A 72,089-nucleotide genomic window follows, 5' to 3' on the forward strand; every position below is an offset into this window, starting at 1 on the left:
TGGTATGGAAGAAGTTCCACACAACATATTCCTGGCTCAATCTTTGAAAGAGTCAGAAAGGTAAAAATTCATAAGTTTCTTCATGGAATGACAAATCAACTTTGCATGGTCATACACTGATATGCCTGGATTGGATCCGGATTTGGTAATGCATCATTTGACAATTAAACCAAGGGCAAAACCAGTGAAACAGAAATTAAGAAAGATGCATCCACAAGTGGCATTACTAGTCAAAGCAGAACTTGAGAAATTATTGGATGTCAGATTCATACGCCCAATTGATTATCCTGAATGGATCTCCAACTTAGTACCTGTCAGTAAACCAGATCATAGCATCAAAATATGTACAAATTTCAAAGACATCAACAAAGCTTCTCCTAAGGATGATTTTCCATTACCAAATATTGACTTGATCGTCGATCTCACAGCAGGTCATGTGATGTTATCTTTGATGGATGGATTCTCTGGTTACAATCAAATAAAAATTGCATCCGAGGATCAGCACAAAACAGCATTCACTTGTCCTTGGGGAACTTTCTGTTGGAATGTCATGCCCTTTGGGCTAAAAAATGTAGGCGCTACATATCAAAGAGCCATGACTACTATCTTTCATGATCTCATGCATGTAACTATGGAAGATTATGTTGGCGAGCTCTTGGGTAAATCAATAGACAGAGATACACATTTGGACATATTTTCAATCATCTTTGATTGGTTGGAAAAGTATAAAGTAAGATTAAACCCCAAGAAATGTGTCTTTGGAGTAACCTCCGGGAAGCTCCTAGGATTCATTGTATCAAAAAGAGGAATTGAAGCCGATCCAGCAAAAGTCAAGGCCATCCTAGAGATGCAACCACCACGAAACATCAGTCAGCTTTGATCTTTGCAAGGGAGACTCCAGTCCATACAAAGATTCATAGCACAACTTGTAGATAAGTGTAATCCTTTTCAACACTTGCTACATAAAAACATCAAATTCAAATGTGATGATAACTATCAATAGGCTTTCCAGATACTTAAAGATTATCTTCTGAATTTGCCAGTTTTGATGCCACCAGTTCCAGATCAGCCTTTATTACTATACATATTAGCTACTTCAATAGCACTGGGGGCACTCTTAGTACAACAGGTTGCTGAGGGTAAAGAAAAGGCAATATACTACATCAGTTGCACATTGGTGGGATATGAGCTAAATTACACACCAATTGAGCGTGCATGTCTCACTGTGGTCTTTGCTTCACAGAAATTATGACATTACATGCTAACTCATAAGACAAAGTTGGTTGCAAGGATCGATCCATTGAAATACCTTCTCAATAAAGCAACGCTTACTGGGTGAATAGCCAAATGGGTAATGATCCTGAGTGAATTCGACATCGAGTATGTGGATAGAAAAGCAATAAAAGGACAAGCTATTGCAAATCAGTTAGCAAATGCCCCCATGATAGATGATGTTCCTCTAATTTTAGAATTTCTAGATGAATCCATTTTAACAGTGTCACATGCAAAGCCATGGCAACTTTACTTTGATGGCTCATACACACAGCATGGGGCAGGAGCTGGCATCCTCTTCATAACTCCTCAAGGGGATTCTATACCAAAATCATATCGATTATCATTTCCCTCCACTAATAATATAGCAGAATATGAGGCATTAACAACTAGATTACGGATTGCGGTTCAGTGGAAGATTCGAGAACTTTGTGTTTTGGGGGACTCTCAACTTGTAATTCATCAAGCAACTGATGATTAGCAAACAAAGGATGAGAAATTAATGCCTTACAAAAGAATGGTGGATGACCTGAAACAACATTTCACAATGATAGACTTTGAGCAGATACCAAGAGAGCATAATCAAGCCGCAGATGCCATGGCTACAATTGCTTCACTGATCGATCTACCTCTGAATGAGACCCACTATGAGTTCTTGGTGGATAACCTTTTGGTTCCTTCATATGAAATCACTCCTACTGAGATAATATGTGTCATCGGTCCTGAGTCCCAGTTATATGGTTCTATTTTCACATACCTTCGTGATAATACCTATCCTCCTGACCTATCCAATAACCAACGTCGCACTTTCATTCGCCAATCTTCCTGATATGTCATTTTAGCTGATGTCCTCTACCATCAAGGTCTAGATGGCACTCTTCTTAGATGTTTGGAAAGTGATGAAGCTCAGATTGCGTTACGTGAAGTACATGAAGGGATATGTGGTCCACATTCTAGCGATCCTACCTTAGCCAAGAAACTTATTAGGACTGGATATTACTAGCCTAATATGGAAAAAGATTAATATCAGTTTGTCAAGAAATGTAAGCAATGTCAACTTCATGTAGACCTTATCCATGCGCCAGCATAAGAACTTCAACCAATTGCGACTCCTTGGCCCTTTTGTCAGTGGGGATTCGATCTCATAGGCAAGATTCACCCTCCATCCTCCAACTATCATAAATTCATTATCACTGCCACAGAGTATTTCACAAAATGGATTGAAGTCATTCCTCTCATGCAAGTCACTGGAAAACAAAATACTACATTCAATCTCAATTATATCATTTGTCGATACGGTATTCATGTTTCCATTATCACTGATAACGGGCATCCCTTCAAAAATCAGAATGTTCGTGAACTCTGTGACTGCTTCCATATTTCCCATCATTTCTCCACACCATATTACCCCCAAGGTAACAGTCAAGCTGAGGCGTCTAATAAAATAATCCTTAAAATCTTAAAAAAGACAATCGACGACGCTGGCCGTAATTGGCATATCCAACTTAATCCCGCACTTTGGGCCTACCACACAAGTGTCCGCACACCTACAGGAGCTACACCCTATTCACTTGTTTATAGTGTTGAAGCTATCTTGCCTATTGAGGTCGAGCTACCCTCTTTATGAGTCTCTTTGCAAAACATTATCAGTGATGAAGACTATAGGGTCTCTCGCTTACAAGAACTTGAACTATTGGATGAACGAAGACAAACTGCTTTTAATCATCTCAAGGCTTATCAACAACGAATGAGTCACAGCTACAATCACAAAGTCAAGCATCACACATTTGAGGTAGGTGATTTGGTTCTCAGAGAAAACCCCAAAAATCAGCAAGACAGAGAGAAGAAGGGCAAGTTCAAACCAAACTGGCTTGGTCCTTACATCATTACAGTAGCATATGGATCTGGTGCATATCAGCTCTCAACCATAGAGGGTGAACATTTAGAAGATCCTATCAATAGCATGCACCTTCACAGGTTTTACACATAGCTCTTCAGAATATCCTAATTCAAAAATACAAAAAAATCATAAAACATAAAAATCGTTACTTGGTGAAAACCTGGCAAACAGGCGCCTTGTGACAACAAAAAAATAAAAAAAAATAAAGAAAGTGAAGAGAAATAAATCCATCCAACGGTGAAAACCACTTCGGTGGCGCCCTAGGCAAGTACCATGGTGAAAACCAGGTCACTGGTACCATGTGTAGAGACATTGCTCCTCCCTCCTTCAGGATTCCATTTCATCCTTTCACTTTGCACACACTCACATCCTATCCATTCATAATAAACTTACCCATTCCCATCATGGCTTGCTATTGATCTACTCAAGATTGGTTAGCTATCCATAATAACCTCCCTTTTCACCTTTCTCCATTCATAATAAATCAACTCCTATCTGTGGCTAAGGCAAATCCTACGTCTAGTGATGGGTGTGGAACTGAGAGCATCACATGTTTCAAGGAGTACGGTTTCTTCTAGTTTTCTTCAGTCTATACGTGCACAATCCACAATAAAGCAACATTTGCATCGCCAATCCGCAATAAAGTTTTGTCTTCTCCGCAATAAAGTATCAGTTTCATGGATTCAGTCAGTTTTAGATGAGATACAGTAGCAACAATGGGCTTCAACAAATCAAATCTTTCAATAGACTTAGACAACATATGGTTCAGTGTTATCTATCCTTTTTGTGAAAAGTAAACATTGTGACCACAATCAAATAGACTTATACAAGTGACAAGAGACACTAAACTTGAGGACTATAGTGGATGTTGGTGTCGAGTCTTGGTTTTCTTTTGATTTTATCTTTTGGTGACATGTCTTATAGCTTTTCCAGGATTTCTCTGACTAGAGATTCTATCTCCAGGATGTCTTTGACTAGAACGGCAAGGATGGGGTATCGTCACCTATTTTTATTTGTTGTCTGTTGATTGTCTCTTAGTAATGCTATGACTTGTCCAAGGATATGAGGACACTGAGAGTCTAGTATGAACTGGGGCATTCCTTGTTTGTGACTATCTTATCTCCATGCAAATAGGTACAATGACTTTCTGGGTCGAACATATGCCTCGATTGTCATAACCTACTTGCCATAATAAAGCTCAATGATGATAATGCACAAGAAGCTCTTTCACTTTCATATCTTCTATCTTCCATCCCTCTTTCTAGATTGACTTCCATCATCCTTCCTGAGTCCATGTAGCCTGCTATCACATGACTGAGTATAATGACACACCAAAAACATTTACATTTCATGTAGTTGCACCTGCATTATGACATGTTAGTATTTCATACATACATATAGATATCACAATTGCATCACATCCTACACACAACACATATTAGCACATTTTACATTTTCATCATGTAAATAATCATTTGCATTTCATACATTCACATTTGCATTGGCATAACATATTAAAAACATAAAAGAACAAAAATATTGCATTTTTTTCATATACATATTTGCATCCATATAATAATCATCATCATAAAACATAAACATAAGCCTCACATAGACACATACATCATCAATCATATAAAAGCATCACATAGGTACGCATGCATATAGCTGCCACAAAGATGAATCATCTCATATATATATAATCGTAAGTGTCATGATACAATGATGTCAAAATCATATGGCTACAATCACTCGTAGGTGTCTACATCATCGTACAAAATTGATACATAGGGAGCCCTCTGCGGCTATGATGAACTCCCTCCCTCGGAGCCACCTGGCCTCGATGGAGTCTTAACCCTAGAAGGACCCACCCCAAGATCATCTCTCCTGGCCCTTGTTTCCTCTGTAACCACCCCTTGTTTCACCCTATCCAAATAGAGGAACCCACTGATCACTCCTACCAGCACCACCGCTAGCTCCAATCCTATCTGTGTCATCGTGTCCCATGCCACGTTTCCAATCCTCATCTCTAGTCCTGGATACTAGAACACTTGTCTCAGGGCATCCCTGTCTCTATCTTGATCATAGGGTATCAACTCCCCATCGATCAGTATCCTCAAAATCCTATATACATCCTCTAAGGTGACTGTCATCTCACCCATCAGCAAATGGAAAGTACAAGTCTCTGAGTGCCATCTCTTAGCCAGCGTAGTCAGCAACCCCATGTTCACCTAAAACTCAGGCACATACAAAATAAATCACAGACCCATAACCTCAATTGTAGCTCTGTCCTCAAATGTCAGCTCCAGTCGTAACCTCTGAGTCGATGGGAATCTCTCTCGTGACTCCAGCATAGGCAAATAATCCTGCAGTCAAGAAAATCAACTATGTCAGTCAAAGTGACACTCACTATTCATCACAAAGTGTTGCTTCTATTCTAGTGACATTCATTGTTCATAACAAAGTGTTGCTTACATTTTCACTCCCTGTTCATCACAAAGTTCTGCTTACATTTGCACTCCCTGTTCATCACAAAGTGATGCTTACATTTGCACTCCTTGTTCATCACAAAGTGCTGCTCATATTTGTACTCCTTGTTCATCACAAAGTACTTTGTCTTGGTACTCACTGTTCATCACAAAGTGCCTTGATCTATTCTAGTCTTCCCTAGACGAACTGCTTGAGTGTATCCTCTCAGCAGCTTATCCAATCGACAGCGTATGTTCATCACAGAACTGCCGATTTAACCTAGAAGACATAAACGTGCTTACATATTGTACAAACGCGCCTACACATTTTTGACATTTTTGACATTATCCTAAAAGCACATTTATTGCCCTACCTAGCATGCATTTATGACAACATTTAATGCACCAAAGTACAAGGAGGTTTTGCGGTACTTACCAACTCTCCTGCATTTGCTAGCCTCTGAAATCGGCGAACGTGATTGAATCTGTGAACCGATGCCATCGCTGCTGACTATTGCTGCTCTATCTCGCTCTGCACTCTGATCTCTTGGATGTGTGGATGACAATGAGGATGTTTTCCCCTCGTGGTCTATCTTATAGACTACCCTAGCCCTAGCCCTCATTTCCCGAGTCGGTCTTCTTTATCTCGTGACTCTGTCACTTTATCCGGTCAATCCATTCTAGCCTTTCTTTCTTATCGAGAGATTTTCTATGATCTTTTTCAGACATTTTCATCCAATCTCTCAAGGGGGCATATCATTCCCATCTTGGGGCAACTTTGTATCAATTCATATTATCTTCTTTAAAACAACGCAACAAGCTGCATTGTCTCAAAGAGGGGCAAAATGTAGACACCTAAAATTGTCCATTCTAATTAAATAAATATCTTTATTTATTTAATTACTTTAGCCTAATTCTTCTATTAATTAAATAAATCTTTATTTATTTAATTAATTCTTTTATCCTCTTCTAGCCTTATTTCTCATTTAAATAAATAAATTTATTTATTTAAATTATCCTTTTCCTAAATTAAATAAATATCTTATTTATTTAATTCATCCCACTTCTTCTATTAATTAAATAAATCTTTATTTATTTAATTAATTCATTAACCTTTTCTACCTATGACACATGTCATTCATCTCTTAATTCATACACTACCTACCCCTTTCATTATTTTATTATTTTCTTTACCTACCTTCTAATCATAGCCGACCTCTTTTTACACCTCTCAATCTTATCCCTCCATTTCTTATGGTGTCTTCTATATAAGGAGATGCTTCCTTCATTATCAAACCCTGGCTAATCAATTTATGCACTTGACTACACTACGCTTTTCATATGAGATCCTACTTGCAACCACATTTCCGTTCTTTGTTGAGCTCTTGTGCACATAAAATCTGAGAGCAAATATATCAAGCAAGATCAATGGAGATAAGAAGAATAGAGATCCAAACCCTATTGGACATGTGATGGTATAATCTTTGTGATTTCATTTGATTTGCATTGTCTTAAGTAATCTTCATATGTTATGGTGGATCTTTGTTGTTGTTAGGCTAGGGTTTTGTGGTTGAATTCATTTAGTCTTCCAACATTGTTATTGTTGTTTCCATTTTCACCATATACAGGAACAACTAAATTTATTTTTAGAAAAATAGTTACTTAAAGTGACTACCCAACATTGGCACTTACAATAACTACCTCGCAACTTACTTAGGATAACTACCCTTGGAGATCGAATCACTTAAAATAACTATCTAAGTTAATCACTTGGGATAACTACCCTTTGAGATTGAATCACTTAAAATAATTGTCTAAGTTAATCACTTGGGATAACTACTCTTTTTGGAGACAAGTTAGGATTTACCTAACTTTTACAAACATTAGATCCAAATTCTAACTTTAGTTACATCAAGTGACACTTTTACAAAATAAGATCTTGAAGCCTGTGACTTTGGAGGAGATGAGATAATTCATCTTATTGAAGTGGTTTGCAATATTTATCCACTTCATTCTAACTCATAACCATATCACCAACATCTCTCTTTCAAGGACACACATTGCAACTACGTCAAATCCTTCATCGCCATCTTGCATGCTCATGAATTGTCTTGGAAAAATATTTGCTATCACAAAATAATCCATCAATACTTTACATCAAACATACTATGTTCCAAAATATTCATTATGGCTCATGTTGTGAAGACACCAGCAGAGGAATTCCTTATTAATTCATTGGGAAACCATAAGAAGAGTTGTTTTTTTAAGATCCTAGCAGGAGTGGTTGAAGTCTAGGAGAGGTGAGTGTGAGTAACTGAGGTGACAACCTCAAGTGGAGGGATTGATTGTCCAGAAACCATTGGCTATACCTAGGAAGAAAGTCAAGAAGGTTCAGACCTTGGAGGGCTCATTGTCATAACCCTTACCAAGTGCCATAGGAAGGACTTGAGTAGTAGTAGGGTTGAGTAGGACAAGTCACTCAAGAAGCCGAAACAAACAAGGCTCCAAGACTCTCTGTATCAGAGTGGTATCAGAGCAATTCTTTGAAAGATTTGGTGTATGTAAAATTGTAAAGAATCAGAAGCAAGTTCAATGCCTCCAAAGGTAATGACTCCAGAAGCCATCCGACAAATGGTGGTAGAGATGATAGAAGAATTGAAGGATGCAAAAGGAACCAGAGAGGTAAAGAAGGAGAAGGGAAAGGTTAAGACAGAATGGGGTGATGAAACTAATGAAGAAGTGGAAGATGGAGAGGAACCAGCAGCAGTAGCTATGCCTCAACACCAAAAGTTATTCCTAGATGTAGTCAAATCCATTTCTAAGGATAATCTGGATGGATTACCCACATATGGAGGAAACCTCAATGGAGAAGAGTTACTAGATTGGATAGAAGCTCTCAATAATCATTTTGATTACAAAGAGGTACCAGAAGAGAAAAGAGTTAATGTGGCCAAATCAAGAATGAGAGGATCAGCATTGGTTTGGTGGAATATGATGCAAGAAGAAAGGATACAAGAAGGCAAAAAGAAGATAACTTCGTGGGAGTGTATGAAGATCATACTTAAGGCACAATTCCTTCCAGGAGATTATGAAGTTCAAATTCATAAGAGACTGCAAACTCTAAAACAAAGGGAGTTAGATGTCAATGCATACACTGAAGAGTTCCATAAGCTCAGTTTGAGGGATAGGAAGCATGAGAATGAGGTGGAGAAGTTGGCCAGGTATATGAATGGCCTTAGATAGAATATACAAGATGAAATAAATATCCTCACACCAGACACTGTCCTTAAGTGTTTTCAGTTGACCCTAAGAGCAGAAGAGAAGATCAAAAGGAGGAGTGAGCAAAATCAAAAACATAGGGGAGGAAAGAATTTTAGAGGTAGAGGGAACTTTGGTAGAGGGCAGAAATCACCAAGAAGTGAAGAGCAGCAAGGCCAAGAAGGCAATGGAGATTCTAAGAGAGCACCATTTAGAGGATCCTATAGAAGAAGGACCAATTTTAGGGGAAGGTTTGGAAACTCAGGTAGAGGAAATACAGTTTTCACCTATAGGTGTTATCATTGCAATCAAGTTGGGCATACCATGAGTAAGTGCCCGGCAAAGGCCTCAAGCTCCACAAGTTCATACATGGGTGAAAGAAGAACTCAATTGTTGCAAGAGGAGGACACTCAGAGTGTAACTTATTCAATCAGCAAAGCAGGCCCAATGACAGAGGGAGAAAATTTGATGATGAGGAGAACAATGCTCAAGATACCCCAAGCTCAAGAGCCACCACAAAGGAAAAGCTTGTTTAGGACCACTTGTAGGTCACATGGAAAGATTTGTAGATTGTAGATTTAGGTTCCACTGAAATTATTGTCTCAATTTAAATGGTGGACAAACTCAAACTAAAAAGATTACCTCACCTCATACCCTACAAGGTGTCATGGCTCAACCAAGGCCAACATGTATTGGTTGATGAACAAGCATGGGTGGATTTTGAAATTGGTGAGTACAAGGATAGATTATTATGTGACATATTGCCTATAGATACTTGTCATTTGTTGTTGGGTCATCCATGGCAGTATGATGTGAAAGTTACTCATGATGGGGAGAAGAACAGCTATCTTATCAACAAGAATGGGAAAAAGTATCAAATGGATCCACTACCTGAACAAAAGGAAGAAAAACAAATAGGCTCAAGTGTGATGCTGGTGAGTGGAAAAGAGTTTCTTAAAGTGTTGAAACAAGAAGGACATCAAAGCCATGCTATAGTGTTGAAACTTAGTGAAGAAGCTAAGGCATATCCATTGAGTGAAGTGTTGCAAGAGGTGCAAGGACTACTCAAACAATATGCAGAAGTGATAGGGGATGACTTACCCAATTCCTTTCCTCCAATGAGAGTTGTGAATCATAAAATAGACTTAATACCAGGGGCCAATCTACCAAACAAAGCTGCCTACAAAATGACACCTAGTCAAAATGAAGAGATTGGCAAACAACTGCAAGAACTCTTAGACAAAGGATTTATTAAGAAGATTTTGAGTCCATGTGTTGTTCCTACTATGTTAGTGCCTAAGAAGGGAGGAAAATGGAGAATGTGCATGGACTCCAAAGCAATCAACAAGATTACCATAAGATATCGGTTTCCCATGCCAAGGATTGAGGACCTATAAGACAATCTAGGAGGTGCAAGCTACTTCACCAAGGTGGACTTAAATTTTGGTTACCATCAGATCAAAATCAGACCTAGAGATGAATGAAAGACAACCTTTAGAACCAATACAGGCCTATATGAGTGGTTGGTAATTCCATTCAGCCTCACCAATGCACCTAGTACCTTCTAAAGGCTCATGAATGAAGTCTTAGTTGAGTTTATTGGTAGATTTGTAATTGTATATCTTGATGACATTTTGATTTACAGCAGGTTCAAGGAGGAACACCTCAAGCATTTGGAGATGGTTTTGAAGAAGTTGAAGGAGGCTCAACTCAAGATTAACCTTGAAAAATGTGAGTTTTTGAAAACATAGCTAGTATACCTTGGTTTTGTTATTTCTCCTGGATGTTTAAAAATGGATCCAAGTAAGGTAGAAGCAATACTTAATTGGCCTATCCCTAGGGCATAAGTGAAGTTAGAATCTTTCATGGAATGGCATCTTTTTATAGGAAGTTTGTGCTCCTATTCTCAATACTATTAAAGGGGGGATTAAATGTCACTTTAAGTGGACAGAGGAAGCCAATAAGGGGTTTGAGATATTGAAAACCAAGATAGCAGACTTGCCAACCCTTAGATTGTCTGATTTCAATCAGTTGTTTACAGTAGAATGTGATGCAAGCCAAAGGGAAATAGAGGTAGTTTTAAGCCAAGAGGGACATCCTATAGCTTTCTTCTCAAAAAAGTTAAAAGAAGCTAAGAAAAGATACTCCACATATGACTTGTAGCTGTATGCAATGGTCCAAGCATTGAAAAAATGGCATCACTACTTGCTGCCCAAAGAATTTGTAGTCTTCACTAACAACCATGCTCTTAGTTTTCTCAATGGGAAAGAGAAGTTGAACCAAAGAAACCTAAAGTGGTTTGAGTACCTACAATCTTATACATTCACCATTAAACACAAGAAAGCGACAGCCAACAAAGTTGTTGATGAACTAAGTAGGAGAATCATGACCATGCAGGAGATTCAATTGCAAAGTGTGGGTTTGAGTGAGTTAAAAGACCTCTACAAGGATGATAAGGATTTTGCAGAGATATATAATGTTTGTACTAATTTTTAACTGATTGAAACAAAAGGATATAAGATAAATTTCACTTCACTGTACGGGTTGGAGGCTTGGAAATGCAAGAGCAAGTTCTTGGTTCGTGAAACAATTTTGTTTCCACTGGTTTTTGACAGTTTTGTCTTGTTTTCTTTGCTTGTACGGTCCAGTGCGGACTAGATGGTGTAAAATCAATGCCATCTTTGTATGTTCATTGTATTTCCTTTCAATAAGGTTTATTTGCAGGTTTAATTTTTCCAGGTTGTAAATATTTCTCTCATTCTTTGCAACTAGGAGCAAAACCCTTGCAAGTAGGGTTTAAGAGCAAGAAATGGCTCTCGCATAGGCATTCTTTGATGGAACTTGTTGAAATCATTAAGAATTATAGGTTAGGGTCTCTACATAGTTTTGGAATAGGTTGTGTGATGTTGCAGGTCTAGGAGGAGGAGAAACAATGAAGACCTAGGCTCACCGCTGGGAGTAGGTGAGTTAGGACAGTAAGCAAAGTGTGATTTGTGAGCACTTGGAGATTGATAAAGGCCCAAGTGGAATATGTATGGAAATCCCTCAGAGTTCCCTTGAAGGTTCCTAAGGTTTTTAGAGCAGGAGCTTTGACTAGTGAAAGGTTCTAGACCAAGTTTGTCAATCCACCGGTTAAGCCTAAAACCCCACAAAATAGTGTAGCATTGGAAACCAAACCTGTATGGATAACACAGATGCACTTTTCTAGTCTTTTCTATAACTTCCAAAAGGGTACCCAAATCCATGATTTATTCCTAGGCTTGTATGAGGCTTTTGCAAATTAAACACCAAAAACTGCTTAAGGAGGGCTAATACAATTAGGCCTATTTAGGTGCCGGTAGAGACCTAGAAGGCTTGAGAAACCATGGTGATGGAGTTGGTGAGTATTTAACTTCAAAACACAATGAAGACACCTTAATAATGCATTGGGACCATAAGAAGAGTTGGTTTGTTAAGATCCTAGCAGGAGTGGTTGGAGCCCAGGAGAGGTGAGTGTGAGTAACTAAGGTGACAACCTCAAGTGAAGGAGTTGATTGTCCAGAAACCATTGGCTATACCTAGGAGGCAATTCAAGAAGGTTGAGACCTTGGAGGGCTCATTTTCATAACCCTTACCAAGTGGCATAGGAAGGACTTGAGTAGTAGTAGGGTTGAGTAGGACAAGTCACTAAAGAAGGTGAAACAAACAAGGCTCTGAGACTCTCTGCATCACTACATTTCTTTGAGGCATTCATAATTCTAGAGAATCTTCTATGCCTTGCATGAAATGCATTAGCTTGATAGTTTCTAAATTTTTCTTTGTGAATTTGCACACAATTCTTCGATGAAGTAGTTATCTACAACTAGTTATTATAACTACCTCCACTTTGGCCTTCAAAAACAAATAAGAAAACTCCCTTTGTCCTCAATTTGTGAAAGTTGGCCAACTTGCCGATAGTGCACTCTTTTGGCATCCTTATCGGGCTCTTTCAAAACTTAAACAACTTGTCGATGATGATAATGGATTGATTTTTCAGCAACTTAAGAAACTTGAGAAATTCCCCAATAGATGAGTTCTTTATAATAACTAACCCTTCATACTCATAATGCATCATTATCTTCAAAAACTTGGCTAGCTTGGCAATACAAATTAAATCTTCAACATTCATGAATAACTGAGTATATTACTGACCTAAGATGTTATCAATTTTAGGAGCTTGGCATGAAATTTTCAAGTTTTTCAAGTTTAAAAATGGGGCTAACAACTGGCTCTGACTAGGGACAATGATTGTAAGGGACGCAGGATGAATCTAGAATCTTCACAAAGGATTAGTGCCTTATACAATGGGAAATAGAGTCAATGAGAAGAGACAAAGGAGACAAACTGGAGAGACCAAACACACACCAAAAATGGGGTGAACAAAACTAAAAATTCTAAATAAATATGTGCATGATAGGCAAAGCCTACTTCAAACTTCTTTGGGATTGTCATACAAAACCATTCACAGGCTAAGAGAAATAGGTACCTCTGCAGAAAAGTGACATGCATCCATGTAACACCTGTAAGCTCAGAAGGTTAACAATATTGACAAATGTGAGATGCGGAAGATTTTTGAACAACGAGTCGAGTGACCATATCTCATCATAAATTAGTGAGCTTTCTTGAAAGATTTGGGTACCACTTTCTGTGATATTGATTGTGTGTTCTAACATCATGTTAAGCATATAAACCTTCTCTATCTGAAGATCCTTTTGATGATTTGGATTGGAAAACATAAACCCATGAATCGGACAACCTTCATATAGCTTGTGTCATGAAGAAATAATCATTGAATCATGTTCTTGAGTATCAACTTGAGAATCATTTATAGAAATACACTTATCCAAAAACAAAGGGTTGAGGTAGACACTTTCATCGAAGAATAAATCATCATTTGGATCCTTCAAAAACCAATCTGGGATACAAACATTATGAGAATTAACTTCATTGGCTTCCTTCATTAGATCATACATTACCTCAGTCCTTTCTTTACTATTGGCACAATTCCCAAATCTATTTTTTGATATAGGTGAGTCTTCATATCTAAAAATTTAAAAAGTGGATTATTGTGAACTTTGAATTCTTCATAAGGCATAGATTGCATTTCCACCGAGGTTGATTCACCTACATAAATTTCACTTTCATCTTTCTCAACAAAATCCATATAGCCTTCTATATTCTCTTGACTCGAGGATTCTTCTATATGAAACTCTTCATGAAATCTGAAAACTTCATACTTAGGTTACATGTATGAAAAATATTGGATGCTCAGTGATTCATCTTCTTTCACTTGGGGCTGATCTGGAAGATCATCAATATCTTCAAAAGTAAAAGTCTCCAATTCTGAAGGAAAAGAAGATATATGTACAGTTTCACTTGTAGTTGCCTCTCTATTGGTCATGGTAATGAGAGGTTGCTCAGAAGTTATTGAAACTTTGACATCGTCAATGCTACTATCATCTCCATTGATTGGAGATGGAATAATAGGAATGTCTTCTCCACAAAGAAATTCATCATCTGGATCATTAAGAAACCAATTGGGAATAAAGACGACTTGAAATTCATCTTTATGTATCTCTTCTTCACCATTCCCTTCATTCTTGGGCTGCATGCATGCCTGGAAAGGATTTGATACCTTTTCTTCAAGCTCCTTGTTTTCAGATTGATGGAGGACTTCTTTCTTGCTGTGATAATCTTGATAATGCTCATGGCATTCATTTATGCAATCTTCTTTTTCTTCATCACTCACTTCCTCTTGATCTTTCTTTTGACAGGTATCCTTATGAGTTGATGTAGCTTTATCTTCCTCAAAAATTATATAATGTGATAGATATTTTTCAAAACTTGGATCACAAAGCATTTTATCTGGAATGTGCTCATCATCAAGAAAATAATTTTTTCCCTCATCTTTTTGTTCAATCTCTTGCAATGTTTGAAGCAGAGAAGGATGCACTTTGTCATGACCAATTTTCCTATTTCCGTAGAAGATTTTCAAAAAATTGATATGTGAATCATTGAGAATCTGATTTTGTTGAGAAATAGGTGGAGGGGAATGAGCATCATCATTATTATCCATTGTTGATTCTAGAATACAATCACGAGCAAGAATTTGGTTCTCTCTTCCATCTTTTTCCTCAATCGTTTGTAGAGTCTAGAGTAGAGAAGGATTAATTTTATGAGGTTCAAGTTTCTTTCCACTGTAGAAACTCTTCAAGAAGGTGACTTGTTCAGAATCATCAAGACTTTGATTCTATTGATAAATTGGCACAGGAGAAAGATCACTTTTATCTTCATCTCTCTTGATTGTTGTTGATTTGGGTAAATGATCACAAGCAAGAAAACCAATCTCTTTTCCATCATTTTCTTTAATCTTTTGCAACACTTGACATAAGGAGGGGTGAATCTTATCAGGAGTAAACTACATGCCACCATAGAAGCTCTTCAAGAATTCAACTTGTATGGGCTCATCAGGAACTTGCTTCTTTCAATATAAATAGTCTTCATCATCACTTTCACTATCACTTTCAATTTTTCCTTTGTACCAAACCATTGTTCTAAATATTCTCTTTTAGATAGAGTTGCCAACCTTCATTCTAAAGAAGGTGCCTTAAAATTTCTGAGGAACAAAACACACTAGTATTTCTCTCCCCAGCAGAGTCGCCAAAAATCTATTGGTAAAGAGATTTGTCACTGTGAATTCTCCTTTAAAATTGACCCTATTCACCCGAAGAGAAGTGACAACCATTCCAACAGTTGAAGAGATTGTGGTGAAGCCACAATCTTCCTCTGTGTTTGAGAGGGGCAGCTCCCTCGTATGATGGGGGTTTTTTATGTACTTTTTACCCGAAAGTACAAAAAGGAGACAAAACTAAACTATAGAAAGGTGAATAATAAAAACTCTAATGACTACCATTTGAGATTAACAATGAATAACAATTACAAAAGGGTTTTAAGCATGAGATATGTTTTAGATATGCGATGTTGATGAAAGAAAGAAAACAAACCTCAACATATGAAGAAATAAGTAGTACTAACACACACATTTCAGGATACCAGGAAATGATGTGTTTTATCAAAATGCATATATTTTGGAATTGAAAACCAATGGATTGCACCAATACACAAAATGGATTACTAATTTAACATACAAGAAATTATGAATACATTCAACACATACAAACTCCATGAATAGTTCATTGTTCTCTTGAAAATATACAAGTTCAAAATAATTGTGTGCAAAAATGTTAAAAAACCAAAAGTTCTTCAGCATCTCCCTTTCTATAAGAGTCCCCCCCCTGATTGAATTACAAATAAGTATATATAAGTGAGGCTAGTAACCACTTAAGGTAACTACCTTAACCACTTTTATAACTACTTAAAATAACTAACTCTTTAAGTATAGCAACTTGGAAAAACTAACTTTCTTTTTAGAAAAATAGTTACTTAAAGTGACTACCCAGCTTTGGCACTTATAATAACTACCTCGCAACTTACTTGGGATAACTACCCTTAGAGATCGAATCACTTAAAATAACTATCTAATTTAATCACTTGGGATAACTACCCTTTGAGATCGAATCACTTAAAATAACTATCTAATTTAATTACTTGGGATAACTACTCTTTTTGGAGACAAATTAGGATTTACCTAACTTTTACAAACATTAGATCCAAATTCTAACTTTAGTTACATGAAGTGACACTTTTACAAAATGAGATCTTGAAGCCTGTGACTTTGGAGGAGATGAGATAATTCATCTTATTGAGGTGGTTTGCAATCTTTATCCGCTTTATTCGAACTCATAACCATATCACCAACATCTCTCTTTCAAGGACACACATTGCAACTACGTCAAATCCTTCATTGCCATCTTGCATGCTCATGAATTGTCTTGAAAAAATATTTGCTATCACAAAATAATTTGTCAATACTTTACAACGAACATACTTTGTTCCAAAATCTTCATTATGGCTCATGATGTGAAGACACTAGTAGAGGAAGTAGATTACGCACTAGCTGATTACATTTGCTTGAGATTTTTTTGAGATTTTCAACAAAAACATCTTGTGCATAGTTTTCAATCATTGCAGTCCATTACAACACCTCTCCCTTCTATATTTTGCATGCATGTTGACTTGTGTAAATTGCAACTGCAACATTGGATAAAAATTAATATGCTTTGATAGATATTTGTAACCGTACTAAGAACTCTTATTGCCATAGGTGTGGGTAGGAGGGTGCTAGTTATAGATTTTAGCTTCACATTAGTCGACAGAATTTGCTTGAAAGGGTTTAAATCCTTTTCAACAAATCCATTCTCTATATAAGTTGTGATGAGACCGCATTTATTTGATATATCATGTTGAATATTTCACATGCCTCGGCTATGCTTCGACATTTTACATGCATGGGACCATGGTTGTTGCAACTGTAACATATGGCAAAAATCCTTTGGCTTTTATGCTTTGATGGATGTCTAGATCTGATTATGATACTTTCCACTATTGTCACGAGTGAACTGTTGGTAAAGGTCATGGATTTTGGCTATACTCCTGGTAATAGCATCTGCTTCACATTTCAAGTCTTCATTTTGTTCATATCTTGCAATCACTGTACACCATGAGAGTATGTTTCTTTGAGGTATTCATAATTCTAGAGCATCTTCTATGCCTTGCATGAAATTCATTAGCTTGAAAGTTTCTAATATTTTCTTTGTGAGTTTTCACACAATGCTTCGATGAAGTAATTATCTACAAGTAGTTATTAAAACTACCTCCTCTTTGGCCTTCGAAAACAAATGAGAAAACTCCCTTTGTCCATGATTTGTGAAAGTTGGCCAACTTGCTGATAGTGCACTCTTTTGGCATTCTTATCAATCTCTTTCAAAACTTAAACAACTTGCCGATGATGATAATAGATTGCCTTTTCAGCAACTTAAGAAACTTGAGAAAGTCCCTGATAGATGAGTTATTTATAATAACTAACCCTTCATACTCGTAATGCATCAACATCTTCAAAAACTTGGCCAGCTTGGCAATACAAATTAAATCTTCAACATTCATGAATAACTAAGTATATCATTCACCTAAGATGTTATCAATTTTAGGAGATTGACATGAAAGTTTAAAGTTTTTCAAGTTTAAAAATGGGGCTAATAGGCCTGAAGCTTATTTTTGCTCCATAGTCTTATAAAAGGGAAATTAGGGCCAGCAAGAAAGGATTCTGGAATTTTTGAGAAGTAGAATGTATTAGGAGAAAATTTGAGGTAAAAGAGATATAAAATTTCCTTTCTACATATGTTATAAACTTGTGCTATATTGTATCAGTTTTTTAAATTAATAAAAAGAAAGCATTTGCAAATTGCCTCATTTTTGTGTGCAAATTGTATGATTTTGTGTCAATGGCATATTAACTTGGATTCCTCAAGTGGGAATGTGTGGTCTTGAATGTGGATCTCTTTCTAGGAAAGGGTTAAATTCTACTTTAATGCTACTGTAATGTGTGCATATTGAAGCATATTTCAATCTGTTACAATTTCAGTGAGCATGGTATGCAAGTCATGACATTTTTAGTGTGTTGGAATGATGATACGTAGCAGCAAGTTGTAATTTATTTTTAGACTTGACTATGTTCACCATTGGATAAGTACTGGTCTCTCCTTCTCAAGGTTCTTCAAGGTCTTATTTATAAAGAAAACATTTTATTTATGTTTCTCACAGTAGGTGTAGGATTAGGAGTATCATAGAATTGATCCCAATAGTTGAGTGAAAGTATAAAACCAAGATTGTAGCCAAAGTCTAAGTATTTAAGCTTTCCTTGGTATATTTTCATTGGGATATCTACTCAATAATAATAAACATGTATGTATTAGATCCGCTTATTTAGACATTGTTCAGGTACACCCGCCTTGGTCCTACAAAACCAAAAGAGTAGAAGGTTTCAATCTTGTAACTGAACCTTGTTCATTGGCCAAGCCCAGTGATAAACTTGTTGATGAGAAACTAGCTAATCCTCTAGGGTTTATTATCTATTTTTTTGGGAACTAGTAGCACAATTGACATCCTAGATGTAAACCCACTTTGCTCTTCCAATATAATTGTTTTAAGGATATTCTTGAGTCTATTTGCAATAATCTTGGTGGCAATCTTATATATCATATTGCAAAGAGCGATCAACTTGAAATCACTCATTGAATGTGGGGTCTTCTTCTTAGGAAAAAGAGCCAAAAATGTGTGATTGAAGGTTCCCAACATAACCATATTTCTCCTTGACTCTTCGAGGGCCATGGTCAAGTCATCCCCCACAATATCCCTTTTTTTTCAAAGAAGCTAGCTGGAAATCCATCTAGTCCAAGGGCCTTGTCTAGATTTAATTGAAAGGTGGTATTCTTAACTTCCTCATTCCCTATATTCTGATATAAGGTTGTAGTGGTGTAAATTGTCACAATACAATTTATACCTCATGTTTATGCTCCTACTTTAGTGATTTTTATCCCCATCCCCTCTCTTGGTTTGATTTGTGCTTATTACCCAGCTTTGATGTTAAGTACAACCTATTGTGGGTCCCACAAAGGGGTACCCACCTCCCTGGCACCTTATTGTATTCCCCTTTGCAATGGGACCAGGGTGTGGTATGTCCTAGTCTAGATCATGGTGCCCTAAAATTCCATGGTCCCCCTCAAAGGGGCCCCAATCTGAAATGGGGAAGATGTTATATCCTCCCACTAAGATTTGATCCCCTAGGCTATACATGATCATTGGAGGCCGGCCTAATTAGTAATTTACCTAGAGACCCCTATATAAAGATATCATATCAATTCATTTGACATGAGTTGACATACCCTAATATTCGTGTATTCATGAACCATTCATCATCAAGAATTTTCAGAGATCTTCAAGGATGCATATTCATCCTTCAAGAATTGTAGAGAAAAATTACATCAATCTTGTGCAAGCATGTATGTGTGATTAGGGTTTTATATTTTTCATTCCATTACATATAACATTTGTGATTACATTCAAAGAGCAAAGCCTCATCATGAACAATTACAAATTTGAGGTATATCTATACAATATTTGCATTATTTTATCCAAGGTTAATTCCTAAATTGGGGTTTAACATAAGTAAACCCCTATTCCCAACAACTTTCCCTTTCTTTATGTGTCCAGGAAACAGGTACAAAGTTGCATTCGAGAGGATCGACAAAGTTCATAGAGACGAATAGGTTCAACTTTCGACGGCAAAAAATTTAGAGGGCCATGGCAAATTGATACTACCTAGTCCCAAAAAACTAGGCTGAACTTTTGTGAATGTTGAGAATGGGTGTCTCAAACTTACTAGTTGAAATCTTGATCAATTGGCTTTTGGTTTCTGCAATGATCAATTTAGTGTGGAAAAGTTGGCATGTTGTCGACTAGCTCCAAAGGCGGTGGAATATGTTAGGTCCCAGAGACAACTGAGAGGGGGGGGGGTGTGAATCAGTTGTCAAATAAATTCAAACCAAAAACAACTTAACCAACTTAATGCTTAATACTGGTAAACCAGTTCAATATGTCGGTAGACAGTTTTAACAGTTAATTGCTATACCGGTAAGGATTAGTGCATGAAACATAAAGACAAAGTCATCCACAACACATAACACCAATATTTATACGTGGAAACCATGTAAGGGGAAAAACCATGGTGGGAAACCTTACCCACAATCAAATGATACTACTGCAGATAGTAAGTGTACATAAATGGGGTCTGCACATGCAGAAAGGCCAAGCACCTAGAGCTCACTGCTCAATCACAAAATGGGAGTCACACTGACTACAGTTGGATGGTTAAATCCAATAAGAATGTACTACACAAAATAGCATCTTCATATGTTGGATTAAGTACTGGTGTAGTTCTGATTGTCTTCACAAAAACCCTTCTTCAATCTTCAAATGATGTCTGCGTGTATAGCTTGGCTTATTCTTGCATATACCTTCACACAATCTTTTTTCGCATTCCACACTTGATCTTACAAATAAGATCTTACATTTATATCATAACCTAAAACCAATTTTAGTAGGTCGGCTCTACAAGATATTACAATAAAAACATTTTACAAATAATACAATATTTGATGTAATAACCGATTGAACATGTCGGCTTAATGCATTTACAACAATAATTAATCATCTCCATAGCGTGTCATGCTGATCTGGAAAAGATAACCTGTCGGTGTAACCCTGGACCTATTTGCCAGTAATAGCAAATATGTAAATGCTAATGTACCAATAAAAAAAACTCCAAAACAAAGTGTCCACACAATGTCTTCAACATAACCAAGTGTTTTCCATATCATTCCAAGTGTCGGTGATCATTATATCTTGCCGGTGTACCAGATACCGGTGACTGTGCATGAGTCACTTGCTTGCCGGTGAATGTTGTTGATTCTCCAAAGTGCCAGAGTTGATAAGTGTTTAGTAGGTGTTGACATCAATGACAAAACCATACCAAAATACCAACAGAATATCCTTCGTGTTTTATACACATATGGAGATGCAGCGAGTTCAATAAGACTTATAGAAGCCTTGGCAACATCAAACGTTGAAGTCAGGCAAAAGCATTATCGGTAGAACTTAAGTTTTTGAAAAAAAAATTAATGTTGATGTTCAATTTTATGTCGATAAGTCAATAAGATAGTACTGGTGGGGACCACGACTGACTCATGCTAAGTTGTTAGTCGATGATTGGTTTATGTTGGAGTATTTTCCAATAGCTTTTGAGATTCTTTAGGGACCACATGTGACTTGATTTGACTTGGTGGGTTGGATGTCGATAATTGGTCTGAGCTAGAGTATGTGGAAGTTCAAAAATTGAGCTGTTAGAAAACTAAAATGAACCGTTTTTCTTGACAGAGTTATAAAACGTCTCAAGAAAAAGTTGCAGAAGTTGTTGGAAGCAAGTCAAAGAGAGAATGTTGCTTGATTTATTGGGTTGTAATTATGTTGAATTGAAGACAATCCATGTGTGTGGTATGTGAGTCGAATTTTGTCTAAAGGTTGAACACTACCAAAATAGAGACTATGAATATACACCTGAGAGCATAATTTGTAACTTGTATGTAATTGTCTTATTAATATAACACAAGAAATATTGCTTTGGTGGTGGGATTTTTACCCATAAGGGTTTTCACATATAAGGTATGTGTTTACTTTGTGTGTTAGTCTTGTTTTGTTTTGCTCTATTATTCTAGAAATGTGCATCTTAATGACTATAATTGAGAATTAAAATACATCCATACTTCTCTCCTATTTGAATTTAACAACGTGGAAGGCATTTCTGTGTGGTGTTTTCCATACAAGTGGTATCAGATCCTAGCCAGTTGTGTTATCCTATCCACAAGGACAGGTTTTTTGAGTTAATTCTGTTGTGAGCATTTTGTAGAGTACTGGTAATCGAGATTGCAGATTGAAGATGGCGAGCACGGTAGGAAGAGTAGACATTGAGAAATTCAATGGTAGCAACTATGAGTTGTGGAAACTCAAGATAAAAGACCTATTGGTGGATAGAGACCTTTGGGTTGTAGTGTATGGGTCTAAATCCTCAGGCATAAAATAAGAGGATTGGGATCTTGTAGATACGAAAGCTAAAGGGCTAATTAGACTCTGTCTTGCAAATTTTGTTCTGTTGAATGTTCATGAGAAGACAACAACTACTCTATGGAAGAATCTTGGCGACGTTTATCAGGGGAAGTCTCTGGTAAACAAGTTATTCCTGAGGAAAAAGTTGTACTCTTTAAAGATGAACGAAGGTACACTTGTAGCAGACCATCTGAATGATTTCAACCTAATTGTTGCATAGTTAACTTTTATGGGTGTAACAATTAGTGATGAGGATCATTGTATGCTTTTGTTGTATTCCTTGCCTAACACATGGGATCATCTGGTGATGGTCATTGGAAGTAAAACAACCACTTCCAAAATGGAAGATGTGGTTGCTTCACTGTTATCAGAGGAAGCGCATAGGAAATTTTTTGAGATAGTCAAGCATGCTCTGACTGTGCGGGGAAAATCAAAGGAAAAATGCAAGTGGAAGGACAAGAATTATAAATTGAAATCACATAGGAGATCAAAGTCTCTGGGAAAAAATTATAAGGTGAGATGCTATAATTGTGGGTAGACTGAGCATATCCGAAAGGATTGTGAGGAGAAGGAGAAGAATAATGCTTATGACACTAAGTCTACTAAGAGCGATGCTATTGTCTGTAGTGTTGCTTTGGCAACATGACATCTCAATAGAGGTGAGTCTTGGTATTGAGTACTTTGGTCATTTTCTTGGAGAGCTTCATGATGGTGCAATGTTACATTTTGGAACTTAGCATGGATTGATCATGGAGGTACTCTAGAATAACAAGAGACTTGTGGATCTGCTGTAGAGCTATTTTCTAGGTCCTGTTCCTTTGGGGTGTTACTGGATGAGATAGTTGCAGTTCTATATGCATTCTTTTTGCATGGTGAGAGGAGGTGAGATGTTTTCTCTCCATGGGGATGTTGATAGTGATTAGTCACTAAACATTTATGTGGTGGTGCTTGATGGATTCCTAGACTATGCTGCTTGATGTCGACATGATTGGAAAATTGGATCTATGTTAGATCTGGTGTTTAAGTCATGTTGTCAGCATGAATATTCTTTTAGAGATATCATTTTGCATGTAGCTAGATGGGTCTGTAGGTTATGTAGTTGTGTGGGCTGATCACATATTCAATTGCAGTGGGATAACTTGGATATGGATTTATCTATATCCATGAGGTTTGTTTTAGTGCTTATGTAGACTTGTTAGCTAGCCTTGTTTGTGGTCACTTGTGGATTGGTGTGGTTTCTGTGAGATAAGAGGATGGATGATAAGTGAGTACCTAGATAGTGTTGTCTTGATGATAATTATCATGTATTCATCACTTGTTGTCATTGATGAAACACTCTCACACACACACATATGATTACATTGACTACCGGTGTAACTTCATTGATTTACACTATTAACTGGTATGTTTAAGGTCTATCTCTAACTGGTACTCTGTGTCAACCAGTATGTGCCTAAGAGATAACTTGTGCTTACATTAAGTCGGCATCAAAATGAAGATAAAGATGAAGATGAAGATCAAATAGAAGATTCTAGGACAACGGTTCACATATTTTGTTCCAACCGGTATTGACTATTTTAACCGGTATCTATTTTTGTGATGAGTTACCAGTACCGTTTGTTTGGTGGTCATTTTTATGATGAGTTATGTTTAATTGTCTAGATACACTGCACCTAGGAAATTGTGTTCCTATGGTCAACATAAGATTTGTATGTCTATTTAAAGACATCTTAGTGGATCATTTAAAGAGAGAACTGATATAGAAGAGGAGTTTTTATGCGAATACCGATATGTATAAAGAGTGAAATCTTTTTTTGAAGAGCGATAAGTGTTTAGATGAAAAGCAGTGTTGAATGTACTTAGAATGATCTGATCAAGCAAGTCTTGTGCTACTCAAAATAGATCAAATCTTTCTTGTTGTTATCTAATCATTACAACAGAATCAAATCCCCTAACTGGGTAAGCTCTAACAAGCTTCATTGTATAAATCCTCTAACAAGGTGATCCATTAGTTTAAATTATAAAATCCTCTAGCAAGGTTACTCTTAATAGGGTGGTACTCTTAACAGGGTATAAGCTTCTAATCAAGCTTGGGATCTCTAACAAGATTCGCTCCTAGCAGAGCACTTTGTAAGACCTTAACCGGTCAGTTTTCTATTACTGTAGATAGTTAACTTGTGAGTTCCATCTCACTGTGGTTTTTACCTATTTGGTTTTTCCATGTATAAACACTTGTGTTATGGTGGATGTTCTACTTTATCTAGATGTTGTTATTTCATTTTGGATAGCATGTATTTTGTTCAAATTCTTAGTTAAGTTCATCTACCAGTTAGTGTTTAAGGGCCTATTTTGATGGCACTGATTCACACCCCCCCCCTCTCAGTGCTTTTTAAGACCATCAATTGGTATTAGAGCCTAACTTCTTTGAAGCCTAACCACTTAGAATGGAATCTTTAAACTACCATGGGGGACAAAAGCTACTTCAAGATGGTTAGAGAGCTAGAAGCTAACAGAAATGAGATTGAATCCCTTAGGGGAAAACTGAAAGTCTCTCAAGCCAAAAGGAGAGAGTTATCTGAAAAACTACTAGAAATATCTGATAATAGTTCTTCAGATGAAGCCAATATTGAAGCTTTAGCTGATGAAGTTGAAAAGGTGAACGGTGAAAAACTGAATCTAAGAAGAGAACTAGAAGGTCTCACTATTCGCATGAGTCAGGAACTGGAAGCCAGAAGAGTTGTTGAAGATCTTATCAAGGTAAGAGATAAGGAGATCATAAAGATTAAATGGGAAAAAGATACTACACATGAGGACTTGATTGCTGAAATAGAAGAAAAGGAAAACCTAAAGCTGGATCTTGAGTTGGCATCATCTCTGAAAGAGAACCCATCTAAGCATAATGAAGATCTTGTCAAAAAGCTTACTAAAGCCAATGAGAAATTGGAGAAGTTCATCAAAAGTTCTACCATGCTGGAAGAACAAATTCAATCACAGAGAATGAAGGGTGATATCTCTGGACTTGGTTTTCATACAACTGAAAAAGGTGAATCCTTCGGTACAAAGAAAAAAACTACTTCTAAAGTCAATAAGACTACCAGTAAGAAGGTTTTTAAACCTATCTGCTTTGTTTATCACAAGCCTGGTCATACTGCAAATGTTTGTAGGAACAAACCTAACAGAAATGCAAATTACAATACTAATGCTAGGTATGTGTCTAGAAAGTTTGAAGGTCATTGCTACACATGTGGAATGTATGGGCATAGACATATTGAGTATAGATATGGATCAAACAATCATGTACCATGCATGCATCCTAGACCAAATGGTGATCGAATAAGGAATTTTGATAACCGAGTAAACCGGAACTAGCAAAGATCCTATAACAACCGGTTTAGTCCATTCGAAATGGAAAAGGCAAAAAATGTTGTTTGCACCTTTTGTAATAAATTTGGTCATGTGGCTATGAACTGCAGAAAAAGAACAAGAAGAGGAAATGCAGGACCCTAGAGATCATCTGGTATGTTATGTTACCATTGCAACAAACCGGGGTACTTGGCAAAGTTTTGCAGATCAAGGAATAGTAAACCGGTCAACTCTTTCAAGGATCAGAAAGGCAAGCAGAAAGTTGATGTTGAGGAAACCAGAGAGGATATGAACCAGACTTGGAAGAAGAAAAGCAAAGATTTTCCTATGGAGGAAACCATTCCTTCACCCAATGAAGAGAATCCAGCACCGGTGACTTAAGCATGTCTAACATGGCTAAGGGGAGCGTAACGGTAAAACATTTCCGGACCCCTTTGAAAAATAAGCGGGAAAGTTTTTTTTGAATTTTGAATTTTGGTGACATTTTGCTAACATGTTATCAACTGGTATTTCACTTAAGCGGTAAATAAAAATTAGGTTTTGTAACCTAAAAGTGTGAGCATTTATTATGGTTGGTAAAGTGGATAAAAACAAGTTTTACTCTATCATTTTTAACCTAACTCTTTCAAAAAAGAAATTTGAAGCGATTGCAGAGAAGAACAAGATTGTCTTGGTATAAATTGGCGAATTTCTTTGTGATTAGAGAAATCAAGCTGAATCGAAAGTTGCAGAGAGGCGAACGAGTGTGCATTTGAACATTTCAACCGGAAAACGGAGCGACGTGCAAGATACAAGGTATTTCTTTGTATACCACTTTGAAATCTATTTATCTAGAATGGCATTTACTTCTAAGTCTGTAGAGAGGTTGATGATCATTGTTGAGCCTGAGGAAGCTCTAAAGGTAGATGAAATTATGTCTTATAATGCATTATCACAAGTCCCGAGTGGTGTTGTGATCAAAGGTGACTTGTCCAGCTATATAGATTGCAAAATAGAAGATTTAGGAACTCTACACATCTATACTTAGCTGAAATCACTTTGTGATAAGAATGGAAAAATTGAAGCAAAATATGCTAGGGTTTTTGAAAAAGGGTTTCATAATGCCACATATTTTCTTGAAGACTTTGAGGATGAACACATAAGAATCATCCTAAGTTGAGTCCACAGAAAGAATATGTATTTGGAAAGACCCATACGATAACTAAGGAGGCTATTAGGGTTGTAATGGGTTATTTCTCAACCGGTGAAATTCCTGTGTTTAGAAGAATTTCAAAGGACATTGTCTTCAAGCTAACCAGTTCTACATCTAATAAGTGTGCTTTCTCTATCAACACTATTAGAGACACTGCGGTGAAACTTGCAGCAATGGTGATAGGCTATTGGGTATTCTACTCTAGTAGACTTAACAGTGTCTCATCTATAGCAATTCACACAGCACATAGAATGATTGTTCATAATGCAGACTATGGTATTTGTGAAGCTATCAGAGACCAATTATTTCAAAATTTGAAATCCATTAAGAAGGACAGTACACAAAAGTTCAAATATGGTTAGCTATTAGCCGGGTTATTTTTCTACTTTCAAAACTTCCTACCAAGTATTGGTGATATTGAATGGTCCAAGGAACAACCGTTCAATACACAGATCAAGAACAGCATTAAGGTTGTAAAGAATACTTTTTTAGCTGCCACGAACAAGTATTTTAATGAATTCCAGAAAATGATGAGCATGAGAGTGCGGTTACCTAAAGATGTGGTAAAACACTTTGCAAAAGACATAATCTTTATGGTTACCACTAACTTCTACTTGATGCAAGCAATTGAACCTAGAGAAGAAGAGATGGAAGATATGAGCTATGAGTTCAATCATGATTTACTAGTCGGCTATGCTAATACCCTATTAGCATCACCCAAAGATAAAAAGAAGGCAAAATTGGACATTTTGGCAGTCCAAGCTGCACCAACTGAAACCGATACTGCACATATAGCTAAACTAAAAGGAAAGCAAAAGAAATCTGATGAAAAATCTCCTATGAAAAAGACCACAAGGGTGACTCGGAGTGTCCTAACCAAGAAGGAACCAACACCTAAAGTATATGAAAAGAAGGAAAGTGCACCAAAGAAGAGAAATAGGAAACTGATTTTGCAACCAGAGTCTAAGGGTACAGATTCTGAAGAAGAACCAAAGAAGGAAAAAGCAATCGGCAGAACACCTAAGAAGGTAAATGTAGTGCCAAAGGAAACTACACCTATAGATATTGCTACCTACAAACCTGACACAATCTTTGAGAGGACAATGAAGTCATTAGGAAGAAACAAGTTTGACAATGTCAAAGAACAAAATGATTTTTTTACTGAAGATGAGAAGAAGCAAGTAATCCAACAGGTAATAACTTATTTGGGTCATTACAATAGATTTCCGTATGATTTGGAGAAAGATATTTCAATCTCTTTGTATAATACTTTGTTAGACAAATGGGAAGAAGCCATTCAACTAGAAAAGAAGATTATTGATGAAATATTTGTATAGTATTTTTCCAATCTATCATCAGATGGAATTAGTTCTTTAACTGAGGAATACAAAGCATATTTTGATTTTAAAATGAGGAGATTGAAGCTCCTTAATGGAAAAAGGGCAATTATTGAGTCTGAGACTCATCAGCTAGCTTGTGTAATCAAACAAAGGGAAGAAGTCATCCTTTCTAGCAAAAATGATGATACTACTAATGATGTTCCTCAACCGGAAATGGATGAAGAGGAAATTGTTCAATCTGACGTAGTCTATCCAACCAAGAAGAAGGGTGATTCCATTATTCTTGTTGATGAAGATGTTCAGGACACAGTAGACCTATCTAGAGACATCACTGCACCAGATATGGATCCTCCTACAATCACAGAAGTACAAGTTACATCAGTTGATCAACGGGGTACTCAACTAAAAGTGGTCAGTGAACCAGCAACTGAACAACTGGAGAAACCCCAATCTCCACCGGTCATTGAGACTACTCAAAAGGAGTCTACTGAGGAAGCTATTACTCAACAAACTGAATATACAACAGAGAAAAACATAGAAAGAGACATCATTACGAGTATACTCCCTGAACCGGCGAAGCAAGAACTACTTGATGATGATGATGAAGATTCTTTAAGTATCTCAGGACCTATTGACATGAACACCTTGAGTGCATCAGAAATGATGAAGATTGCTGATGTTATGAAATCTCGAGCACACAAGAAGTGACTCAAAGAGCAGAGGATTGAAGCAGAGACAATCTAGAATGCAGTAGAAATTTTGTCTGGTTTACTACCGGAAATAGTTGTTGCACATCTTCCCACTCCTATCAGCAAACTTGGTTAGTTAGTTGCAAATGCATCTGATCAAATCAAATTGCTTGAATATGTTGCTCAAATGTCTGCAGAGAAGAGCCACAAGAAGGCATATGGAGATAAAACTGGCTAAGAACATTGAAAATGGCAAAATGGCTTTATCTCATAATGGAAATCTGTTAAAGAAAGCTATTGAATCTAGAGGGTAGTATCTTGCCTCTACCTCCAATGTTACTTTCTTTTAATCTGATATTTCTAAGAATTAAGTTGAAATTGAGCAGGAAATAGAAAGGTTATGCAAGGCATATGTCCCACTCCAGGACTCCATTCATGCCTTTAACTGGTCTATAGATGATTTGCATGACAGACTGAATAGGAATGATAATGAGAAGGCTAAGAGATTCTGATCTCTAAGAGAGCTCAAGAGTTAGCTAACCTCGTAGGTTGACATTCTTCAAAGAGCCTACTCCAGTGTAGAAGCTATTCTTGCTACTCCTGAAACCTGCATGCTAGACTCAATGGAAGAATTCTATTCCCAGTTGTTGTTTACCTCTGAGTATACAAATAACATACTGGAATCATGGGAGAATGCTTTATCCCAGATGAAGCAGAATTTCAATAATATTTTTATGAGAATAGCCAATGCATGAACTTGTTTAAAATTGTAATATATGATGAACACTTTGATACAGATTTTCTATATATATGTATATATTTTACTTTATCTTTTTGGCATTGTTGTCAAAGGGGGAGTAATAATATGTATGTGTGTTTTTGAAAATTTTGTATTTATGCATGCATTAAGGGGGAGTATTGCATTAAAAAGGGGAATATGAGTACATGAGTGTGTGTGTGTGTGTGTGTGTGTGTGTGTGTGTGTGTGTGTGTGTGTGTGTGTGTGTGTGTGTGTGTGTGTGTGTGTGTGTGTGTGTGTGTGTGTGCACTTAGCAGTATTGTATTACTCAAAAAAAAAAATTAAGTGTTGCCATCAAAGCCAAAGGGAGAGATTGTTGGCTTGATGATGATTATCATGTATTCATCACTTGTTGTCATTGATGAAACACTCTCACACACACATATGATTACATTGACTACCGGTGTAACTTCAATGATTTACACTATTAACCGGTATGTTTAAGGTCTATCTCTAACCGGTACTCTGTGTCAACTGGTATGTGCCTAAGAGATAACCTGTGGTTACATTAAGTCAGCATCAAAATAAAGATAAAGATGAAGATGAAGATCGAGCGGAAGATTCTAGGACAATGGTTCACATATTTTGTTCCAACTGGTATTGACTATTTTAACCAGTATCCATTTTTTGATGAGTTACCAGTACCATTTGTTTGGCGGTCATTTTTGTGATGAGTTATGTTTAATTGTCTAGGTACACTGGACCTAGGAAATTGTGTTCCTATGGACGACATAAGATCTGTATGTCTATTTAAAGACATCTTAGTGAATCATTTAAAGAGAGAACTGATATAGAAGAGGAGTTTTTATGTGAATATAGATATGTATAAAGAGTGAAATCTTTTGTTGAAGAGTGATAAGTGTTTAGATGAAGAGCAGTGTTGAATGTACTTAGAATGATTTGATCAAGCAAGTCTTGTGCTACTCAGAACAGATCAAATCTTTCTTGTTGTTTTATAATCATTACAATAGAATCAAATCCCCTAACCAGGTAAGCTCTAACAAGCTTCATTGTACAAATCCTCTAACAAGGTGATCCATTAGTTTGGATTCTAAAATCCTCCAGCAAGGTTACTCTTAACAGGGTATAAGCTTCTAATCAAGCTTGGGATCTCTAACAAGATTTTCTCCTAGCAGAGCACTTTGTAAGACCTTAACCGGTCAATTTTCTATTACTGCAGATAGTTAACTTGTGAGTTCCATCTCACCATGGTTTTTACCTATTTGGGTTTTCCACGTATAAACACTTGTGCTATGGTGGATGTTCTAATTTATGTGGATGTTGTTATTTCATTTTGGATAGCATGTATTTTGTTCAAATTCTTAGTTAAGTTCATCTACCAGTTAGTGTTTAAAGTTGTGCATGTTTTGGTGGCACTGATTCACCCCCCCCCCCCCCTCTCAGTGCTTTTCAAGACCATCAGATAGTCGGTTATGGGGTCCTATAGCATGGTGTATTTCCTTGGTTTGGAGATCTTGGTTTCACTTGGTGTGACTAGCAATACACCTGTTTGTGTGGACCTGGAAGATTTTCAGATTTGGGAGATGATGTGTCATGATGCTTGGCGAGCTCAGATCCATGGATTAATAGGAGCTTTAACAATGACTGTGTGTTCACCATTGGATGGTGGATGATCTTCTTAGTGTGTAGATGTTTGGAGGACGCCATAGATCCTATTGTTGTAGAAGTTTCTATCAAATTTGTTCGTACACTTGTAGGGGATGGTAATCTTTATGATACGTTGACATCTTAAGGGTTCAAGGAGTCCTTTATTGAGTTGTTGGTTATGCTTGATAGGTGATGTTGGTTTAGGGTATGATGGTGTTGTGTCATGGTACACTCTTGATACTAGTTTAGAGTCTAGCATGATACATTGCTTTTGAGACCATGGTATGTTCACTTGGAGCATGTGATCTCCTAAGAGGGGATGGTAAGATCATTATGTCATGATGGGTTCCTAATTCTATAGATTGGAGCTTTAATAGTGGTCTCGTGAGTTCTCTTTGTATTGGGTGCATTGGTCATACGCCTGAGAACTTCATGGGAATGTAGAGATGCATTTGGAGTTTGGCATGGATTGATCAATTGTTGTTACTCATGGATACATAGAGACTTAGGTGAGGCTAAAGTTCTCTTGACATGAGAGATGTATGTTGAGATGGTTAATCTTGATGAGATTTCAACTGGAAGTCTAAGGATCCTACATCTTGGTTGGATGTGAATTCAATATAAACCTATGAGGGGATTTCTCTTGGACGAGTCATGATGAATTGGAAATCTTGGAGGGGCATTCTCATTCCCCACTCTTTGTCTACTCAGTAGTTTATCACTTGAGAGGTATTTCCCATTGTTTCTCATGTGCTTTATGTTTTACTTTCATACTCATGGATCTAGAGATAAAGTTAGATAGTTCTGGAGGATTCATTGCGAGAGATGGATAGCATGTTTGTCTCTTTAACACAAGGGGTGGTAATGGGCTTATTTCCTAAAATAAGAAATGGAATAGTTTTATCTTCTCTTGCGGTTGTAAAGGAGATCTTACTTGTCACAGTTGACACTTAGAGGTGTATGTAGAAGGACATGCTACATGTTTATGGCTTGCAGCTTTCTCATTGGTTTTTTAGTGATCTTCTTGGATGTTCATAGTCACTTGGCATTGGATAGGAGGTTTGTATGGAGCTGCAGTGATCACTAGTTTGTGGTCATATGTTGTCACTTGGGTGATGACATGGAGGTTCTTATATCTCTTTCTTCTGTCAAATGTGGAGAAATTCAAAGAGCTATGTGAGACTTGTTGAGACAGATGTTTCTTGCAGCAGTGTTATTTGCAGGATGTGCTTATCTTTGTGGATGGTCCTTGGTACTACATGGTTATTTTTCTATGTGGTGTTGTGATTAGTAGACTCTATATGTTAATTAATCTATTTAGATTTGGCATTACCCGTGCAATGGGAGTTTCTAGATGTGTTTACTCTTCATTGACTGGTTAGCACATGGAGCTTATGGTTGCAGATTATGGGTTGGTTATGCTAGTGGCATGAGTTTACTAATGGTGGATACCTCTCTGGTATGTGATATTGGATGGTTAGAACTTGTTGTGGGTGTTATTTTTCAATCCTGTGGGTTTATTAGTTGGATGGGAGTAGTCATTTTGGTTATTGTTCTAGTTGATGTTTAGTCTCGAATGTTTTGTAGATATTAGTAAGTTCTTCGTTAAGTGGGAGACTGTTGAGAATGGGTGTCTCAAACTTACTAATTGAAATCTTGATCAGATGGCATATGGTTTTTGTAGTGATCAGTTCAATGTGGAAAATTTGTTGTGTTGTCAATCAACTCCAAAGGCTCTGAAATATCCTTCGTGTTTTAAACACAGCCGGAGATGCAGCGAGTTCGGTAAGACTTATAAAAGTCTTGGCGATGTTGAACATTGAAGTCGAGCAAAAGCATTATCGGTAGAACTTATATTATTAGAAAAGTTAATTTTCAATGTCGAGGTTCATTTTTATGTCGATGAGATAGTCTTGTTGGGGACCACGGCTAACTCATGCTAACATGCTAAGTTGGAATTTGATGATTGGTTTGTGTTAGAGTATTTGTCGATAGCCTTTGAGATTCAGTAGGGACCACGTATGACTCAATTTGACCTGCTAGTTTGGATGCCAATAATTGGTCCGAGCTGGAGTCTATAGAAGTTAGGCAATTGAGTTTTGAGGAAACTGAAATGAACCATTTTTCTTGATGGAGTTATAAAAGGTCTGAAGAAATAGTTGCAAAAGTTGTTGGAAGCAAATCAAAGAGAGCATGTTGCTTGATTGATTGGGTTATAATTTTGTTGAATTAAAGACAATTCATGTGTGTGGTTTGTGGGTCAAAATCTATTTATAGGTTGAACGCTACTAGAACAGAGATTGTGAATATACACCTGAGAGTATAATATGTAACTTGTATGTAATTGTCTTATTACTGTAATACAAGAGATATTGCTTTGGTGGTGGGTTTTTTACCCGTAAGGGTTTTCCCACGTCAATTTTGTGTTTACTTTGTGTGTGCATCTTGTTTTGTTTTGCTTTGTTATTCTGGAAATGTGCATCTTAATGATTGTAATTGAGAATTAAAATACATCCCTGCTTCTCTCCTCTTTGAATTTAACACTATGGAAGGCATTTTCATGCTATGCTTTCCTTATAGGGAATAGATCTAGCACATCTTATTTTGCTCAAATCCAAGTTGGTGGCTCCATGAGACATCTGTAGCTTCTTGTTTCTGTCAATTTATATCAAAAACTCATTGTTTTACCCTAATTTCAACATTTCACAAATACACCCTTCAATATAGAAAGAGGGGCAAACAAACTAGGTGAACCTAATCAAAATTTCAGTTTTTTTCCCATTGGGATTAATCCTAGATCTATTAGGTCCATCCCTCTTTCAATGTGGTGGTATTTGAAGTAAAATTAGTGGTTTTTTTACCTAAATTAGTGAAACCCTAATTTTCACCATTACATTTTGGTGAACCAAACTTCCTATGCCATAATTTCTGATTTATGTTCTTAGATTTGATTTATATGCATTTTAATTTTCAATTTGGCACTCATATATTATATTTTTAATTAAAAACATAAATCTAGAGGTTAAATTCATTAAAAAACCCTAATTTATTTTTCTAAAATTGACTTGTGGGTTGCATAATTGTTCAATTTTGTTTTCATATCTAGTTCATTCTTCCATTGCATCTTCTATTTTGCATGTTTGAAAATAGTAAAATACAAAACAAAAAAAGAGTTCTTTCATGCATTATTATGTGTGTTTAGATTAATCCCTTTATGCTTTATTTCATTACATTCAATTCTTTCATTGCAAGTTTCCTTCTTAAATTAGAAAAATGTCAAATTTCTTTTTGCAATACTTTACTACTTTTGATGATGATTTAATACTTATGAATTTAAAATGCTAATACAAGAGAATACTATCATTAATCTCCCTTAAAAAGGCACTTTAGTACAAGAGGATGCTCTTAAGTTGCAAGTGTTATTATGTGGATCTGGTTATTAATGAGAGCGGGGGTGAATCGGTCATAAGGATAAACTGCAACTTTTCACCAATCTGCAAAATGCTTCACAAATCAGTTCATAACCAATACCGGTATCTGATTAAATAATCTCCAAATCAAATTTACCAAAACATTACCGGTAGCAACTTAATTATTCATCTTTATGAAAATATAGTAAAGACATCAAATGCATAACTCAACAATCCATCCACAACATGAACACAAATATTTTTCACGTGGAAACCCAAATGGGAAAAACCACGGTGGGAATTGGTACCCACAAAATATGCACTCTTTTGGAATGCACCATGTTAGGAGCCTAGCCCAGTTAGGAGATTTACAATAATGCCTGGTTAAGAGCAGACCTTGTTAGGAGTCACATGATCAAGGGATTTTATAACTTAGCTCTGTTAGGAGCTTTACCCTATTAGGAGTAACCTCGCTAGAGAATTAAAACCCAAATTAATGAGCCACTCGGTAAAGGGATTTACAAGATCAAGCCTATTAGGACCTACTTGGTTAAGGGATTTTAATGTTGTTGCAACTGTTAGGAAACAATAGATAAATGATCTGGACTCAACAATTAATAACTTTCTATTACAGATCCTTGTTAGCTCCAATCTCCTTCTCTCATGCAGACATCTCAATTTGGTTCGGCACACACACACTTCTCTGATCACCGACACAATAAACCATCTAAAACTTGACCTAAATAGACTTTACAATTAGGCTGGTTACAAAACCCTAACCTATAATGAATCTACATCATAGATCATATAAGATCATTACAAATCATTACAGATCATCATACAGATCATTACAACAAATTATATGACATTTACAGTCGTTGAATGATCATAACTCATCATTACACATTGATTTGATAAGCTATCAAACCCTTAACACATTTTGCTAAGCACTTCATTGCTTCATAAGAAATTTGATCCTTGTACGAGCGAAAACAACATCTTATCTCTTCACATGGATTTTGACATGTCATCATCAACTTATGAACATAAAAAGAATCACCGCCAAATCATAAAACATCACCAGTCAAAGATCTTGTTACTAGTTCTCAAACCCTGCACTGAATATACAACAATCAATTACAAACATGACTTCCAGTTATTCAAACATGATGCAGTTCTAGTTATAGACTCATTATAATGTCATAAGCATACATTCCAAACCGCAATACCTAACTCAACACAAATCTCTACCACAACCATCTTCTTCTCTGTTCCTGCTTACTGGTTCATTGCCACTTGGCAGTTTTGCTTTCCAACTCAATTCAATTCAATCCATTACCGGTTAGACTTAACTAGTAGACTTAGATGACATACCAAGCATAAAAAAAAATGGACAAGTATGGTTTCCATCAATGACAACACAAATAACTGATCATCAAGCATCATATCATAATTATATCATCACCAACAATCCATCAATATATCATCACCAACAATCATTTAATATATCATCACCAACAGTCCTTTACCGATACACCAGCATCGCCATCAGTTATGCCAACATGCCAATAGAAAGGATTTAAGATATATGAAAATCATCTTTATGAGCCTTTCAATGATTCATCTCCCATAGTTTCTCTCCCTAAAGAGGACATATCGATGCAATAAAATATTTTTTAACACTTCTCTCAATTATTTCCCCTCTTTGGGATGAACCATTAGAGAATGATGTGGATTATTCTCTTAATATGTTCCTCCCCCATGAGAGTACGTTATCGAAAGAGAATGATATCATGGTAAATGTGGTATGAGTGAAAAATCCTTTAATAGCACCTCACCTTCTATTCATTTCAATAACCTTTCCTCTATAGATGAAGCATCAAGGAGATATGATTGTCCCTTTCCTAAGGTTTGTCATGAAGATACTTTAAAACAAGAGGGTAATACTATTTCCCATCATGTTTTTAATGCTCTCTCTCCTAAAGATGAATAACCTAACAAATATCATATCAATAGCATTCATGTTATTGAAGAACCTAAGGTTTTTGTCCACCTTCATCAAGATGTCTGTCAACCTCACCAAAAATCCAAAATTGTTGTTAAGAATGGGGTGAATTGTCAACCTGATTATCATGAAATTCCTTACATATATAATAATGAAGTGTTTTCTTTGGAACATAAAAATAACATACAAATTGAAGCACAATATACTTTGTTAGTTCCTACAACCCTCTCTCCAATTCAGACAAATACATCATCTTCTACTAAAGATGATCTTAAAGAAGAACTCTTGGAGGATGATTCAGGGTCATTAAATTTCACATCTTCTATTTGTAGAAAATCTAAGATGACTAAATTTGATACTCAATTTTTTTTATCCTAACACATATCTAGATATTGATTGGGATTATTTAAACTTCAATCCAATTTCACTCAAGAGCAAACACTCTCTTAATCCTACACAAGGATAAAATTGACAAGTTCTAGGATGTGTGCAACAAAGTCTTGAAAGTAATGAGAAATCACACTTTTCTAATGAAGAGCTAGATTTCCAACCTCTTCCTTTGTCAACATCCCCTCCATTGTCGAGTAAATTCACATCTTCTGATTCCAATCTACCATTACAACAAGATAATGTTTTGTTTGACCTCCTTAACGTCAATTTAAATTATCTTCTTTTTCCTAAAAGAAGAAGGAAATGTAGACAATATCTTGAAAATTCTTCTTTATGTAAGTATCATCAAATTCATGGCCACTCTACTAATGAGTGTCAAACCTTGCAAATTAAAATTCAATAATATATTGATTTAGGTATCATAAAAGTAACAGGAAATAATGAATGACATATTTCTCAAAATCATTTCAAATAACATTCAAGTTCCTATTATGTTTCTCTTCACTATGTGACATTGATAGCTTACCTATTGGGGGCTCATTGTCATTCATGGTGGTGCAATTTCAGGTGTAATCATAGTTAGTGAGCAACATAATTGTCTATTTATTCGCGTCCCTAAACCTGGGGGGCAAGAATGATTTCCTATCTCTAAGGATTCACTTTTCCTTTATGGGTTGACTTTTTATAACATGATGTCCTTTCTTGCATATAATTATTCTTCATGTGAATGCATGTGTGTGGTTTCCTTTCTTGCATAGAATTATCCTTCATACAAATGCACATGTGTTCCTTGGTTAGGACCTATTCTTTTTTTGAAATGATATGTCTCTTATGAATAATCTTTCCTTAACAGGGTGTGTGATCCTTCATCATGATTATCATTGTCTCCTTGCTTGGGGGCCAAGGATAATGCATCCTTCTTTTGTATTTGGCTTTTGAATATTACCTCTTCTTTATGTTTCATTTTTCATAACATGATGTCCTTTCTTGCATTGAATTAACCTTCACGCAAGTACATGTGTATTCCTTGTTGAGGACCTATTCCTTCTTGAAATGGTGTGTCTCTTATGGATACATCTCTCCTTAGAGGTTTTTTAATCCTTCTCATTGCCCCTATACTTGGGGGCATTGATATTTCTCTTATCCTTTCTAAGGTTCCACTTTTCCTTTTTTGAGTGGTGCTTGCTTATGATATGATGCCATTCCTTGTGTGAAGTTGTTTGTTTGATCAAGGATTCTCTCTTATGCAAGAGGTGTGTATCCTTGACTAAAACCTCTTCTTCACTTAGAAATGTATATCTATTATAGACAATCCCTTCACTTTGGGTAAAAAGTGTGTCATCCTTCATCAAGAATCCCTTTAACTACCAATAGGAGGAAGGTAAGCATTCTTGTTCCTCTTCCCTTCTTTTGGTAGAAGATGTTATTGTTTGTTCAAGAATATCCTCTTGGAGGTAGATGTCTTTTGAGAAAATATCTCTTCTCCTCCAAGGATTCCCTTTACACTTGTTGCAAGATATCTCTTTCTCAACTATATTATCCTTTCTTGTAAGAGTGTTCCCTATTTAGCTTGGATGTATGAACATTGTTTCCTAAAAGGATATCTCCTTGGTGTTGAAGGTGGGTATCCTTGTTTTTAGCTTCCTAAATACATCAACATATGATTATGTTCACATCTTAAGGGGGGGCATACATATCGACTTATTTGTACTATGTTGTACTATATTTAAATTGCATGTCTTAAACAGGGTGTTCATTCTTGAAACTAAAGAAAACAAACTCTTTTACGAGAAGCTTCATGTTGGAAACTACACACAATGTTTATACATGTCTTATACGAGATGCATATTCTTGAAACTAGAGCAAACAAACTCTTACATGAGATGTCCTCGAAGCCAGGTATATATTTATCTTACATGAGGTTACACATACTTGAAATCAGAGCAAACAAACACTTACACGAGATGTTATTGATACCAGACACACATTTGCATTTTCATTTCATGTCTTACATAGGTTGTTCAATGCTCAAAACCAGAGAAAATAAACTCCTATACAAGATGCTTAACACTTAAAACTAGATAATTGCATGCACAACGAGATGAGTGGAACTAGCAAAACATAAATAGACTATTCCTACTCTCATCCCCAACATGGATCACCTACAAAAACACAACTATCCCATGGAATCCATATCCTCTCTTGCTCTTCTTCTCATGGATCACCTAGTAAAACACAACTAGAATGTGAGTATGGTGCAGGATCACCCAAGACAAGATTGGCCACCATGAGGCCATAATGAAGATTTATGAGATATTAAGTCTATGATGTTAAAATGACCATTTTATATTGTAATCATTGCTAATAATGTCATTTGAAGTCATATTGTTCATGTATTGAGTCATTTTGTAATGTTGTCAAAAGTTGTCATGTGGGCAAAATGATGTCAAAATGAGTAATGTAATGGGGTTCAGTGGGTAGAATAGGAGTTTAATAAGCATTTTGTGTTTCATAAGCTCTCATATGACCCTATTGATGTAATGGAATGATTAATTAGAGTCATGTATCAAGAAAGATTAGAACTTGTCAATTGACAACTAAAAGTGTCAAGTTGACAACAAATTAGGGATGTAATGCCTAAAAGGTGGTTGTATGGGTGGTTAAGAGTTGGTTTTCAGTTATCATGAGAGAAAATGTATTTAAACATTGGTTTGAATTCCAAAAGAATGAGAGAGACACATATTAAAATGTAAGAGTGACAAATTGATAATAAAATCTCACGGTTTCCTGCAAAAGCTTGTTAAATCTGCTTTTATTTGTGACTGAGGTTTCTCTTTCTTTCTTCATTATGGATTGATCACAGACATATCAAGATGTATTAGGGTTAATACATTCATTTGGTTTTGTTTCTAAAGTCTTTTCATTCAAATTTGATCAATTTATTTTAATCGTTCTATATACTGATGTAGTTGACAGTTTTGTAGGGGTTTTGAGAGTCATTTTGTGGATCTGACCCATTCTACTTTATATAATCACTGTGGCTTGTGGAATGGGTCTGAGACATTGTAAAATAAGTCTTTATAACTTTGAAAAAGTAGGAGATATCATGAATGCATAAGGAGAATACCTTAGGGGTGATCTGTCACAAGTTTACAAAGAGCATAACCAGTGCCATGTATTAGTCTAAGAGTTTTCATTGAATGAGGGCAGCATTTTATGATGGATTATGTCTACACAATAAAAAATTTTGTATGAACATTGATTTACAATCTTTTAAATAAAAATTAATGTCATTTATCAAATAAGACAATAAATAGCATCATAAAATAAAATAAGTCTGCACTAGTAACTAATTTATAATCAAAATGATTAAAAGATTTCATTTCTTACATCACACTAATAATAATATTTTTAATTATTATTAAATAGGATAGTAGATGAATTAATTTTAATACTTAAACAATTCTATGGGTAGGGAGTCGATTAGGAGAGCGACTGGTGTCAGTTCGCCGAGTCATTTTTTGGGAGCAAGTTCAAAGAATTCTTCTCATTCCAGGTTCATGGTCTTATCTTAGGATAAGATAATTTTGGGCAAAATAAAAAATAAATAATTACCTACAGAAGAGAGGAAGATTTTTTGTGGATACTTTTTTTAAAAGGGCAAAAAATAGATAGGTATCTATTATACGAAACCAAACATACCAAAAATAAAATAGGATTTTTAGACCCTATTTAGAATGATATTTTAATGGTGTTGGATCCTTTGGTTGGGTTTTGAAGTGACTGGAAGTGAGAGATTGGGAAAGCCCTAGGTTTGGGTTCCTAAAAATGAGGGTTTTGTCTTTGAATAGGTAAATGGGAATGGCACCACCTAAAAATTTGAAAATCCTTTGTTTTGAAACATTTCCTAAGACTTTTTTTGGGTGTGAAGGTCTGGAGTTGTGATCCAAAGGGTGTTACTTTGGAAAAGTGGGTTAATTTGGCCTAATCCTAGTAGGACAGGGTATTGAAACTGGGTATTGGTCCAAAACAACCATATCTGAAATTTAAGTATGTTGTGAAACTTGCAAATGGGTATCTAAAAGTTTATTTTTTTTCCAAGTGGTTTGGGAAAGTTTTGAGTTAATGTGAAAATACTGGTTTGAAGGGCTAGTAGGAATAAACTAGTTAAGTTTTATTTTGTGTATTAGGGATTGAACCGGTCAACTTGGGAACATGGAATATTGTGTCAGGGTGTCATAGGTGTGTTGAAACCCTGAGTCATGTTTAGTTAAGCCATTGAAGTTGAAAACCCCATTTGAGTGATTTGGTGAAGGTTTGTGAGTGCAAGGTGTGAAGGGTTGGGGAACCTAGTATTGGTTGGTTGAAGTGTATTTGTGTCAAGCCATTTGAGTGAGATAAATAATTTGACACAAGGATCTGCATCAGATATCTATGTCTTCCCTTTCTTCTCTCCATGAGCTCATAGCTTTTCAATTTTTAATTCATGGTTTGATGCATGCTCTTTCTCTTTTTATGTAAATGCTTGTGTTCTTATGATGGCATTTCAAAAATGATATTAGTAGTTGAGACATTTTTATTATCAAGGTATCTTCAAATAGTTGACTCAAGGTCTTTTTTTTTGTGCTAACCCCTTGTGTTGTGTGTCCTTGCATGAGATGTGTGAGTTAAGATACTAAGATTAGAGGCTTGGTTTCTCAAAATTAGTGATGGTATATCTCCTTATGATCTCACTCCTAATTGCTCCTCTCTTTCATATTTCATTTACTTTACCACAATTATTTGCATAGGCTTGTACTCCCGTTAAAGTGGAGGCTAAATGTAGCATTGTAAATTGTCACCGGTATAATTTACACCTCATGTTTGTGCTCCTACTTTAGCCTGTTCTATTCTCATCCCCTCTCTAGGTCCGATATGTGCTTATTACCTAGCTTTAATGTCATGTACAACCCTATTGTGGGTCCCATTGAGGGGTACCCACCTCCCTGATACCTTATTGTGGTTCCCTTTGTAGTGGGACCAAGTCTTTGTATGTTTTGGTGTAGACCATGGTGCCCTAAAATGCCATGGTCCCCGTCAAAGGGGCCCCAGTTTGAAATGGGGCACATGTTATGTCTCCCTGCTAAGATTTGATCCTTGAGGCTATACATGACCATTAGAGGTTGACCTAATCAATAATTTACCTAGAGACCCATATGTAAACACATCATATAATTTCATTTGACACAAGTTGACATACCCTAATATTTGTGCAACCATGGAGCATTAATCATCAAGCATTTTAGAGATATTCAAGGCTACATATTAATCCTTCAATCATTGTGGAGAAAAATTATATCAACCTTATGCAAGCATGTGTGTGTGATTAGGGTCTTGTGTTTTTCATGCCATTACATACAACATTTGTGATTATGTTAAAAGAGCAAAGCATAATCATTAACAATTGAAGATCTAAGGGACATCTATTTAGTATTTATTTCAGTATTGCATTATTTCATTCAAGATTAATTCCTAAACCAGGGTTTGACTTAGGAAAACCCCTATTCCCAAAATATTTCCATTTCTTTCTATGTACAGGAAACAGGTATAGGGCTATGTTCAGGAGGATTGACAGAGTTCACAAAGATGAACAGGTTCAGATTTTGACCATAGAAAATTTAGAGGACCATGATGAATTGATACTACTTGGTCTCAAAAAATTAGGCCAAACTTCTGGGAACAAATCTGACACATCTTATTTTTCTCTTATCTAGGTTGGTGGCTTCGTGGGACATCTGTATCTTACTATTTCTATCAATTTACATAATAAATTCCTTGTTTTACCCTAACTTCAACATTTCACAAATACACCCTTCAGTATAGAAAGAGGGGAAAACAAACCATGTGAACCTAATCAAATTTTTAGTCATTTTCCCATTGGGATTAAGTCTAGACCTATTAGGTCCATCCCTCTTTCAATGTGATAGTATTATTTTTCTCTCATATTTGTGCTCCAACACTTCCTTATTCAGAATTGCCTCAAAAAATCTGACTTCTTCAACATTGACCTCTTCTATAGCTTGTGTCATCACACCATCTTCTCTCCTAACCTCTATGATTATATTTCTATTCCGATTAGCCACCATTGTCCTATGAAATAATTTGGTGTTCTTGTCCCCTTCCCTCAAACATGTCTCTCTAGATTTTTGTCTCCATAAGAATTCTTCTTTTTTCAATATCTTAGCTAATTCTCCCTTTAGTGCCTTTTCTACTTCATATTCATCTTCCCCCATCCCACCTTTGATGATTTTATCATTTAGTGTCGCCAGCTCTTGTTCTATTATTTCTTTTTCTAAGAAGATATTCTTGAAATGAGTCTTGTTTCATTCCTTTAGTTTGGTCTTGACATAGCTCAAATTCTTACTTTCCTTGAATAAATTGGAGTGGTTCACAATCCTGACTTCATTCCACTATCTAGCTACTATATATGTTATTTTATCATCCCTTAGCCATATAATCTCAAATTTGATCTAGTTACCTTTTTGAGGGTCATTAGGTCTAATCATTAGTTACAAAAGGTAGTGATCAAATCCTGTGAATGGAAAAATTGAGGCTTCGTGCATGATTGCTTTCTCATCCCAATTACTAAACAATAAAAATCTATCAAGTTGTTCAACAATGCTTGTGAACACCTTTCTTTTATTCATCTACACGAAAATTCCATTCTTAGTTTGCAAATCCTTTAGTTGATTGATATCTATAAAGTTTTGGAAGTCTTATTGAACATTTATGATTCTCAATAGACCACCCCTTTTTTTATCATTATTTTAAGTTGTGTTGAAATCCCCTGCAATGATACTTCTCTCTCCCCTGATATTTTTAATTCTATTGGACATATGATGTCATAGCTCCATTTTACTTAATGTGAAAATCAACCCATATATATATATATATATATATATATATATATATATAAGAAATTCTCATTTCTCTACAACATTCTACACCTAATAATAATCTAGTTGCTTCCATCTTCCATTATTTCACCTTCTACTATTCTAGATTAATCCTAGCCCTCCAGATGCACCTTTGAATTCAACAAAGTGACCCTTCCACTACCTCTAACAATTTAATATTTTATCACTTTCTTCCCTACTCAATTTTGTTTCTTGCAACAAAAAGATATCAGCATTTTTTTGGTCACTTTGGTGTTTGACCATACACCATTTGTTAGGGGCATTTATACCCCTAACTTTCCATGTGATGACCTTCATTACTTGATATTAGTTTCATTTCTCTCACTACATTGGCAATTGTAATACCCTAAAATTGGTCATCTAAACCATGGGCCCCTAATTTTGACATCACCAAGGTCCTAACCAAAGGCAATTAAATCAGTTTTGAGCACACAATTAATTAATTCTTTAATCATCAAATATTACATGGCAACTCAATTACTCAATATTAATTAAATATTTATTTAATTAATTAAATCATTCCAAGAAAATCATTTTGATCAATTATCCTATTTTAATTTATTAAATATCTTAGCATATTTAATTAATTAATAAATTTGCCATTTAATCATGCAAAAAAGGAATTAATTTATTACAAAAGAGGAATTAATTATAAAGCAAGAGTTAAATTGAAAATAAAATAAAATGATTGAATTGAGAGAGAAATCAAACTTGAGCTATTATTTCTTCTTCTAAATTGAGATTAACTTGAAATCATAAAAACAATTAAATGAATTTAATCATTCTCTAAAATTGGAACTCGAAGCTTTTGAGGAAAAGAAGTTCATTTGCATTGAAAAGACTCTTTTCTTGAATAAATCAAAGAATTATCTATTTTTATCACAAATGCATGGAATTAATTTAATCTTATTTCCAATGCAACTTGAACTTATAATTTAAATGCATTTCAATTAAACTATAATTGGAATCTATCTCAAGGTTAACTGAACCTGATTTCTCAATTATTTCAATTCATCCTAAATTGAGCTTTTTCTTCATCTCTCTTGTAATTCTCTATAAATTCAGCCTTCAGCTCTCATTCAAACCACCCTAGAGATTTTTGAGAAACACCTTGGAGATTATTATGCTTATTTTGCTCTAGAGTCATCGAATATATTGTGCTTGCTTTTTGAGATTATTGCATATTAGCTTAGCTTTTTCCATATTTAGTTTATCCATTATTGCTTGAATTCATTATTGCCTGAATTATTCATCCATCTCACATCCATTTTAGCTTAATATCATGCTCATATAGATTAAATACTTCATCTTGGTGTAGTCTAGTCACTGGTATTGCTTATAAAAATCTGAGAGCAATCTTATACTCGCATCTTTTAGAAGGCAATTAGTCGATTTGTTATGGTTTTATTATTCGTGCTTATATCTTTCTAACCATACATGTAATGACTTAATTGAATTGTTGTGCCTACAGCTATCAGACTTATTTCACTTTTTCACACACAGAACAGTAATTTCCAGCTTTTCTTTGTTAGTTTTTGGTCCTCACTTTCCCTTCATCTTGGTGTTTGGTTTCTTCAGCTTTGACTATGTTTGTTCTAGCACCCTTTCCTCCAAAATTTCCCCTTCTTCCTATTCCCCCATTTCCTAGTCCTCTAATTCTATCTTTATTTCACTCTCCACATCCCCTATTTAAGTGTCATCTTTATTTGGGTTGTTATTTTTCTCTTTTACCTCTCCTCTACATATGTTCCCTACTATATATTTTGAATTGTTAACCTTTTCCATATAATCAACTCCTAACTCACCCTCACTCGCCAAAGGTTCCTATGGGTAATCCTAATCTTTTTCAACTTTGTATCAAGAGGGTTTTGCTTCATCTGGTCATGTGCCATCTCCATACCACACATCTCTACTACTGTGAGGTAGTAATTTCAATCCATCCTATCCCTTGTTAGGTTCTCTACCTCCATTGACTATAATTACATCCCCTTTGTGTCTACTACTAGATCCATTGTTGTATAGTTGTATCATGCTTATTAATCTCTTTAGCACTTTCACCCTAGATTGGACACTATTTATACACATTAGCTCTAGTGACCTTCACAATAATACTACAATCCATTTACCCATGGTCTTTGGATTTGCAATTAGTGGATAGACTCAATTTATCTTCTCTCTCCACTTTTTATGTCCAAAACCCCCCATTTGTGTGTATCTCAATTTCTTGCGACAAGGCTTGTTGTAAAGTCAATCCTAAGCAAATTTTGACATATGTCCCCCAACATCTATCTTCTTATTTTCAACCTTTTGAGATGTATGAGCCCAAGATTCTTCCAATTTCAATAAGTGTCTTCTTCCCAATATTCAATAGGGAGATTATATAGTCAAATTTGCATCGAACCTTTGATGACCACATGCTTTGAGGGATCAAATCTTGGATACAAGTTGATGTAGAGACTGCCTTGTAGCCTAACAAACACTCCAAGGTGTATGACACTGACCCCTCAAAGCAACAATAGGATCCTATCAAGGCAAGGCTCTACAACATTAGTTCAATATCTCACAATCTCCAAGACTCATACCTACTCAACTTGGATAACTTGCTCCAATGTACACTTTGAGACCTCCAAGGGCTATGGATCATTAGCACACTTTTTTAGGGTCAAACATGACTCTCTTGGACTAGATCAAACATTGGTTGTACAGGTTCAACCCCATTCCCTATAGTACCTTCACAATTAGGCCTATTTGCTAGTAGCCCTTTGAAGCAGGGAAAGGGACCTTAAGTCCAAACCTTTCCAAACACCCTAGAAAATAAATCACAAATTCAAATACCCTTTTGGGCCTTACAAAATTCCCAAAAGGAACGGTCAATTTCTAACAAACAAAGGTATGAACCGGTAGAATGTTGACTGTACTAAAGGGCTAATTAGGCCTCCATTTGTGAAGCATCTATATCCAAATGAGAAAACCATACAATCACTACCCCATGAGAATGTGGGAAACCATAAACCATCATGGATTCCAGGGTTACACACCTAGAATCATCGCCATTTGCATACAAGGGTAACTTTGTTGTTTAAGGACTCAGTAGCCACATTGAGATGTCTACCTAGGGTCGGTTCAAACACATACCTCCCTTGATCCTCCTACAAAATGTGTTTAGAATATTATAATACACTATCTATACTTGCATTTCACCAAATCCCATGAGTCTCAGATTGATAAATTGCAAGTTATGTCCATGGAGGAGTAAAACCCTAGGTAAACCCTGGTTTTCCAGGCACCTACAACAAAATTGAAATATCAGGAGCAAAACACATGATCTGAACCTCAAACCAAAGCCAAAAAAAATTTAACTCTCTACTCTAACCTATTCATATCATTGTGGATTGATCCCAATCCGTACAGTACCGTACTCCATACCAAAACTTCAGAATTGCAGGAAAAACTCAGTCTTTCGTTAGTTTGCAGTCACCAACTCTTTTCTTCATATAGTCTCCTCTTGGGAATTGGATCCGCAAGGTTTATAAAGCACTCCACAACTTCTCTCAACAAAAAACAAGAGGTTAGATCCATTGGAGGAGTTCAAAGAACAAAAAATGCAAAAAGTGCATAAAAGTTGCTTATGACAACTTTTGACAACTTTTGCAAAAGTTGTCAAAATGTCATCTTTCACCTCCTAATGCCTTGGTTGAATACTAATACATCCTAAAACATCCTAGAAGCACTAAAACTACTAGGATAACTATTTCTACACATATTTGATCCCCTATTGTCCAACAGTCCTAATTGGCTTATTGAGATGCCAAAATAGGAGTTTGGCTCACAAGATGGGGTCTTTTATTACAAACACACGATGCATAATTGAAACACATATAAAATATCCTAAAGACATGTTTTATGCCTTATCCTTCCTCCTCTGAGTCTAATTTATCATCTTGAAGGGGTGCTCCTGCACCATACTCCCCGGAAGAAGAAATCTCAAGTCCACTTGAGATGAGAGCCTGCAGGTCTGCACCATTTGATCTGTTGTTTTGTCATCCAAACTACTTTAGAATCAAGTTATCCTTTCCAAGCCACAAAATAATTCATGTAAACTTTGTTCCTTGTTCACTTTGCAACCTTGGTGTCTAAAACCTTATGCATCTTTGGTGGTTCATGTTTGGGAATGTCATCATTTGCAATAACCTAAATTGTGTCTTCTCCTGCATCAACACTACATTTATAAAGAGTTAAGTCACATACATTAAAGATAGGTGACAAACCAAGATCAGGTGGGAGTTGAAGTTCATAAGCATTTTGGGGACATTTTTTCAAGATTTGACAGGGTCCAATCTTTCTTTGCATCAGTTTTGTATATCTACCTTTTGGAAGTCTTTCCTTCTTCAAGTTAACCCATACCAAGTCTCCCACATCAAACTGAACATCCATCTTATTTTTGTCACCATGAGCTTTATATCTTTCTATAGATTATTGAAGGTAAGTTTTAACTTGGTCATGGATTTCCTTTATGATGGTAGCAAAGGTTTCCCCATCTGCACTAATGACTTCTCCTTGAGGTAGTTCTCTCAATTCCATCACACCCCTTGGGTGGATGCCATATACAATCTAGAAGGGTGACTTACAAGTACTCCTATTCACTATATCATTATATGAGAATTCTTCCTGAGACAATGTGGTATCCCACCTCTCTCCATGATGTCTAGTCAAACACCTTAGCAGAATTCCCAATGACTTGTTTACAACTTCAGTTTGGCCATCTGTTTGGGGATGGTAGGCTGAGGAGAAGGATAGATTTGTGCCAAGCTTCTTCTAAAGGGTCCTCTAGAAGTGTCCAATAAATTTCACATCCCTGTGAGAGATTATAGTCAAAGGCAAACCATGTATCCGGACAATCTCCTTGAAGAACATGTCTGCAACATAAGAAGCATCACAAGTGGTTTTGCATGGCAAGAAATGTGCCATTTTACTAAACCTATCCACCACTACAAAAAAAATATCATATCCTTTCCTTGTCCTATAAAATCGTAAAACAAAATCCATACTTATGCTTTCCCATGGTCTTGAAGGGATGGGTAAAGGTTGGTATAGGCCTGTATTTGTGGACTTTCCCTTTGCCTTTTGGCATATCACACAAGTCTCCACAAATCTCCTGGCATCTGCCTGTAGTTTGGGCCAAAAGTAGTGTCTCTTCACCAAATCTAGTGTCTTGTTAAGGCCAAAGTGGCCTGCCATTGCTCCACAATGTTTCTCCTTAATTATATTCAGTCTCATAGAGCATTTGGGTATGCATAGTTGTGCACCCTTAAACAACAATCCATTTTGAATCAAAAACTCAGAGAAATCAACATAAAACCGCTCGTCAAATGAAGCACATACCTTTTCTCCAAAGTCTTCATCATCCTCATACATGGCTTTCAAGGAGTCTATTCCAACACTCTCCAACTAGATCTGATTTTCTTTTAGGACTCTTCTGCTCAAAGCATCTGCCACCTTATTCTTGACCCCTTTCTTGTGCTTAAGAATGAAAGTGAAGGCTTTTAGGGTCTCTACCCACTTCATATGTCGGTGATTCAACTTTTCTTGACTATTTATAAAGCTAAGGGCCTGATTGTCTGTGAAGACTATGAATTCTTTTGGCAACAACTAGTGTCTCCACTTTTTCAAGGATTGTACTAGAGCATACATCTCTAGGTCATAGGATGAATATCTTCTCTTTGCCTCATTTAACTTCTCACTAAAGAAGGAAATAGGTCTTCCCTCTTGACTGAGCATTGCCCCAATAGCCATGTGACAAGCATCACACTCCACTTGGAAGATCTTGTTGAAATCAGGTAGGGCAAGGACCGGCTACTCTATAACTTTCCTCTTCAATGTTTCAAAGGAGTTATCTGCCTCTTTAGTCAACTGAACCTGCACTTTTGTCCTCCCTTTATGGTATCCAGCATAGGAGCAAAAATATGGCTAAAGCCTCTTATAAACTTCCTATAGAAGGTAGCTAATCCATAAAAACTTCTAACATCATTCATTGTTCTAGGTATAGGCCAAGACAATATGGCACTCACCTTTTCTTAATCCATTTTTAACTCACCATATGAGATTACAAATCCCAAGTAAATTATCTCTTCTTGCATAAAGAAACACTTTTCCAAATTGATCATTAATTTCTCTTCATACAATATTTTTAGGACCAGATCTACATGTTTTAGATGCTCTCCTTTGGTTTGAGTGAAAACTAGAATGTCATCTAGGTAGACTATGACAAATTTTCCTATGAAATCCCTCAAGACTTCATTCATTAACCTCATAAAGGTACTAGGTGCATTGGATAAGCTAAAGGGCATGAACTTCCACTCATACAACCCCTCATTTGTTTTAAATGCAGTCTTCCACTCATCTCCCGACCTAATCCTAATATGATGATAGCCACTCTTCAAGTCAACTTTTGTAAAATATCTATCATCCCCCAAACAATCCAATAAATCTCTAATCTTAGGCATTGGAAATATATACCTAATAGTAATTTTGTTGATATCCCTTGAGTTGATACAAATCCTCCAAGTGCCTTCCTTTTTGGGTGCCAAGACTGCAAGGACTGCACATGGGCTCAAGCTTTTGCCAATCAGTCCAGACTCCAACAATTCTTCAACCTAGTTTGCCATCTCAACATTCTGATCCAATGTGAGCTTGTATGTTGCTTTATTAGGCAAGGTGGATCCAAGTATAAGATCTATGCAATGGTTTATATCCCTCATGGGAGGTAGTGACCTTGGCATGCCATCAGAGATAACACCCTTGTACTTGTTTAGTAGTTGTTGCACTGCAGGGTCAACCAACCTCAATCTATCTTCTTTCTTGTCTTCAGACCTCTCCACCTTTGTTATTGTTGGACTAGGAATAAGGGCATAACAAACCATGCCTTCATCTGTCATGGTCTTCATGAATTGCTTCCCTCCTAACACCAATACCTTGGCCTCCTTTGGTTTGGTTTCCTCCTCATTCTCCATCAGAGGTAACAACTCAATCACCTTACCATCTTTGGTGATGGAATATGTGTTCCTAGCACCATCATGTTGTGCCTTCAAATCAAATTTCCATGGTCTCCTAAATAGGAGATGGCAAGCATCCATCTTTGCAATGTCAAACATTAGTCTATCCTTATAGGTTCCAATCTAGAATTCCACCCAAGCCTGCTCTTCCACAATAGCTTGTTGTCCTTGGGTGAGCCATGAGACCTTGTAGGGGAAAGGGTGAGGTAGTCTCCTCAACTTTAGTTTCTCCACCATTTCTAGAGACACAAATTTTTTAGTTGAACCGGAATCTATTAGAACCTTGCATACCTTCCCACCCACCTTGCAAGTGGTCTTGAATAGAGACTTCCTCTGTGGGAGTTCTTTATCAATCATCTTCATGGTAGTTACTACTCTTCTAATCATCAAAGCCTCACCTCTTTCAGGGTAGCCATAACTATCAAGGGTATTGACACTTTGGTATGTATTTGTACTTGCCACACTTTGGCAATCAGCTTCTAAAACCAAGTTACTTCTCCTCTCCCCCATAGAACTAGTAGCTTTATTAGGGAATCTATTGGCCATGTGTCCTTCTTGGTTGTAGTCATAAAATTTGATTGGACCTCTACCTTGAGATCTCCCTCTAAATGGTGGTCTCCTTCCTCTGAAGTTACCTCTCTAATTGTATCCTCCATTGTTATTGGAACTACTCTCTCCTTTAGTGCCTTCTTGACTGGTTTCACCTTGGTTTCCAAATCCATTTCCCTTACCTCTGAAAAAATTTCTTCCACCCCTCTGCTATCTTCCTCTTCCTTTATTGTTCTGCTCTTGTCTCCTTTTGATCTTCTCTTCCACCTTGATGGAAAGTTCATGGCATCTACCAATGGTATCCGGGCTAAGAAGGTTTAGTTCTTCTTGAATGTTGTACCTTAATCCATTTAGGTACCGGGCAACTTTCTCACTCTCTCCCTTCTTTGTTTTAGACATCATACATAGCCTTTGGAACTCCTCGGTGTAAGAGTTCGCATCCATCTCCTTCTGTTTGAGATTTTGTCTCCTCTTATGGAGTTGAATTTCATAGTCTTTGGGTACATAGGCCTCCTTTATCAAGGCAACCATCCTCTTCCAAGAAACAACCTTGGGTTTGTTGTCCTTCTCTCTTTCCTCTTGGACAAATTTCTACCAAGTTAGGGTGGCTCCCTTCAACTTAGACTTAGCAATCTTCACCTTCTGGTGTCCTGGAATGTCTTCACATTCAAAGAAACTAGACAGGGAGTCTATCCAATCTACCACAACATCTGGTTCCATATTCCCAGTGAAAGTTGGCAAGTCAATCTTCTACTCCATGGTTCTCCTCTCCATGGATTTGAGGGTATTAACTAAGTGCCTCTGGTCAGGAGGAATCGCCTCTTCCTCTGACATAGGGATCTCATCTTCATCCCCTTCTTCACCACTACTAGTGCCTCCATCTTCCTTCCCATCTACTCTACCTCTCAACCTCTCTAGCTCCCTCTACATTGCCTTGCAAGCAGTGGCCTTCTCTCTCACAATCTTTGCCAATTCCATGTTGGTGATTAGTCCTCTAGGGACTTCTTCTTCTTGTCCCTCTGCCATTCCTCAAATCTTTATCTCCTTACCAAATCCATTACCAAGGTGTATAAACCACTCCACAACTGCTCTCAACCAAAAACAAGAGGTTAGAGCTATTGGAGGAGTTCAAAAAACAAAAAATGCAAAAAGTGCATAAAAGTTGCTTATGACAACTTTTGACAATTTTTGCAAAAGTTGTCAAAATGTCATCTTTCGCACCTTGGTTCAAGACTAATCCGTCCTAAAACATCCTATAAGCACTAAAAATATTAGGATAACTATGTCCTACACACATTTGATCCCCTCTTGTCCAAAAGTCCTAATTGGCTTATTGAGATGCCAAAATAGGAGTTTGGCTCACAAGATTGGGTCTTTTATTACAAACACACAATGCATGATTGAAACACATATAAAATATCCTAAAGACATGTTTGATGCCTTATCCTTCCTCCTTTGAGTCTAATTTATCATCTTAAAGGGGTGCTCCCACACCACCAGTCAATTAGGTGCATCCTAATGTTGTCCAAATAGTGAGGTCCACTATTTAATACTTTTCATTTATTTGAATTGGACAGGAACTCTGCTAGTAAATATTGATTCAATAGTGCCCTAACTTGGATTTGGTCTCCCCATTTTTCACAACACCAACACTTAATCTTGTTACTGAATTTCTCATATAATTCATACGCATAGTAATAAAGAGCTTTACCAGGATAGGATTAGGTGGCATACCAATCATATTCGCATAATTGTGTGATGATCCTTCATCGCTCACCATTTTTTCTTTCCGCAATCCATGGCATGCTTGTGCATTCCCATTTTTGTAGTTTCATGCTAGGGTGTTTCTTACTTTGCCAATTGTCAGATGTGTTTTCCATTGGGATATATTTTTGCTAGTACCTCCCATACCTTCTTTGCTCATATCCATTCTTGTTTAATAGATTTGTGACCTGATTATTACTTCTTTGGTTTTGGCACTCCCGATATCAATATGGAAGTGGTTCTCTCCTCTCATTTTTCCATCTATGTTATTACCCTAATTACTCTTGTTACCTTGCATCCACCTTCCTCTATTTTTAGCCCTTCATCTATCTAGGGGTAGATATCTAGTTGGCATTTGTCCACCCATTGTCCTCCTTCAAAGATCCACTATGGTGTGTGCCCATTCTTCTTTGTTTTCCTAGAAGCACACTCCTCCCTTGCTCGCCTGCCTTCTTCAACATCTCCCCATGATTTCCCTTCTATATTGCATGCTCTTCTTTGAGATTATTTGTATACTTTCGCTCTTCCCCCCATAATATATTTAATTAACTAAAATTATTTCATTAATATTAGGACGGAAATAATAAAAAAATAATTAATTAAATTAGAGGGAAATTCAAATTATGAAATTGAAAAGGGGGAACAATGTTAATTGGAAGAATAGTTAAATTAATTAAATAATTAAAATTATTTAATTAATAAAGAGGAACTATTAGTAAAATTGGTGTATGTAAGCACATGACAATTTTAGGTGTATATGTCAGGCATGCAAAGAAGATGGGTAACAAAAATATAGCTTCTATGGATGTTGGGGGTTCAAATAGTAAGGAAAAAAAGTAGAAAGGAAAATATATAGGCATTAGAAGCTTTGGGGAATGGATCTCAACAATCCCTTAAAATTGTTGTGATGGCTTGAGGCAAGAACCTCCCTTTCAAAAAGTGTTTTTGAAGATAATGAGTAGGAATGTTCTGGGACTTAATGCCTCAAAAAAATGTTGCTTGTTGAAGCAACTCATTGAATTTAAAGCCCTTGATATTGTCTTCATTCAAGAAAGTAAGGTTGACTTGGATAGGTTTAAGGCTATCTTGAACCGAGTGTAGAAGAATTGTGAGATGGCAGTAGTTGCAATGGAAGGACCTATTGGGGGTCTTGTCTTGTGGAATAAGGTGTGCTAGGACAACTTGATGATGCATGCTTCCCCTTCTTGTCTTTCACTGAAGTTCAAAAATTTAGGGGATGAACTTAGTTTTCTTACCAAGAATGTTTATAGCCCTTCCTTATAACAAGATATGATTATGACTTGGAAGCACATCTGGACACTTTAGGTGTTTTTGGTGATAGGGAGTTGATTTTGGGTGGGGAATTCAATGTGGTCCTTTGTGCAAATGATAAAAGAGGTGGCAAAGCTTTGTTTGATTCTAGCTTGATGAATTTAAAACAATTGTGTGAGGATTTGGCACTGGTTGACATCTAACCCAAGGTTGGATGGTGCACTTGGATTAACAAGAAACTTGGTGAAGATATTATTCTGATTAGGTTGGATAGACAACCTGGTTAATTTTGAGTGGTTGTTGGAGTTGGAGGGCTTCATTTATTTGGTTATCCAATTTGACAGCTCTGATCATTAGTCTATTTCCTCAAACCTTGTTCATCACCTGAAACCCAAGGGCATCTCTTTCAAAATGGAGTCATTATGGTATGGGCACCTAAATAGCTTTGATTCTAAGTATGGGATTTTCCAAGGTGACCCTTTGTCACCTTTTTTGTTCCTCATTTTGGCCAAATTCTTAATTAGATCCTTTAATGGTGTTGTATTGGATAGCTTTGATGTTAAGCATGGGATCCACCAAGGTGACCCTTTGTCACCTTTTTTGTTCCTCATTTTGGCCAAATGCTTGGGTAGATCCTTTAAGATGTCTTAGGGGGTTGTAGTTCTTAGGATGTATTAATCATATTACCCATTTACAATTCATTTATGAAACCCTCATTCTTGGATAAGCCACAATGAGAGAGGCTCAAAGTATTACAAGGATTTTAGAGCTTTATGAATGAGATGTTGATTAAATTGTGAATAGAGGTAAGTCCTATAAATTATTTTTAAAATACAATTGTATGGAAATATTGGATATCCATAATATTCTAGGTTTTAAAGTTGGCAATCTACCTAACAAGTATCTTGGTATGCCTTTGGGTAAGCAACAATTGGTGATGGATGACTGGAGTTTGGTGATTGATAAAGTCCAAAGTATACTTGCTTCCTAGAAGGGGAATTGACTCTCCTTAGTTGAGTGCAATTTATTGATTAAGTCCTCCTTAGTTGTGATCCTTATCTTCACTATGGTAGTGTTCTAGATCCCTAGTAAAGTGGCAATAATTATTGAAAGTATGCAATGATCTTTTTTATGGAGTGGATGTGACAATGCCTTCAAGTTCAATCTAGTTAGTTGGTCTGAGATGTGTAAGCCCATGGAGTAGGGGGGTTTGGCCATAAGGTGTTGTACCAGTATGAATAAATATTTAGGTGTGAAGATTTATTAGAGGATTTATGTTGAAGGTAATCGTCAATGGAGAAAAATATTCTAGGCTAAATACCTAGGCAATGATTTGGAGAACATGTTCTCTATTGGGCGCCCTAAGGGGACTTGCATTTGGAAATTTCTTAGTGCTTGTGATGATCTTATTTCTCTGGACATCAAATGGTATTTGGGAAATGGGATGAAGATTAGATTGTAGTGGGATCATTGGATTGAACTTCGTGCTTTCAACGACTAGCATTGGTTGCGAGTCATTTTGAGGCTATGGTGGGTGTGAGAGTCAGCAACCATATGGAGGTAAAAAATGGATTGCATTATTGAAAGACTTTGAAGGCCCTGATCTTGGAGTTGGAGTGTGACTCGCTCCAATGTAGGCTTGAAAGATGGCCTATTCCTAATCAAGACATTGAAGACAACAAAGTTCAAGGACTTAAAGGTAGTGGTGGTGTTACGATGATGGAGACTTACTGTATTTATTTTGGCAAGGCAGGGGATGTTATTTTTGATAGGTGTTTATGGACTAAGTATAGTATGCCTAAGGCTAATGCATTCTTATGGATTACTTGGAGATGACAAACTCTCACCTAGGATAACTTGTAGAAGATGGATAGGGTTGGCCCATCTAGGTGTGCCATGTGTATGAGATCAGCTAAGTGTAATGATCATTTGTTCTTGCATTGTCCTCTTTCTTTGTATATGTGATCATTCTTCTTGCACTAATGGGGGTTGAGTTGGGTTGTGTTGAAGAATGGTCCTCATCTTTTGAATAATTTGTGGCTAAGAATCAAGAGTAGTGGTCTACAATTTATATGGAAAGTTGCTCTTGCTCTCATTATATGGAATATTTGGCTTGAATGAAACAAAAGACTCTTCCATGTAAAGGAGAAAAGTGTGGAAAGAGAGTGAGACCTATTTGAGAATTCTATGGTAGAGATGGGGGAAGCTCTTAGTGACAAACTAAGCAGTGTGACTGAGGAAGAAGTTCATTGGGCTAATGCTTTGGCACAGCTTAGATGGTTGGGGGATAGCTACCCTCTTGGTAGATTAGATAAGTAGAGAGTAAGTTGGGTCCCTTTGAAGGTTGGGTAGATTAAATTCAATTTTGATGGGGTTGTGAATGATAACCCCGGGGAAATTGGTAGTGGGGGAGTTTTTGTGATGGACAAGGTCAACTGGTTGATTTGTTTGTATGTGATAGTGGTGTGGAAACTAATAACACGAATGAAGCATATGCTCTAATTAGAGGGTTGGTTTTGGCTAAATCCAATGGGTGGAAAAGGATTTGGGTTAAAGGTGATTATAAGTTGGTGATTAATGTTATGCTAGGGAAATAGTTGAAAATATGACATTTGGGTGTGGTCTTGGCAGCTGCTGGTGCGATGAAGAACCACTTCGAAGCTATTTGTTTCTCCCATGAGTTGAGGCTGAGTAATCAAGTGGTTGATTGGGTTGTAAAAAAATGTACGGGTCTGGCATCCATGTCTGGTAAGAATGAGAGCATCTGGTGGGAGGATTATATATTGTGTAGGGGAAAAAGTGAGACTAAGTATGGAAACCCTAATCCCACTCTCATACACACTCACGAAATACGAAAGAGCCTAGGGAGGTGACACACTTCGGGCTACTTCTGACGATATGATGAATCAATAAGGATCTAGACAACTACTGAGAGGGGGGGAATCAGTAGATATAATAACCAACTATACTTTCACCAAACTCAAAACCCACTCATAAATCAATTACTGAACTAATTGGTTCAAATACTGAACTACAAACTGCAATAGCACTGTCAAGTTAACTGGTTGACCAGCATACCAAAATAACAATATAACAGATCTGAAACTCTCAAACCATTTGACCAAAACATCAAACCTCTTTACTAACAATAGTAAAAGCACATTTCAGATTATTGTCGGTCATCTTAACATATCTAAGTGGATTTACCAGTTAAACAAATTAACCATATCAAAACATAACCACAAAAAGCATTCACCACTTGACACAATATTTTTTGACGTGGAAACCCAAATGGGAAAAATAATGATGGGGATGAATACCCACAAGTATTCTGAACTCTTATGAAGTTCACCCTGTTAGGAGCCAAGCCCTGTTAGAAGTTTTACTAAAATGTCCTGTTAGGAACAGATCTTGTTAGGGACCACCTGGTTAAGGGATTGACTATAATGCCCTGTTAAAAGAAATACTCTGTTAGGAGTAACCTTGATAAAGGGTTTGAAATCTAGGCTAATGGATCACTTGGTTGGAGGATTCAGAAAGCACTAAGCCTGTTAAATCTTACCTGGTTAAGGGATTTAACTATTGTAATTGTTAGAGAACAATAGAGTTTTGTTGATCTGGTAAATAGCATTACTCTGCTTGATCAAATCCTTTTAATGCTCCTATCTGCCTTCACACATACTGCAAATACTCCTTCTAGTCCGGGAATCAATCACACTGACACTTAACCAAAATTACCAACACTACAACAAAACAACTCATCGTCCTTATAAGAAAAACAATAGGTCGGTAACACATCACAAACCTAAGATCTCATAGAGATTACAAACAAATCAGTTCAAACATGACCATTGGATTACATAGCAATCATTGCACATTGTATAAGACAACCTCAACCGCTCCTTGATCATCGCTTCATTGAATCTTTTAACTCATCACACGGTTTCCTCTTCATGCAATGCACTTTCTCATTCCCAAGATAAAATGGTTATCTCTATGCGCCAAAACAACTTTGAAACTCATCACGTGCATCATGCATACATGGCATGATCACCTCTAATCACTATTTGATCATAGATCAACACAATCGATTCACCAAGCTCTTTCGGTTAGGGTTTGGCACATCAATAGGTAGGGTTACCAGTTGATCTCACTGCTTCTAAAGTAATATCAGTTTCCTTTACTAGCTCAACTACCGATTACATTACATCTTCCATTACCAATTACAATTGACATTAATGACAACACAATAGTTCATCAATTCAATCTTCATTCAAATGCCAACAATCTCCCCCTTTGGCATTGATGCAAATATCAATACCCTTTGATTGTGATGATTGAGAGTAATGCACATACACAGGTATAGGAATCCTTGTTTACATTTTACCATGTACTCCCCTTCAACTGAGTCTCCATGTCTTCAGCTGGTAACTGGCTACAGTTATTCTCCCCCTTTGACAACAATGCCAGAGTGAAAGTAAAACATTCAGTGTCATACTTCACTGTTATGCATCAAGTTGCTCCCCCTATAGAGTAGCTCCACTTTACACCAATCCTACTTCAACATATTCAATTAGCTTTGGGACTAATGTCTTCCACATTTGCTCAATTAACCTCATGTAGGGGCACAACCCCTAGCTAACCTCTAAGATACTCAAAAGTAGTCTTAGGCAGAGGTTTAGTAAAGATATCTGTTAGTTGTTCCTTAGTAGATGATTCTCTAGTAATACATCTTTACTCTACACTTTCTCCCCCAAGAAATGATATTTTAGCTCAATATGCTTGGTTCTAGCATGCAACACTGGGTTTTTTGAAATATTTATTGCACTAGTGTTATCACATTAAACCTTTACCGGTTCTATGATTTTCAACTTGAATCCTTCCAGAATGTGTTTCATCTAGATTGCTTGGGTACAATTCATATACGTTGCAACATATTCAGTTTCAGCAATAGACTGTGAAATACAACTTTGCTTCTTGATGCTCTAAGATACAAGCCTTCCTCCAAGAAATAATGCACCTCCGGTTATGCTCTTCTTGTCATCAACATTTCCTGCCTAGTCTGCATCTGTATAGACTTTCAAATCAAAGTTACCTGTGTTGGGATCTAAGAACACTGAGAGGGGGGGTGAATTAGTGTTCTGCTGGAATCGACAGTTTTCAACCTTCTAAACCATACATGTATGTACCGGTAAACAAACAAGCATATAACAAGAAGCAAATAAACCATCCACATAAATGAACACCATAACACACAAAATTTATATGTGGAAAACCTCAATGAGGAAAAATCACGATGGGATTTGTGACCCACAATATCAGTTCACTAGCCATATGAAAACATATTACATAAACAGGGGCCTACACTTGCAGGAAGGCATACTGCCTAGAGCATAATGCTAATCACTAAAGAGCCTCACTGAATACAATATTTCTGCCAAAGTAAATTACTGAAAATGAACTCAAGAATGCATCTAGTATGCCAAATAGAGTTCCGGTTCTGGTTTTGCTTTGTATCAGTTCACAATCTTGAACTATTACCGGTATTACTTCTCCTCCAAGTGTGCTTTCCTAGCTATCTATATATCATTGCATGATACAATGTTCGCATACAAAAATAATCTCCATACATATATTTCACATCTCACAGTTCTACTATATGTCTATCTCTATATCATCTCTCTTCTTTTTTTTTAATTGACCTAGCAGAATTACTTATATACCTATTACATATGATATGCCTTATGTCGGCTTACAATGCATTTACAAAGAATATTCAAAGTCGGCCTCGACAATAATTAAAAAATGATTTACTAAAATAAATCTTTCTTGATGTCAGCTTCCTTAAAGTACTGATGCCGGTGCCGGTGTCGGTGCCGATGTAGCCCCGAATTCTTCCAATGTCGATATCTGCCTCCTAGTGCCAGTTTGTGACTTCCATCAAGTCTTGTTGCCTTCTATCTGATCTTGTTTCCATCAATGATAACAAAATGAATCCAATGAGTGTCAATTGCCAACAATCTCCCCCCTTGGCATTGATGGCAACACTTATGTGAAAACTGGATTCCCTGCCGGTGTGCTCCCCCTGAGCAACACATTTCAACTGATAACATATTCCCTGATATTTTTCAAATATGTACATACTCCCCCTTTCACATTAATGCCAAATACCGGTCAAGGAATAAAAAAATGAAAGAATACAGTTAGAGTCATTCGAGCTTAGTCATCTTTAGAATTTATGGGTATGCCTTTTGCAGCAACTGAAGATATGTGTCCCAGCCTGATTTGAAAGTGTTTGATACTGATGCAAGTCCACTAAATAAGTGGGCAAGTGATTCTTTCTCCTGGGTATCTACCGGTGTGGGCTTGGCTAGCATGTCCATGTATTCTCTCTTGTGAACACCCAAAGAGTCAAGTCTTGGACTCACCAGTCCTCTTAAATTTCTTGCTCTCCTCAGTATTTTATCTTTTTCTTTTGCAAAAGAAAAAACTTGGTTCTCCAAGGACAAAATTTGTCCATCAATAGATGTAGTTAGTGTAGTTAACCCATCAATAGAATTAGTAATAGTAGCCATTTTGTCATATAATTCTTTCAATCTGTCATTTACATTGGTTGTTAGACTTCCTATATTACAACATACTTAGTAAATATTGGTGCATTGTTTCAAACAAACCTCAATAGAGATAAGTTTGTCCTCTATCTTCTTCTTCCCAATTTCTATAAGCTGATCAAAAGCTACTCTTTTAGCTGCAGAGAAACTATCCAAAGCTCGTCGGTCTGCAATCTGTCTCAAGGATTGATAGTTATTTGATATGTGTTTTGTTAAATCTTTGAGCTTATCGGAAGGGCTTGCTCCTGTAATACCCTAAAATTGGTCACCTAAACCATGGGCCCCTAATCTCGACAACATCACCAAGGTCCTAACCGAAGGCAATTAAATCAACTTCGTGCACACATTATTAATTCTTTAATCATCAGATGTCACATGGCAAGTGAATTACTCTATATTAGTTAAATATTTATTTAATTAATTGAATCATTCCAAGAAAATCATTTTGATCAATTATCTTATTTAATTTATTAAATATCCTAGCATATTAATTAATTAATAAATTTGCCATTTAATCATGCAAAAAAGAATTAATTTATCACAAAAGAGGAATTAATCACAAAGCAAGAGTTAAATTGGAAATAAAATAAAAGAATTGAATTGAAAGAGAAATCAAACTTGAGATATTATTTCTTCTTCTAAATTGAGAACTTGAAATCAGAAAAACAATTAAAGGAATTTAATCATTCTCTAAAATTGGAACTCAAAGCTTTTGAGAAAAAGAAGTTCAATTGCATTGAAAAGACTCTTTTCTTGAATAAACCAAAGAATTACCTATTTTTATCTCAAGTGCATGGAATTAATTGAATTATATTTCTAAAGAAAACTCAAACTTCTTTTCTGAAAGCATTTCAATTAAACTATAATTGGAATCTATCTCAAGGTTAACTGAATTTGATTTCTCAATTATTTCAATTATCCTAAATTGTGCTTTTTCTTGGTCTCTCTTGTGAATTTGTATAAATTCAGCCTTCAGCTCTAGTTCAAAACACCCTGGAGATTCATTATTATACACTTTTTGCTCTGGAGTCATTGAATATATTGTGCTTGCTTTTTGAGATTATTGCATCTTAGTTTAGCTTTTTCCATATTTAGTTTACTCATGATTGATTGAATCAATATTACTTGAATCTTTCATCCATCTTGCATCCATTTAGCTTAATATCATGCTCATATAGATTAAATCCTTCATCTTGGTGTAGTCTAGTCATTGGTATTGCTTATAAAAATCTGAGAGCGATCTTATACTCGCATCTTTTAGAAGGCAATTGGTTGATTTGTTATGGTTTTATTATTCGTGCTTATATTTGTCTAACCATACATGTAATGACTTAATTGAAGTGTTGTGTCTTGTAGCTTACAGACTTATTCCACTTTTTCACACACATTTCAGGCGCCCACCGTGGGGCAAAAGACTACATTTTTCGGCCTCGAAGACTAACTTTTTTTTATTTTTTTGGATTTTTCGTCCATACAGTTGCTGTGAATTATCGAACAAGTTTTCCCACAGTGTCGAATGACAAACTGCAAGTATTGTATGATTCCATATGAGTTATCGTACGAGTCGGTGAGAATTGTCGTACAGTACTGTATTTTTGGTTAAAAAATAGATTTCATTCTTCAGGTTCTCTATTCAATTTTGATTATACTGACGCTGACCCTGGCTTGTTATCTATCTATCGAAGAAATTTTTACAGCCTAATCAAATTTTTGCAGAACGTTTGTTGAAGAATATGCTTGTCGCACAAAGACAATATGACTACTGATTAGTTGTCTTTGCAAGTTGCCTGAGGGGAATCGACCAAGCATTGTGTGTTTATTAAATTCATTTTTTAGGCACTTAACTTGCTATCTGGTTAAAGAACAAATCTATATTTCATGTTTTAAGAAAATTCTGAGAGGTAGGAGAGTATGCTCTTGTCTGTATAAACAATCAGAAATCCAGACCCTTGAGGCATTTTCTTTAAGTTTGAGATTTGTATATCTTTAGCGGGCCTGCCCTCCCGAGGAGCTAATAACTCTATAGCCATTACGGCGGGTGAGAGGGGAACGACCCAAGTGGGAATGACTAAATGCCAAGTACTCCAACCCACTATAAAACAAATGTGATTTGATGAAAATCAAGTCAACGACAGTGCTCGGGAATAGCTCTCCTATGTACCCTTGGGTATATTAAACCTTGGTTTTCAAGGCTGGGAGACCTCTTAATTGAGTTTATACCTTGACGCGTCGAACGGATTCCTTACTAGTTCCAATTAAAATTAGAAGCTACCCGATTTACCTTCGAAAGGGGGGATAATCTTTGTGCAAGAGAGATAGTAACTCTCCCAAGATACTTGTCATTTCATGCCCCCATTAGCGTTTAGAGTCGGCTAATACGGTGTTGAGAATCCATTGCAAAGACTCAACGACCATATTCTGATTAGCTATTGGGTGTGTACCTGAGTCTACAAGCAAAGGTTTTCTTCTCTCACCAATTTCCATAGGGTTTGCATGTTGTGATTGAAGTTATTATTCATATTACGTGTTTTATGTGTTTTCATCCCTAAAACTAAAAGTTGAATACCAAAACTGGAGAAAACAAGAAACAAACTCAGTGACAAAGCTCTATCCATGTCAAAACTAGTCTATCCTAGTCGAAACTTTGTCTGTGTCAAAATTAGTCTATCCTAGTCGAAACTCTATCCATGTCAAAACTAATCTATCTTAGTCAAAACTTTGTCCCTGTCAAAACTAGTCTATCCTAGTCGAAACTTAGTCTACCTCTAAACTAGTCATGGTTAGTCAGTGAAAACGCAGTCCGCCTCAAAACTAGTCATACTCAGTCATTGAAAACTCATAATTTTGCCTATGTTCAGTAAACAGTCGTACGAGTCTTATGATTTATCATCCTATTACATATCTATGTCGTATGGAATTCCATCAATCCTAACAGTCTGTTGTTTAAGCCTGCCTTCTATGTCCTATGAGACCCTATTATTTGTCATCCTGTTTATGGAACTATCATTTGATCCTACATCCTGTGTTGTACGATAAACCATTGCATTGATCAATTTGTCATTTCAGACATACCCATCTGTCATACAGTCTTAGGCAGCAACTCGTACGAAACACTATTGTCATCATCCTGAAGCTATTAAACTATCACCTGGTCTTGTAAAACCTGTCGTACGAATCTCTGATTTTGTCAGTCTAGAATAGTCAAACTTACCTAAAATAGTCTACAACAAGCATAAAACTAGTTATCATCATCCTAAGCATAAACAGATCAAAACAGTGTACCTCTGCCATTTGTGTTGCACAATTTTGTCGATCATCTTTCATCTAGTTCAATCAACTACTTATCAAACTTAAGTCACTTAGATAAACTTCTTACATAGGATAGATCTTTCCTAAAACTAGACTGATAGTCACTTCTCTCGAATCAACTTAGATAAACATCTTACACAGGATAGATCATTCCTGGAACCAGACTAAATCTTAGTTGCTTCTCTCAATCAATACATTAACCGAACAACTAGCTCCAAATTTGATCTTGACTTCTGCATCACAAACAACTTTAGGTCACATAAATCAATAAAAATGCCTATTCAAACCAGAAGTTCTTATAAGAAGGCTGCCGAGGGCAAATGACAATCCTTTTCATATCAAAATAATCCATTTTACGTAAAGGATCCTCTCACTGATAAACCTTCAATATCAGATATACCAGTTTATGATCAGTCCTTGTCTCCCACTATATCTGGAACAAAACAAGAAAGACAAGTTGCTAAACATAAAACTTATGATGATATCAATATCCATGATACCGACAATGATTCCTCATCAAGTGAATCTGAAGCCTTTGAACCTCCAGAAATCGATATACATAAATGTCAAAAGGATAAAGATTTCCAAAAAATGATGAAGGTTATCATGGCTAGAGAAAAAGAAGACTATTTTCTAGAACTAGCAAAACAAGGCGCTAAACTTCCTACTGGCTATGACGTGGAGACCCTCGTCACTAGAGAGGAAGAGACACCATTAGCAATGGTAAACAAACAATTACAAGAGTTATGAACTAAGATCACAGAACTGAAAAACAAGGATAAATCACCAAAACAATATTCTGCAGACACAATATGCCCATTTCCATTTGACAAAAACATTTACATGCCTCCACTTCCTTCATGAGTGGAGATCCTAAAATTTGACAAATATGATGGTAACTCAGATCCCCAAGACCATATCAGAGAATTTTTTGCTTTATGTATGGAGTTCATGCACGACCAAACGTATCTCATGCACATTTTCCTGAGAAGTTTAGGAGGGCAAGCTATGGAATGATTCTCAAGCCTACCTATGGGAATAAAAACTTTTCAATAATTAATCCAATCATTCCTACAACAATACTCCTATAACATTCAACACCCCGTTACTATGATCGAGTTTTGCAATACTAAACAGAAAATAGGGGAGCCTTTTCTCACTTTTCTCCAACGATGGAGAAAGATGTTCTCTAGATATTCACGACCAATTCCAGATTCTGAGAAAATGGATATATTCATCAACAATCTGATCCCTGAATTGAAATATAGTATCCAAATGCAAGTATATCCCTCATTCAAAAAAATGGTAGACAATGCCCTCAGAATGGAAGATGTGCTTATAAAGAAGGGAGATATCTCACTTTGGAAAGAAACACAAATGGGATCTAATTCCAAAGAAAAGAACAAGTATTGGAATAATGGAAAAGAAAGCAACAAAAACATTGTTAATGATGGAGTAGTAGACACTATTAAAGCAAAAACAAAATCCATGATATTTAACTTGGCTAGTGGCACACAAGCACTCAAACCAGCTGAAACCACAGTAGAAAATCCTCCGAGGAAAGTAAAAGAGTGGTTCAAAGAGAAACCTTGGCTTTCGAAACCTAGACACGAATTCACTCCTCTGGAAGAATTGTATGAATCCACTTTCAAAACTTTATTGGCAAACAATTTGATAACCTTACCAAATAATTCTAGGCCATATGATCCTGAAGTCAAACCAAAATGGTGGAGAGAAAATAAATATTGCGAATACCATCGAAAAAAAGGTCATACCACAAACAACTGCATGAAGCTCAGGCATTTGATTCAAGATCTCATAGAGGCTGGTAAAATTGTTGTCGGGAATCACCCAACAAATGTTGATCACAAAGATTCTAAGGACCCTTTACTTGTTTACGAACAAGGTGATTCCTCAAAGACAAAAGGAGGTGCCAGAGTAAATTACACTTATACCAGCAATGACAATGTCATCAACATGATTGAGTCTTCCCAACTTGAATATTGCAATGTGATTATAATCAAAGACAAACAACATGAATCACGACATGCAAATTCTATGACCCATTCTCAAAAGAAACTCACTCTCCAAGGAGCTAGTTCTTCAACACCTTCTCAAACAACACCAAACCTACCAACCATGTCAAACAAACAAAAAGAATCGGCGTTTGATAAATTTAAATAGCTAACTTCATCATCATCCTCTAGATATAGTATTGTTGAACAACTGAAAAGGACAAATGCTCAAATTTCCATCTTTGAATTATTAAAAATCTCTTCTGCTCACAAAGAGATCCTGGACAAAGCATTGCTCACCACTAATGTTCCAAAAGATTTAGATATTGATCGGTTTCAATCTATGGTGGTTCATTTGACTTTACCTTACTATTTGACCTTCTCTGAAGAAGATGACAACTCGCTAAATCATCCACATAACTAGCTATTGCACATTGAAGCCATGATCCATAAACACAGAGTTAAATGTGTTTTGATAGATGGAGGCGCATGGTTGAATATCTGTACTTACAGCCTACTTACACAACTAGGATTTTCTGAAAATGTCATTGATCTGGCCAATAAAGTAATAATTAAAGCCTATGATGAAGAAGAAAGGACCTCTAAAGGTCTGGTATTATTACCAATTAGGGTGGGACCTATAGAAAGAGATGTCATTTTTCAGGTACTTGATCTTTCTCTGTCGTACAATATCTTACTGGGTAGGTCGTGGATTCATGAAATGAAGGCAGTTCCATCTACATACCATCAATGCTTAAAATTTCCTTATAACAGAGTTGAAGTCAGTATCCCTTCTAATACAAATCTCTCCTATAATGCATTGACAAAAGGTGATGATACCTTTGTGCCTCATAATAGAGCAGCCTCTATAGATGAAAGTCCACAAGCTCTGATGAAGGACTTAGAAAAGAAATTGAAGATTACAAATACTGGCATGGATGGCTACAAGATAGAACCAGTACTTTCATTAGTCTCTCTCCCTCCATTACCGAAACAATTGGGTAAACCATCAGAGGCTATGAGAACATAGACTTTAACTCTGAATATTATATATGATGGTTTTTTTGTACAGTCTTCTACTTCCTTGGCAGATGAAAAAGAAGAGAATATTGTTCTTAAGTGGCTTTTCAAGGAAGATAGTCAAAGTGAGGAAGTACGACATTGTGAGATTTCCCCAACCCAATATGGTCCCAGCTACAAAATGATCCAATGCATGGGATACTTAGATATTGGTCCCCTAGGAAAACATCAAGAGGGTATTATTGAACCGATTTAGCTACAAACAAAATCTACAAATTATAAGGCTGGACTGGGATACAATCCAAAAAAGACATCAGACCAAAAATATGCTTCTAAGACTAAGTGGAAGAAAAGGATGTCGCCTTCAACATCATAGGAAGTCAACACTCAACAAAATCAAGCAGAGTGTCAAAAAGAAAAAGAGGAACTAGCAATCAAGAGAGAAGAAACAACCATTACTCAAGATCTGATGGTGTCAGCTACAACAATACAAGGAGTTGAAGTTCCAAAAGATATGAGAGACGAAGTAGAAAGAATCAGAGAATTGTTTGCACCGCTGAAAGTTCCAGTCACATACATTGGTAGGAAACAAGTAGATGATTCAGAAACTGACTCAAACAAGTATGAATGGGGTCCACACCACCTCTTAGATACATCTAGTACATAAAATCCAGAAGAGTCCAGTGATATCATAGATGACACTCAAGAGCTGATGCGCTTAAAGCTAGAAAAGGAGATACAGGAAATCAGACTAAAAAGACAAGAAGACTATGAACAAGGGCTGAAAGAAGGAAGAATACCAGAAAAATTTTCATCTATTATATACCCCTCTAATAAGACATAAAAAATTAGGTATTGGACTACATGAGAAGAATTGGAAGCTACATAAGTAGAACTGGTCATTAGTCCAGAGGAAGTTGAATGGAGTAGACGACATGGACTTACAGAACCATCAAGGTTATGTCAACAGGTATGTCAAATACAAATGATAAATGAGCCAAATCTTGAAGGAACTTGTAGCATTAAAGATGTAGGTGTTGATACCATACATACATTCACTCAATCACTTGAAGAAGACTAAGAAACTTCATCCAATGACTCTAACAATAGTCCTATTTATGACAATATCTACTCAACATCAAACTTTGAATCATCTAATGAAAATGATGAGAATCTGTCTACTGATCTTGTTATTGTTGAACCATGATATGAAGTCCAGTCTGGCGTAGAGAATGATGCTACAAGTAGGTCTATTGGATTAGGTCAACTAAATATTAACATGCACTTTAATAATCATGTTCTGACTCTTCCTGGTCTCGAGACATTTACGCAAGGTAGTCTTCTAGAACTTGACTTTTCGATTCGCAGTTGTGATGACAATACCGTGAACTCCCTCGAACTTGTCCACACTCTATCCTTGGTACATCCTAAATTAATTGGTTGTAGTCTACAAGACCGACCCATGAATGTACCTACTTTTTCTAATGACTACACACAAGCCTATTACCTCAACACGATTGAACCCATGGACTCTTCCACCAGTAAACAGAGTGAGAACATGACTGAAACATATATCAAGTATCTTAGTCGCAAAAATCAGAAAAATAAAAATAAAAGATCTGATGGCAAAAACCACATTGTGGCGGTGTGAGAATCTAAAAAAGAGAAAATAAAGGACGTACCTAAGAGTGAAAACCTCTCTGAGGCATCTGAAGGTGAGATACTTGATATACTGCCAAGTCATTTTCAGGAAAGGTCTTCTATATTGATTGAGCCAACTCAACTAGTGAACAATGGGAGTCAAGAGACACCACACATTATTCACTTAGCTCAATCACTATCAGCAGAAGAATTGAAAGCTTTCACTCATCTCTTTTCAGAAAAGAAGATCAATTTTACATGGACGTACTTTGATCTGCCAGGCCTGGATCCTGATCTTATCATGCACCATCTTTCTATCACACCAGGAGTTAAACCATTCAAGAAAAAACTCTGTAAGATGCACCCTCATGTGGCACTGCTAGTCAAGGCTGAGCTAGAAAAAGTTCTAAAAGTTGGATTTATCAGAGCTATAGACTATGAAGAATGGATTTCAAACATAGTACCTATGTCAAAGGTAGAAAAATCTATTAGGGTTTGCACAGACTTCAGAGATCTCAACAAGGCTTGTCTGAAGGAAGACTTTCCATTGCCTAACATTGATATGATAGTTGATATGACTACTGGGTATGAGATTTACTCACTAATGGATGGATTCTCTGACTATAATCAAATCAAAATAGCTCTTGGGGATCAAGAAAATACAACTTTCACCTGTGCATGGGGAACCTTTTGCTAGAATGTCATGCCATTTGGCCTAAAGAATGCAGGAGCAACTTACCAAAGAGCGGTAACTACTATCTTTCATGATATGATGCATAATAATATGGAAGATTATGTTGATGACACTTTAGTAAAGACTATGAAGAGATCCACGCATATTCAAGAGCTAGGCCCTATACTAGATAGAAGGGAAAAATTTAAACTCTGGCTAAATCAAAAAAAGTGTGCATTCAAAGTGACATCTGGTAAACTACTTGGCTAAATCATTTCAAAGAAGGGAATCGAGGTTGATCCTGAAAAGGTCCAAGCTATAATGGAAATGCCACCTATGAAGAACATCAGTCAAATGAGAAGTTTACAGGGACATCTCCAATCAATCAGATGCTTTATTTCTTAGCTAGCAAACAAAGCTCAACCTTTCACAAAAGTATTAAGGAAAGGAGTAATATACAACTGGGATTAGGAATGTGAACAACACCTTCAGCAAATCAAAGAATACATGTCCAATCCACCAATACTGATGCCACCAATTCAGGGTACACCATTGATCTTATACATATCAGCTACTGATTCATCATTGGGGGCACTTCTAGCACAACAAGATGAAAATAAAAAAGAGAGAGCTATATATTACATTAGTAGAACTTTGGTGTCTTATGAAATGAACTACACTATAATAGAAAAAGCATGCTTGGCATTGGTCTTTGCATCACAAAAATTGAGACACTACATGTTAGCACATTCCATCAAGCTAGTAGCTAAGATTGATCCACTCAAATATCTTCTCAGCAAAGCAACACTTACAGGAAGATTGGCTAAATAGGTCATGGTTCTTACATAGTTTGATATTGAATATGTGGAACGCAAAGCCATCAAAGGATAGGTGATTGCAGATCAACTTGTTGATGCTCCACTTGAAGACACTCAACCGCTGCATATAGAATTTTTAGATGAATCAATAATGCACTTTACTCAACAATCATGGAAGATTTTCTTTGATGGGTCTTTCACTCAAAATGGTTTCAGTGCTGGAATACTTTTTATTACTCCTCAAAAGTATTCAATCCCGAAGGCTTATAAGATTTTTTTCCCCTGTACAAACAACATTACAGAGTATGAAGCTTTGGTAAATGGGATCAAGCTGGCTATCGAATGGAAGGTTCTGGAATTACACATCTATGGAGACTCTTAGCTAATCATCAATCAAATCAATGATACATATCAGACTTGAGATGAGAAACTGAAGCCTTAAAAGAGAATGGTGGATGATCTCAAGAAATATTTTACTTTTGTATCATTCCAACAAATTCCCAAATCAGCAAACAGAGAAGCAGATGCTATGGCCACCTTGGCATCCATACCAGAGTTACAAGAGTCTAATTTTTGCTTTGAATTTCTGGTGGAAGAGTTACATTACCCTGCCTATGATTCTCCTGAGTCCTAGATGGTTTGTTCTATTATTGGACACGACTCATCTTGCTACAGCCATTTTTTTATCTGCGTGACCAGATTATCCCTGAAAATCTTACCTATAATGAGAAAAGGAACCTAACTTGAAATGCTTCACTGTACATCATCATCGCTAAGAATCTATTTAGGTGAGGGTTGGATATTACTTTGCTTAGATGTCTAGAAACTAAAGAGTATAAACATGTATTATCGGAAGTCCATGAAGGTATTTGTGGATCTCATTCAAATGGTCTTACTTTAGCTCACAAAATACTAAGGGTTGGCTACTACTGGCCAGACATGGAGAAGGATGCTATAAAGTTTCCTAAAACTTGTGAGAAGTGTCAGCTACATGGGAATCTCATACATGCTCCAACAAGGGATCTCATACCCTTCATTACACATTAGCCTTTTCAACAATGGGCCTTTGACCTCATTGGT

The sequence above is a fragment of the Cryptomeria japonica genome, chromosome 8, assembly GCF_030272615.1.
Source record: "Cryptomeria japonica chromosome 8, Sugi_1.0, whole genome shotgun sequence".
Taxonomy (NCBI): domain Eukaryota; kingdom Viridiplantae; phylum Streptophyta; class Pinopsida; order Cupressales; family Cupressaceae; genus Cryptomeria; species Cryptomeria japonica.